The sequence below is a fragment of the Gossypium arboreum genome, chromosome 11 (genome assembly GCF_025698485.1).
Source record: "Gossypium arboreum isolate Shixiya-1 chromosome 11, ASM2569848v2, whole genome shotgun sequence".
NCBI lineage: Eukaryota > Viridiplantae > Streptophyta > Magnoliopsida > Malvales > Malvaceae > Gossypium > Gossypium arboreum.
In genome coordinates, this window is record NC_069080.1 from 116,369,884 (window position 1) to 116,441,972 (window position 72,089).

Below are 72,089 nucleotides of genomic sequence, written 5' to 3' on the forward strand. Positions count from 1 at the left end.
ATTTTATCGTAGCAGAAAAATTCAATATTAACAAATAAATTATTTAAGCCAAATATCATGCTTTATTCATTTTCAAATAATTCTATAATAACCAAATCTATATGTAAGTATGCATGCATGAAAATTCCAAAGCAGAAAGAAAAAAATCTAACCACAATTCAAACAGCTTTACAGTCCAAAAACCTAATAAATCTAATTAAAACCCAAAAATAAAAAGAATGTCCGGAGCGCGTCGTATGTCTGCATGCCATGTCTGATCCTACTCATGACATAAGATGGCTGAAACTATGGGGTGAGCTAACTAGCTTAGTTTAAGTCAAATCAATGAGATCATTCAATCATACATGCTAATATCATTCACTTCTATTACATTTGCAACACAAACATGTCATGTAACACCCTATACCCAACCTAATCATCGAGCCCAAGAAACAGGGCACTACACCAATGTTATCACACATTACGCCACGTCTCATTAGCATGCAAACATTGTAACACTCATAACCTGTTTCTGTCGTTGGAATAAGGTTACAGAGTGTTACCGTACAAAATAGAACATTCTATAGCATATAGCATTCAATTATCAAATTGATTTAAATAAATACATATGTAATTCAAAGGGTATCAGTTATACATTTGCGGGCCTTAATTCAAGCCTACGAGGCCTTAAAATAGTTTAGGAGCAATTAGGGACCATTTTGAAACAAATCAGAAAGTTCAGGGAAAAACTAAAAATTTTCAAAACAGGGGTCATACGACCTTGTGTTTAGGCCGTGTGACAGAGCCCAGACCGTGTGGCTCCAGACATGGCCATGTGGCTATCCTACATGCTTTTGTGGCTACTCCACATGTCCGTGTGCTTTTCTGTGTAACTCATTGACTTGGGTCACATGGCCATGTCACAGGCCGTGTACCAGCCTGTGTGAACCCTGCACCTAAAATGTTCAGGGAACACACCTATCTGGGTTTCCCGTGTGTGACACATGGCTGTGTGACAGCCCGTGTCCCAAGCCATATGTCCCAAAAAAATGACTAAAATCATGCTTATTCTTCATTCAATATCATAGAAACCTAAACCAAATTATACCACCTCATTTCATCACCTTAAAACATATCAAGGGCAACCAAAACATGCTAAATATAATCATCTAAACTTACCCAAATTGTCTTTCTAATTCACATCACATGGTACCTATAATCTTTCTTTCTTAAAAACAAACATATAAACCATCATACACACATATTGACTTTGCTTACCTTGACCTCAAACACCATGGCTAATTTCATCCAAATACTTCCATTGTAACACCCCAATTTTCAGGAATTCTGTGTATGTTGGCAAATTTAAAATTTCTGTGTTCTGTCTGCATGGGTGTAGGTTTAATTATGTTAGTGGGCCTCTAGAAGGCCCAAGCGTAAGTTAAAACTCGGTAATTTTAGTTAATTCTAGTTCCATAAGAAAAAGGGGTTCTGGTTAACTGGGCTTTTAAGTATTAACTGGGTAAAATAAAGCTCAAGGAAGCCTGTGGTAAGTTGGCATGTGACGCCACTTGGGGGGCTTTAAAGGTGGCGTGTGGATGACCAAGGAGAGTTAAGGCTCGAGTCGTAAGGTAAGCAAATTAGTGATATTAATTTTTATGTACAGAAAAGGTAAGCAGTGGAACTGAAGTGAAAGTCTATCAGGAGAGGATTTAGGAGCTGATAAGGGAGAGGATTTAGGAGCTGATTAGGGAGAACAGTGTTGGTCGAATGGTGGACTTTTAAGGAGCAAGAGTTGGCCGGCCAAGGGGTGCTTTAGGCGGGCAATTTCGGCTAAGTTAAGTGCCAGTATAAGTTCGGCAGTAGGGGTAAGTTGTGCCATTTTTCTGACCATCCTTCCTCCTCTTCTTTTCTTTTCTTTTCTTTTTCTCTCCATCTACTTTCTCTTCTTCTTTTCTCCATAGCCGAATCCTTCTACCACTCTACCCTACACTACTTTCTTACCATTGTTTTAAGCCTATAGTCGATTGCCTCAAAAAGTCGAAATCCCGAAAGCCTGATTTCTTTTGTGTCGTTTTCTTCTAGGAAAAACCCTCTTATTTTTCCCTCATTTTCTTGACCGATTCTCTTGTCCTTTGAACCCCAAGTTTCTGTTGACAAAGCCACTACAAAACCTCAACTTTTCTTCACTGTTACAAAAAGCCGAAAACGCATAGCCATAGGGTCATAGCCAAATTTTAAGATCACTAAAGGCTCGACTTTTGTTATCATTTGAGGGGTAGATCTGCATCAGAATCGAGTAGGAGTCAATTGGAAGCATTGACTGGGGGAACCAGTGGTAAGTTTTTTTTAACTTAATCTTTATTTCGGGTTTAAGAAAAGTCGAAACCCCTAAAGGTTAGGGGGTTGTCGATTTGGGCATGCAGCTCTAAGGGATGTTATAACTATTTTATTTTGATAATAGTGGGATCTAAAGGCTGCTGATCGAAGGCTTGGACAAGCGGAACAGCTGGATCTAGACATAATCGCTAACTTCAGCAAAGGTAGGATCGCTAGTGGCTAAGGTGCTTTTGGCCGAATGTGGTAAGGGGTTATTACGTAGTTCGTTTTCGATTAAGTTAGATTAACGTGTTAGTAATCCAATTGTAGGCAGTACGTGCATGGATCTCGTCAGCATATCGTTGCAAACAGGTGTGTAACTGACACCCTTTTATAGACTAGATCGGCAAAAGCCGAAATGCCGAAAAGCCGGTATTTTGAGAACATGCGAGTGTGCGAATGCTCGTGAGATTAATAGTTGATATATATGGTAGATTAACGTGATAAGACTGTAGAGTGCATGATTCTGTGCATTTCGATGTTTTTGGGCTTAATGGGCCAAAGTCGGGATAGTGGGCCAACGGGCCCAATTCCGTAAGAAAACGCGATAAGTGTTTCTGGTCGTACGTAAATGGCTATGGTATGCATGAAAACCCTAAGAATAGTTGAATTACTTAAATACCCCTATGTATGGAAATTACTAATATACCCTTAGGTGCAAAATTACCATTATACCCCTAGGGTTACTTTTGACTAAAAAGCATGATGATTTAATTATGTATGATGTATGCCATGACTGTATATCTGTTGCATGGGGACATGGGTTATATTATGGAGGAAGCATCCTGGTGGCTATGCCACAATTATCTGATCTGGTGGCTCGCCACATATATCTGCTTCGGTGGCTCGCCACGATTATTCTGCTCGGTGGCTCGCCACGATTATCTGCTGCTCGTGACTCATCACATTATCTGCTCGGCGACCATGCTGCACATTTCTGTGGCATGTAGCGGTTGGGTGGGTCGAGTAGTCTCCCCACATGGTGAAAGGTTGGTATGGGGGTGCATGTGGTTGGATATAGGTTGGGTACTGCATAAACTTGTGATATCTGTTCTGTTCTGTTATGGGCCTATGGGCTTTATTCTGAATTCTGTTCTAGGCTAAGACCAACTTATTATGTTTTTGTGGTTGAGCCGATATAGGCTATGGTTGGGTTAATTTACACACTGAGTTTCCCCAAACTCACCCCTTTATTTTTCCATCCACGCAGGTAATCCCCAACCATAGTGGGCTTGGAGCTGTGAGGGATTCGGAGTGGCCACACGTTCTGCAAGTTTGCCTTTCTTCCGGTGAACTGGACATTTATTTTACGTTTAAGGTTTCGGTTTTTTTTTAAATTGTAATAAGGCCGCTTAATTATTTTTGATAGTTTTAATATGTTTTATTAAGGTAGGTAATACTTATATTTAACTGTTGGAATTGGATAGCTTTAGGGCGTGTTTTCAAAAACAGTAATTGATTTCAAATAACACAACATCAAGCAAAGCTTCCGCAATAAAAATATTTTTCCAAAATTAATCACTTTTCCTAAAAAGAACTTAATCAAGTTGGTTTCCTGGAAATATACGTGATGTTAAGGTGTGGTAATGGCGGTGTGCATGTCTAGGATTGGATCCGAAGGGAGCTTGGTACTTAAGCAGTCCGATGGACTCACCTCCTCTTTTCCGGTTTCCTACCTGGTGCACAACTTCCATTCACTTTAACCTGCATTGAAATTATCTTTTAAAACACCAAGTAAGTTTTTATAGAACAACAACCTAAAATGTTTTGAACACTTCGGTGTGGCATGTCGAATCTGGCCATAACGTCTAGGCCGGGTTTAGGGTGTTACATCCATTCATGATCAAACATTTAGCACAACTTAGAATTTAACATTGCATACCATAAGAGGTTCTAAAATTTATCATATAAAGAGCATACCAACTAATACATAACTTTAACATTACAACAAATTAATTAGCCCTACTACATGCCATATAAGCTAGGATGTTTACAAAAACTACTAAAAGAGTCCTCGAGATAGTGTGATTCTTCAAGTTTGATCCGATCTCCCTATCACAATATGTAATCTACAAAACAAAAGACAAGGCACGACTAAGCTTACTTGAAGCTTAGTAAGTTCGTTAAGCCAAACAATAAACTTACTGAATTAAACACATAACAGAACAAATTATACGATTAAAATAACCAAGATCGTGTTTGTTACAGTTCATATCAAGTAAGAATTGAATAGTATATTAGTCTCATTTCTTATTCCAAAACATAGCTTGATATGTTCCCAAGTCACTAGTATCTAGTACAAATCATTACACTAGCCCGAAGCCTACTAGGCAATAAGCCCGACAGATACACCGGCACAAAGTCTGCTAAGCATTAAGCCCAATAGATACACAGACACAAAGCCTGCTAGGCACAAGGCCTATTATAGTACAGTACATCAGCATCTCACCTGCTAGGCTCAAGGCTCGGTTCTATATGCTTAAACAAATTTCAATTTCACAATTGACCACCGTTAGATCAAACATTCAAAGATTATGAAACACTTCATTTACTAAAACAGTAACAAGTATTAAAGAAGATACCTATGTCTTATTTACATGAACGAACTTACCGGGCTAGTTTGCAATAACGACTTGAATACAGGGACTAATCCTCAACCTTTTCCTTCCCATGATCGTCAACACGTTCTCGATCTAAAATGATAATATCATTAAATTAACCAAATCAACAGAAAAATTCAATTTTTTTATGCAATTTAGTCTTTTATCACATTTTATAAAATTTCCCTTAACTTTACCTTTTTATTCAATTTAGTCCCAAAGCCCTCAAACATGCAAATTAACCTTTTTCTTCTAAAACCAAACTCGGCCGAATGATCTATGGATTTACAAAAATCCCTATTTGCAATTATTTCACATTGAGTGCAATCAATTTTATTGTTTTAACAATTTAGTCCTTAAATGATAAAATCACTAAAAATCACTTTACAAATTAGTCTACCCAAGCAACAAAGTTTCATATTTCAACATTAACTTCAAGAGTAACTTAAATCTTCAATGGCAACATTTATTACATTTAACAGTTTCACAAACTAGTCAACGAGTTAGCTAAATCAAGCTAATACGAGCTTAAAAACATAAAAGTTACTAAAAACGGGTAAGAAAATTAGCTAAAAACTTCAATCTTTGCTTAGCCAAACCCTAAGGTCCTTCAATGGTGTTTTCCTATTCTAATTTCAGTGGAAGATGAAATTAGGGAAGATGTTTTCATCTTTTTATTTTAATTTTTCTTACATTTCCATTTATTTATAATTTTGCCATTAAAACCCTTTTAATTTAATAAAAATCTTTATAATTCACTAGGATAATCGTCTACCATTATTCAAATGGTATAATTACCATTTGAATCCCTCCTTTACCTTCATTTTCCATTTTAATGCATTCCTCTAATAGAATCAAACTTTTGTAACCTTTACAATTTAACCCTTTTACTTAATTAACCACCTAAACGTTAAAATTTCCTAATAAAAATTTAATACGACTTAAATGACCTTGTAAATATCAAATTATTAATATTTACGGACTGATACATTGGAATTGTGGTCTTGAAACCACTGTTTTCGACACTACTGAAAAACGGGTTGTTACAAACATCATCATATTTAATCATATATAATGGTTTAAAGTCTAAAATACCCTAGGCAATGTTAAAGTTTACTAAACATACATTAAACGACCTTATAAAGAGTTAAAGCATGCTTAAAGACCACTTAACGAAAATTTCCAAAAAGTAACATAGGTCTCAATACTCTCTCATTGGTATTGGTATTTCTCATAATGGGTATTGATACTGTTTAGAAAATTGGTACCTTTTTAGCATTCCATTTCTCTGCAAAATTTAAAACCCAACATTTTATAGATGCAATTTCAAAAGTATCTATATTTCCACCCCAAGTATCGATATACCAAAATGAGTTACTGATTTCCTGCACATTCATTTCAACATGGAGGTATCGATACTAATGACCTGATTATCGATACCTCTATATAAATTAGCAAAAATTACAGCAAAACAAGGCATAATGCACATTCAAAGATTTATCCCTTCAACATGCATCAACTAACAAATCATCTAGCATCAAAATGATCATAATTATAGTTTCAATCAACATCTCAATCACAATTATTCTAACCGAAGCAAAACCAACAAACATCAAAGACATAATATGTATATACAGTCAATGTTCTAGCCACGCTGCCTTTATTTCCACAATATAAAAGAATAATGAAAACACCTACTCAGTTTACTAAGCTTAACTTGGATTGCTTTTTTGGAATTTTCGCACTGCAACGCTAACTGTTTGTAATATTTAAAAAGACTAGGTGAGCTTAAACAAGCTCAGTGAATGATCGAAAAGACCATCAAATAAACATGATAACATGCGTTAAATGAAAACATCTAAAACACAATTACAAAAATGTTTGACTAATGTAACATATTAAAATATTCATACATCAACTACCAATATTTCCAACTCTGTATTTACATAATAAATAGGCATATATCACATTTCATAATATTACATTCAACGATAAATTGGAACTTAAGGATATGAAACATAAAAGTTGGCTTTATCACCACACATTGGAGTCACGGATCTCTAACAGACTATTAACTCGAAGAGTCGAACATATCCCAAAAGCGTAGCATTTCGGTAACAGTCTCCAACACACCAACATATCCCGGTGAATGGAGTTGAGTTCACATTCCCTTATCTCTCCAAAACTGTCTCAGGCCTTAATGTCCCAATAACACAACACAAGGGTGAGTGCTCAAAAATCCTATGGCATGCCAACTATATCCTACGGTCTCAAAGACACAAGCCCAAACTATCCGTAATTATTCACACATTTTTACTTATTGTTTTCTACACATTTTTACTGCATATTCACACAATAAGTACATCATCATCACTGTCATTCGATATGCATAACATACCTACAAGTAACATATTCACAATAGCCACAACAAGCATATATCACATCTTAATACTAAATCCACAACACACAATCACATACTCTGCAAATTAAATGAGACTATAAGAAAGCTTGCACTTGAAACTTAGAGTAGGGGTTAGGCTACTCCTAAGCTTCCAATTAACACTAGGAATCGTGTCTACTAGTTTTTCCTTTCTTTTTTCCTTGCTCATCGAAGGTTCCCACTGTTCCAAATCTTCATCAAAATTAACCACACAACACATACTTAATCTACAACTATAGACACACTCAAATAATAAAAAATGCAGGTCTAAGGTTCCTTTCTCTTGGAACTAAAATTTTCAACTTGCAAATTCAAAACTTAAATATCTTAATCTTTACTCAATATCTTTACCTAAAAGTGATTCCAATCATCTAATTATTAACCTAAGAACAATTCCCAACCTTCAAACTACACAAAACTACATAGATTCATGGTTTTGAAATTTCGACGTATAATGGTCATTTTCACAAAAACTCAATAAAAACTTAGAATCTTTCAAAGAAACTTTAAAGAAATTTTAGAAACCTTCTGATCACATCAAAACTAATTAAAAAACACTTTGAAACATCGTTTTCATTCAAAATCCAGAATTTCACCATTAACGACTCAAATTTCGGCATTTATTCAAAAATTTTGATTCAATGGATAAAAACTCAATTTGAAAGGCTAGGTATCATCTAAAACTAATAGAAAAACTAAAATTATCTTTGTTGGGAGAAAAAAATGAATGTTTAATAGAAAATCTAAAAAACCCAAAAGTTTGAACAATAGTAAAATTAATGGTGTTTTTGGTGTTTCTCTTTGACTTTGGAAGGGTTTTGGTGTTTGAAATTTGAAGGAAATCAAAGGATTAGAGATGGGGTTTGGGATTTGAAGGGACGACAACCTAATAGATGAGAGAAGTAGAATCGTGTAACTAGTGTAGGTGAAGGGGGAAATAGGGTGTTTTTAAAGTTTTGGTATATTTACCTTTTTGTACTCTAAATGTTAACTTGATTTTCAAAATTAAATGTCTTTTCTACAATATTTTCAAAAATTAGTTTAATTCTCTAAAAGCTATAGACGAAGAGATTTCCACTATGGTTCTAATTCTTGAACACATTTTTTAGCACCTAATTTGACCACTTTTAAAAAAACATTTACATAGAAATTTAACTAAGCTCGACCCACAAGCTTAATCAACATTTGTAACATTCAAAATATTATTAAAAGACTCAAATTATCAAGTTACGACCCACACCTTATTTTCGCACTACCACAACACTACTTGTGAAGCATACGATTTATCCTTAAAACCTTAAATCAAACCTAAATTAAAATAAATAGGAATTTATTGAGTTAGGCTGTTGTCAAAACCAACCTTAAAACATACCCATAAGAATTTAATCAAATCAACGTTTCCATAAAAATTCCCAATCCAAAGCGACTAAGTTGCTTACACTGTTTTAACGTGAAACATATGCGTGAACATCTAAAGGCTTCATTTGTTATTTGGAGCATTTAAGTCGGCACCTAACACAATTAAATGCTGAAAAAATTATGGTTATTCAATCATTAAAAACCTTAATCCAATCAATTAACAATCTCCCCAACAATTAAGTCGAAACTACGTATTAACCTTCAACCAATTGCACTTACACTTCTTGAATTGTCAATTCCAAGTTGTCAAACGATCAATATTGAATTTTTCTAAGTCACACATGATTAGAGTTTGATTAGGAAGGGTTTACAAGACCAAGATTTTGTTGGAAATAGATGGTAAAAATTAAAGAAAATAGCAACCACTTTTTGTGCCTCTAGGTGCAACGCACTACCACTAATAGTGGCAAATAGAGGCTGATTTGAAAGCCAATTAAATCAATTTTGAAGGCTATAAAATAAAATCATTAAAAATCACTCCAATTCCAAATCTAGAAAATTGGGTATTTTCTTGAAAGATTCGTCAAGAAAACAAAAGAAAAATGACACTTACACTTACTAGAAGGAATGGACAGCAATGAAGTTTCTTAGGCAACAATGGAGATTGTTCTTGGGTGTTAAGATTTTAGGTTTAAGGCTGGAAAAATGGTAGCAAGAAAGAGATGAGAATGGTGCAAGAACTCATCGCAAAAGAAAGAAAAAAGGAATGGTGGCTCTTGGTGGTTTGGACGGCGGCACACAAGGGAAAATAAAAGAAAAATTGAAGAGAAAAGAGGAGAGGAAGAGGGAGGGTGGCTAGGGTGAAAAGGAAATGGCTAAAGGCTAAAAAAATAAATAAAATTGATATTTATACCTAGGTTTACTAGCTAGGGGTGGTTCAAAAATAAGGAGAAGGAAAAATTCTAGCAAAATTTTAACTAGGGAAGGGATTCAAACTTCAAACCTTAACTAATTTTCATGCTTACTTATTTCCTTTTAACCACTAGGCTATTTGCTCATCTTTAAAATAATTTCACAAAACTTTTAAGCTAAATTTTGAGATGTTACAGACTTTTCAATGCTTGTTAAGGTTTTGCTATCGATTGTGATGTGAAGAAGCTGCTTCTTTTTGTATTGGTTATTGATTTTGGGGGGTTGATTTACTCCAAGTTCTTGAATAATCTGAGCATTTTGTTAAAGGAACTTTTGTTTTTGTTGTTGAAAGAGCTATAATTGTAGCCATTAAAATTGGTATTACAAAGCCTTCATATGTTCTTGCAACTCAATATTGTTGAGAATTTGAGTTGGAATTTTTGTAGCTTGACCTTCTAGGGTGACCTAAGGATGAATTCCTAGTAGTGGTGATGGTGTGAATGGCCAGTGGTTTGGATAAGAATTTTGATATCTAAGTGGTGGATAGTTCTTTTTTAACAAGATACCATTGATGATAAAATTCTCAAGGATCATAAGCTTGCCTATTTTGATTCCCTTGTTGGTATTGACTATTTTGACAAACTTTATATACCTATTAGCAAGTAACCTTGTTGATCCTAAGCTACTTGATGTTGGAAATTTCGATTATATTGGTTTTTTTTCTTAATATTGATTTTCGAGGAAATTCTACTAAGATGAGCCATGTTTGGTCCACGTTCATCACACCAATTATTGATACAAAAATGTAGATTGATGGTTGGAGATGATTCACACAGTTTTGTCGAGAACCATGGAATATAATTCTTGGTGGATTAGAGAAGAAGGGAGAGTGTGGAGGTAATTTCGCATAGTAAGAATATGGAAACTGCCTCAAAGTTCCTTTGTTGATGAGAGCTACTTATAAATTCTTCATATGGCTCCTAAGGATTTAGGTGTTCTTAAGAAAATAAATTATTGAGTTGTGGTTTACTTGGAGGCTACAAATAGTCTTGTCTTCACATATTATCTTTTAGGTTTTTAATGTATCATAACGAGATGCATGTGTAAATTATATGTTTACAACCATGCAAAACTATATTTTTCTTTAGGATGAAGTGTTTTTAACGAGTTATCTCTACGTTTCTTTTGACATGTTGAGAGAGTTCAAATCCGGTAAAAGATTCATAACAAATATCTATAAATATTCACAATTAATCTCCATAAATTATGTTACACATGAGCTGTAATTTACGTTACATTACTTTAGAAAAATCTAAATCTATATCCGTAAAATTTAAATTCTGAAACATAACCTTAGATTGTATTAGGGCCAGTTCTTCATTGCTTTTCAAAAGCACTTCTGGCTTCAAAAGCACTTCCTAAGAAAAGTTGCGAAAACAATTCGCTTTTATTTGAAATTTTAGCTTTTCGAAGTGCTTTTCAAAAGACTTCTAAAAGGAGAAGCTAAAATTTTTAGCTTTTCCTCTCCCAAAAGACTTTTAGTGATTAATTACTTTTCACCCTCCAATAATATAGTACTTTCCGCTTTTTTTCTTGATACTTAATTACAAATATGTTAAAATCATTAATTAAAATAAAAAATATTTTTAAAATACTAATTACAAATATTTAATAGTTATATTTAAATATTTAAAATATAGTTTATATATTCTAATTAAATTTTATAAATAATTAATATTTATTGCTTAAAATATTTAAAATTTATATTTTATATATTAAAATATTAACAAAAAGTTATAATAAATTTTTATATTCTTACTAAAATATAATAATATTAATTAATTTAAATATTATTTAAATACATATTTGTTACTTGATAATAACATGTTTAAAATAGACATTTTATTTTTAAAAGTATTTTTAACAGCAATACTAAACACTCATATTTTAAACTAAACTTTTCTCAAAAGTACTTTTTCACAGCACTTCTCAAAATTACTTTTCAAAAGCAATAAAAAACTTGTCCTTAAAATCCTTAGAACTAAAATAAGCTAAGTTTGAGTACGGAGATGGGACCAAAGTGTGTGCTAACACCAACAGACAAAGTCATGTCGAAATGAAATGGTAATAATGTAATAAAAAACCATTTTCGTTTTTTGGTTTAATGCATTGCATTGCAAGGGGACCTTTCTCTTTCCTACGGTAGAATTTTCCAGCTCTGCTCTGTCTCTCTCAATTCTCTGTATCAGCCATCACGTGGCCCTCTCTCTCTCTCTGTCACTGTCTCAATTCTCTCTTACAGACAGACAAGGAAAGGTAGCAAGCAACAACCCAAAAAGGCAAACCCTTTTTTTATGAATAATTTTTTTCCCTACTGAAAACAGAGAGAAAATAGCTTTCAAAGTGCTGAGAACCTCACACACCCTGCACTGTCTTCTCTTTCTGCCTTTGTTTTTCTCTCCTCGTGTTATTTGTAACTAAGGGAAAAACAAAACAACAATAACAATAATAATAGCAATAATATTAATAGTGAGAGGCGAGAAAGAAAGTTAAGAAACATAGAAAATAGCAAAAGGGTATCTCTCTATTTGTCTCTCTTTCTCTCTCTCTATCTCTTTCTTTACAATTTTTTTTTTTTTGCAGTGATTCTCCTCTTTCAGCTCAGCGTGTTTTGCATACAAAAAGAGAAAAAGAGTGAGACAAATATATATATTAAAACTTTTATATATTTTTTAAAATATTTGGAGAGTCTGTGTGTGGATATAAAGAAAGAAAATGCAGCAGCACCTGATGCAGATGCAGCCCATGATGGCAGCTTATTATCCCAACAACGTCACTACTGATCATATTCAACAGGTCCTCCCTTCCCTTTCCTTCCCTTCTTTCTTTCTTCCTTTTTCTTTTATTTGTTTCTTGATCACTATGTATGTGATACAGTATTTTTATTTTCTTAATAATCATTCATTCCTTTGATTAGTCTAAGGTGTTATTGGAAGCTGTATTCTTCATTTTATTGCTTGTAAAAGCTATTAGCTTTTCTCCTTTAGCTTTAATAACTGTTGGTAAGTGGTTTTAACTTTTAATCGTTTATATATTTGGCTTTCATGCTGCCAATGAGAAAATTTTTAATGGCAATTAGTAGGTTATCATGTATAGTTTTTAATGTTTTTCCTTTCTGAAATTTGTGTATGGGTTTGGGTATTTTTCATTTTTGAGATTTATTAGTTAACGGGTTTGGTTTTGGGGACATATTTTCCTGTTAATAGCTAGGTTTCATCCTATATTATGCTGTTTCTGGTTGTGGATGTTCTTATTCCAGTTTCTAATGTATTGGTATGTTATCAATTAACCCTAGAATAAACTTTGCTTATTGGATGCATATTTATCAACAATGTATAGCACAATATGAAAGTTTCATTTGTTGTAATTTCCTTTTATCTTTGCTATCATTAGTCAAGTGTAAGATGCTAAGTTACAATCCTAGACCATCAGGTATAAGTTACTCATAAAACAAGTTTAAATGATTAGCTAGTCTCTAGTAACCAGAGACACTACTAAAGAAGTGAGGAGATTATTGTCCTCGAGGCTGCCAGGCTGGTGGCTTACGGAACTGCAATGGTAAATCGGAGAAGTCCGGCGGACAAAACCATCTGTGTGTGCCTAACCAAGCAATATAGTGAGGATTTCTTCTATAATGAATCTCTAAGCACAGAGTAATTGGAGTTTCTTAGGAGAATATAGGTGTTGGTAATTGCAAATGGGAACTGTTGTTTGATATTAACAAACTTGTTCGGATTCAGAGTGTTATGCATGGAAGAACTATGCATTCTTTTTGTTACCTCACTTTTCTTGGGCCCATGACTTTAGTTCTTAATGCTTTTCTGGTAGTGGTCCTCCATTAGTTCAATTTGACACATGACCTTTTGATATGTCTTTTGCTTGTTTATGTGGTCCTGTCTTGATAATCGTTTACTGGTGGTCCTTTCGATATGTTTTCATGTCATCTTAATGTGTTTCCTTGATACGGGACACCATTTATAACCTATATCTGTCTTTCTGAAACTAGCACTGCATCCTACTAGTTGTTTCGGTGAAGCTGTCAGAAGGAATCTTGTTAATATACAAAAATATATGTTCTTAATTTCTTGTATGTATGGTCATTTGGAATCAGGCTTTCGGATTAAGGTAAATCGTATGATACTTAGATTTGGTTACCTTTTCGGGATAAGCCTTGGGTCGTTTTACTTAATTTTTATTGGATTGGCAGTAACCATTATTGAAGATCTTAGTACTCTCTCACTCCTCTTCCCTCCCCCTAATTATTATGCTGGTGATGCTTTGAGTTACTTAGAGTGGTTATGAATCAAAATGGTTTTCGGGTTCCTTTTGGTCCCAAAGAAACTTCCACTAAGATTCTAAAGCTGTATTTACTGCATGTTCTTTCCTAGTTATTGTTAAATCTTTCTTAATTTGTTCAATGGCTTCATTTTGATGCATGCAGTATCTCGATGAGAACAAGTCATTGATCTTAAAGATTGTTGAGAGCCAGAATTCTGGGAAATTGAGTGAATGTGCCGAGTAAGTCCTAATTTTGAGTCTCTAATATCAAACAAATTTGGCTTTTCGGTTCGTTTTTGTTTCCTTGGCTTGCAATATCTGATACTCAATGTGGTGTTATAGCTTATACTGCTAAGTTCCTGAATTTCTTCTCTTCTTGCAAGAGGTTCCCCAAATAAGTGTTATTCGATAATTATGAAGGCCAGCTAAAGTATCTATTAATATCAAAACATGGTATATAAGTCGAAGTGTCATTTACTACGAAAATGATCATAGATCTTAATCTTTGGCTCATGCTTACTGCTAGATCACTATTCTGCACGCGTTTACTAGTTTACAAATTAGGTGTTCTTTCTATATCTCTCCGTATGGTTATTAAGTTAATTGTTACTCCATTTGAGGGTTTGCCAAAACTTAACATCCATTTATTTTCCGATGAGGTTTTCATATTTGGCTGATTAAAAACATTTGTTGACATCTGGGAACCTACAGTCTGACTCTGGTGGATCATGGATATGGCTTTGGACAATGAAATATATTGAAAATTCTCTTCGTAAAACTAACAGTGCCAAGTAAATCTCAGATCACGAAATTCCCATGGCGTCAGATACCATTCATTTAAATGGATTAGGATGTTGATAATGGAAATATCAACTGTCTAGGGAAACGACTTTGTTTATGCTAATTTCTTTCCATTTGTTTATGCTAATTTCTTTCCATTCTTACATCTTTGCATTGGACTGAAACTACTTATGAAGTAACTGGGGCTGCGTATTCACTGGGAAAGTTAAGTAAGTATGGTGTTGAATCTACCTGAATTTGCTAAGATACCGGCAGAAGTCCAAAAATATGGTTATTGTAATAAAAACGAGTGATTATAAATCAGTGTATATTAAGGTTCTGCATGATCCTAAGAATCAGTGCATATCTTTAAGCCAACCATAAATTATAAAGATATTTGAGATTGAGGTCTTAGAAGGATCATTGACTAGCTTCAACTGTTGCAGGAACCAAGCAAGGCTGCAGCGAAACCTCATGTACCTGGCTGCCATTGCGGATTCTCAACCCCAACCACCCACCGTGCATGCACAGGTACCTATCTCATTTCTAGATTCATCAGTCGCTTTCTCTCTTTTTTTCCCTTTTTATTGGATTTAGGAGACTGTTACATTTTAAGTTTAGAATCTCTATCATAAGCTCCCTTTGGGTCAATCAGTACTGGAACACTAAGCTCAGGCAGCCGGAAACCGTGAATTAAATTATACTATGGCCATTCAGGCTTGAATTGTCAAAGATATTTTCAATCAGATTGAGAAAACCAATACTTTTAAACACCTTTTGCATTAAAATTTCACTGGAACTCTCCTTCAAGCTGTAGATTTTCCTACTTATCTTTGTGAATTGTTTGTAGTTTCCATCTGGTGGTATCATGCAGCAAGGAGCTGGGCACTACATGCAGCACCAACAAGCTCAACAAATGACACAACAGTCGCTTATGGCTGCTCGGTCCTCAATGTTGTATTCTCAGCAACCATTTTCTGCACTGCAACAACAACAGCAGCAAGCTTTGCACAGTCAGCTTGGCATGAGCTCTGGCGGAAGCACAGGCCTTCATATGCTGCAAACTGAATCTAGTACTGCAGGTGGCAGTGGAGCACTTGGGGCCGGAGGGTTTCCTGATTTTGGACGTGGTTCTTCTGGAGAAGGCATCCATGGTGGCAGGCCAATGGCAGGTGGAAGCAAGCAAGATATCGGGAGTGCCGGCTCAGCTGAAGGTCGTGGAGGAAGCTCTGGTGGTCAGGGTGGTGGTGATGGGGGTGAAACCCTTTACTTAAAAGCAGCCGATGATGGGAACTGAAAGGTAACACCAGTTGGTCCTACGGATCTGTTTTATCATTGAAAAACGGATGGAATGGGAGGAAATTTTCTTGCTCAAGGAACTTGTTCCTTATGCCAAAAAAAGAAGCTAGGAAATAGGCTTTAGACCTTAAACCATTTGGTTTTATGGTTTTCAAGTGTGAGACACTGCATCTTATGGTAATCGAACATGTAAATTTGTGGGGTCTCATGTTTCAGCATTCCTTAATTTTGTGTTTTAGTTAATGTGGTTATGGTTCACTTTTATTATGACTCTGTTTCGACCATGTTTCAGTGGATGAATTTTGTATGGTCATTTACAGAGGTTGCATATGAAAAATTGAGTATCTTTGCTTTCCCTTTACACCCATCTCTTTGATTTTAATTATTATTTGCGCTTGCATTTATGTAAGCAGATTGAGGTATCTTTCACTAACATCACTAACAAATTTATTGGTAAAAAGCTTAAATAAAATTACTTTTTTATCAAAATATTGTTAATTGGTTTTGTTAAATTTAACTCTGTTTTATCAATAAGATTTTAATTTTAAATTAAACTGAAATTCGTTGAATTTTAACTAAAGTTTAAATATCGAAAATGAGTATAGGGATTGGAACATAATTAAACCATTTAAAAGATACAGCTTTTTAATTTTTAGAAAATTTATTGCATGCATAAACTCAAAACGAATACACGAGAAAATTTGAGGAATACAAAGACCAATAGTTATCGAAATTATATCCTTCCATATTCCTGGTACCACTCTCTGTAAATCACCATAAATTCAGATGAGATTTAGAAAACAATCAAAAGACTTGGTTTAGTAACCACGAATTTGGGGCGAAAACAAGGGGTTAAAAGAAAAAAACCGAACTTAACGGTATTGTTGAACAATGTCAGAGACTGAATAACCCATCATTCACTTCCATACAAAACCAATAACTCACCGCTCTTTTCTCTGTCTCTCTAATTTCCCCAGAAGTTAATTACATTTGCATTCCATTGCATTGCACTTTCTTTTTCAACAAACTGAGGCTCTTTAATCTTTCTTATTTCTTGCTTTTAATTATTATACATGTTTTGGAGCTTCATTTCTTGCAATCAATTAAGTTCTTTGGCAACTTGGGTTGTTACCCTTTTCTTATTTTAACTTTGATTGATATCAGATTAAGAGGCAAAAAGTTTTGTTACAAGTGGTTTAAGCATGATTCGATTTTTTGAGTTCGATCGATGGTCTGCTTTAAGGAAGAAAGTAACTACAGGTCGCCAGGCTTCGGATTGAGAACTTAACGATGGTAATCTGAAGTTTAGACACTACTCGATTTTATTTATTTAATTCTTTGTGCGAACAAATGCTGAGTTTCGAACTTTAGACTCACTGAATGTTACTATTAAAGGTGATTGCATGGCTGGTTCATGTGTTATTAGGCGCTGTCTGTTGTAAAAGCTAATGTTTTGTGTGTGTGTGTGAGAGAGAGAAAGATTATGAAATAAAGCATTGAAAGTGGTAATTCATTAGGCTTTGTTGCTTTGCAAAATGTTAATAATGGTTTTGATACTGTGATTGCAGGCAACGGTAAATATTACTGTAGGGTCTCACGTGTGGGTTGAAGACCCAGATGAATCTTGGATTGATGGGGTGGTTTCGAAAATTACTGGAAAAGATGTTGCGATTAACACCACTAATGGAAAAACGGTATGCTTTATTACCTGTAATAACAGAAATTGATTGTGAAGGACTAGTGAAATTTTAGTACCTTCGGAATCTATCAAAATGATACAAACTTATCCTACCTAGATTCAGGACGAGCGTCATGTATATGATATATGTCTGACATGAATGCTTTTATTATTTTCTAAGTTTTTGATTTATTTGGAACATCAATCATATTCGAATATGTGTTTGTAGAAAAATGAAGTCACAGGTTCTTAATTTTAGTATTATGTAAAATGTATTCACGTAAGGTTTTCCTGGGATTTGAGATTGACGTTTGTCATGTTGATTAACTTGAAGGTCACTGAAAAATTATCAAAAATATATCCAAAAGACTTGGAAGCTCCACCTGGTGGAGTTGATGACATGACCAAGCTATCTTATCTACATGAGCCTGGAGTTTTGCAGAATTTGAAAGCTAGATATGAACTCAATGAAATTTATGTAATCTTTCTCTTCCCTTCATGTAATCACAAATGATAGTTTCATGCATTTTTGTGCTTCTTTTGGCTACACATACACACACACACACACACGTATATATATCTATTATTGTTTGACATACTGGTGATGGCAGACTTATACAGGAAATATATTAATTGCTATTAATCCATTCCAAAAACTGCCTCACATCTATGATTCTCATATGATGCAACAATACAAGGGAGCCCCATTTGGGGAACTAAGTCCTCATGTTTTTGCAGTTGCTGATGTTGCATACAGGTTATTGTTTTTCTTCTTTACTTTTTCCATTTAGTTCTTTGGGTTAATATGTAGTTTGCCCCCTGGATTTATACAAAAGTACCTAGTTGGTACCCGAACTATTTTTTTTTTTTTACCTAGTTGTTACCTGACCTTTATCCTTTTGGACAAATTTAGGGGCAAACTAAATATTAACCCTAGTTCTTTTTATTTTGTTTTTATAATTGGTGAACAAATTTTAAATTATATCAACTTCAATCAGGGCCATGATTAATGAAAGGAAAAGCAATTCAATTCTGGTTAGTGGTGAAAGTGGAGCAGGTAAAACTGAGACCACAAAGATGCTTATGCGATACCTTGCCTTTCTTGGTGGTCGAGTTGCCACCGAAGGACGGACAGTAGAACAACAAGTTCTTGAAGTATGATCCATAACTCGTATTATCTTCCATAAAGCATGTTTTTAATTCTTGCATGATTACTGAGAAGAGCATTATACCATCCGAATGCAGTCTAATCCAGTTCTTGAAGCATTTGGCAATGCTAAAACTGTTCGAAATAACAACTCCAGGTACGACACTCCATTAAAGGAAATAACTCCAACTGATAATTAATCACTGAGAAAATATACATCAGGCAATTTATTTGATCAAATTTTTCTTGCTGCAGAAGAAACTACTCTGCTCATCACATTAATAGCATTTGATGTTCGTTATATACAAGAATCTGTAGTTTGACACTGATCTTTCCTAAAACTTTTGCTGGTGCAGTCGTTTCGGTAAATTTGTTGAGATCCAGTTTGATAAGCATGGAAGAATATCAGGAGCTGCTATCAGAACTTACCTTCTAGAGAGATCTCGTGTTTGCCAAGTTTCTGACCCTGAGCGCAACTACCACTGTTTTTATCTTCTTTGTGCGGCACCACAGGAGGTATTTTTGGCTTATTATGAGATTATCTATATATTAATGAATATTATCCATTTTCTTTTCTTGGGGGCTTAATTTATATCATTGGCAGGAAGTTGATAAGTATAAGTTGGGAAACCCCAAAAGCTTTCACTATCTTAACCAGTCACGCTGCTATGAACTGGTTGGTGTAAGTGATGCCCAAGATTATCTTGCGACACGGAGAGCTATGGATATTGTCGGAATTAGTGACAAGGAGCAGGTATAACTCTTCAAGCTGCAGTATTCAGCTGCATTGTGATACAAAAACGAGGAATGACCGACCTTTTTGTTTCCCAGGAAGCCATTTTCAGAGTTGTTGCTGCAATTCTCCATCTTGGAAACATTTGTTTCACTAAAGGAAAGGAAGTTGATTCATCAGTTCCGAAAGATGACCAGGCTAAGTTCCATCTGAAGACAACAGCAGAGCTTCTCATGTATATGCTTTTTCTTCATGTCACAAGGTCATTTTTTCTGGTATCTTCCCTTTCATATTCGTTTATTCGTCCTGTTTCACTTCATTATAGGTGTGATGTTAATGCCTTAGAAGATGCATTGTGTAAGCGTGTTATGGTCACACCTGAGGAAGTTATAAAGAGAAGTCTCGATCCTCAAAGCGCTACAATTAGCAGGGATGGCTTGGCTAAAACACTTTATTCACGATTGTTCGACTGGTGAGAAGCTTATACATGAGATAATCTCTTATGATAAGGCAAAGCAGATTTGAATTTTCTGATGCTTAGGTAATGGTAAGTTGCATCTCCTTGTATGCAGGCTGGTAGATAAAATTAATAAGTCAATTGGACAAGATCCAAACTCGAAATTTTTAATAGGAGTCCTCGACATCTACGGCTTCGAAAGCTTTAAGACTAATAGGTATGCTCCATGCTTGTAATCTTTACAAATAGATGGACTATTGTCTTCGAGATATTGCAGAAAATTACCTTTAATTGGTTAAGCAGTCTTGTGACTTCATTTCACCTTATCTCACCCTGCAGCTTTGAGCAGTTTTGTATTAACTTCACCAATGAGAAGTTGCAACAGCATTTCAATCAGGTAAGGTCTTAAATTATGTTGACCACCAGATCTATTTTTTCAATCAGAAACTATTAACTTAATTGTTTCTGGTATATATTCTTCAGCATGTATTTAAGATGGAGCAAGAAGAGTACACAAAAGAGAAGATCAATTGGAGCTACATTGAATTTGTTGATAACCAGGATGTCCTCGACCTTATTGAAAAGGTTATATTCCCCTACACGTTATGCATATTGGCCATCACCTTTTTCATTTCTATTATTTTTCATTATTTTACTTGATGTACTTTTTCCTTCTTATATTGGCAGAAACCTGGAGGAATTGTTGCTCTTCTAGATGAAGCTTGGTATAATATTGTTCTTCCATTTATTTGCTTCAAAATTTTGCTACTTCTTCTCAAAGAAATTTATCTGTAATTCATTACATAACTTCAGTTTATGCTGCTAGTCGATGAACAACATAATTACTGTCTTATTAACTATATTTTTCAGCATGTTCCCGAAATCAACTCATGAAACTTTTGCAAACAAGCTTTATCAGACGTTTAAGAACCACAAGAGATTCATTAAGCCGAAATTGTCTCGCACTGATTTCACCATTGCTCATTATGCTGGAGATGTATGTTCCCATTAGCAAAGTGCTTATGAGTAAATAGTTGGAGGTGATATGTCAATTAAGATTCCTAACAACATTCCTTTTCAGGTTCTATACCAATCTGATCAATTTTTGGACAAAAACAAGGATTATGTGGTTCCCGAACATCAAGACTTGTTGAGTGCTTCCAAATGTTCGTTTGTATCAGGCCTTTTCCCTCCACTTCCAGAAGAAACATCTAAATCATCCAAGTTTTCTTCAATTGGTTCTCGTTTTAAGGTAGTTTTGCTTTATGTTTGTCTTCATGATTTTGGTTGAGTCCCTTGTATCAATTGACTTCATTACACTGCCGCATATAACATGTTATATGCTGGTTATATGCTGCAAGAGCTAGAGGATTAACACTGTCTTGATAAATGGTGCTGCAGCTCCAACTACAGTCTCTAATGGACACATTAAATTCTACGGAACCTCACTACATCCGATGTGTAAAGCCGAACAACCAACTTAAGCCTGCTATATTTGAGAATGTTAATATCATGCAACAACTCCGTTGTGGTGTGAGTACATATTTCTTCTTTTATGATCCGAATTTTTCCATTTTGAACTGGTTTTTATCATATCTTCTCTCTTAGATGTTTTATTTTAACTAGAAGTTGGTCTTGTAGGGTGTTCTAGAGGCAATCAGAATCAGTATGGCCGGATATCCAACTCGCAAACCTTTCTTTGAATTCATTAACCGATTCGGGCTGCTTCATCCTGAGGCTTTGGAAGGAAAGTAAGTTGAGCACTTTTAGTTTAAATTCATGATTAACTTCCATGAAAATGGTAAAATTCCGTTTGACAAAAGAGATTGGAGCTATGAATTTATTGCTGCACTGTACTGGTTACAGCTGAAAACTAATGTCAATGCTCTTCTCCTTGATTTCATCTGTAATCAGCTATGATGAAAAGGTTGCATGCCAGAAGATTCTGGAAAAGGCCGGACTTCAAGGGTATCAAGTAATACAACAATTTTAATGCAACTGTTGGAACTGTTATATTGTTTGACCTATGTCCTTTTTCTTCTTCTGTATACATGCTTTAGGACTACAAAGTTGCATACATTAGTACTTTATAATTGTAATATTGTACTGAGGAAGCATAGTTAAGTGATCTCAAAATGGTTTTTGCAGATAGGCCTAACAAAGATCTTTCTGAGAGCTGGTCAGATGGCAGAATTAGATGCAAGGAGAGCAGAAGTACTCAATACTGCTGCCAAAACTATACAGCGGCGGATTCGTACCCATATATCTCGTAAAAGATTCCTTGCAATACAAAAGGCATCTATTAATCTTCAGGCCATATGTAGAGGTGAGTGTTAAAAAAGAAATATACTGTAACGACCTCTGGTCTTAGTGTATGTTCTGGTGGGTTTCGATAGTATCTTGCCGTTTATTTTGTGTTAACTCTTCTATGGGGAATGGGAAACAAGATATAGGGAGACTGAGACGTCTAACATGCTAATTAACTACCTTATGTCTAATATGTAGGAAGATTGGCTTGCAAAGTTTATAGTAACAAGAGAGAGCAGGCAGCAGTTTTGAAAATTCAGAAGAACGTAAGGAGGCACCAATCTAGACAAGCCTATAAGAAGCTTCATGTATCAGCCCTTGTCTTACAGACAGGCATGAGGGCAATGGCTGCTCATAATGAATTGAGATTCAGGAAGTTAAATAAAGCGGCTACATTGGTTCAGGTTATATTCTAAATCATATTAGGTTGCTTGAAAAATTTGCTCCTTGTCTATCCATTTCAGAATTGTCCTTGTTTAAAATGGAAAAACAAAACATTGCAGGCTCGATGGCGTTGTCGCAGAGCTGCTACATATTATAAGAAGCTCAAAAGAGGATGTATAGTGACACAAACCAGGTGGAGGGGAAGAGTTGCAAGAAGAGAGCTTAGAAAGCTCAAAATGGTCTGTGTTGGATTATCTTCTTCTACAGTCTTTATAAAATTTATTTCTTTCTAATAGTCCTTCTTATCTGGCAGGTTTTGAATCTTTTTGTGTACTGCACTATGTCCATCAACTGATGTTTCATATTGCTGTCTTGACATGATGTTGTTATAGAATTTAACATCATTAATCAACTGATCTGTGTTTTTCTCAATAAGCTTATAGCAGTTTTCTTGGTGCAAAACATACATCAAGCACGGTGCTTCTTCCAAGGACAAACGTTTGATTTTCTTTCTATTAATGCTTTCCATTTTTCCTTGATTTTATATGTAGGCTGCAAGGGAAACAGGTGCACTAAAAGAAGCGAAGGATAAACTTGAAAAGAATGTGGAGGAACTTACTTGGCGTTTACAGCTTGAGAAACGTTTAAGGGTAACTATTTAATCATGCAGAACGATAATGTTTGGTAGAAAAGTGCTAAACCATGAAACATGACAGTTCTAATGGAAGTTGCCTGGTTGTATCCTGTGTAATAACAAGCAATAATGCCAACATTCTAGAATTTCATCAGTTTTTAAGTGTTTCGAAATCTGCAGATATTATACTGTATCCTATGCTGCTTTCTTTTAGATATATATATATGTTCATTGAAAGCCTTGAAACCATGTATGCAGACTGATCTAGAAGAAGCAAAAGCTCAGGAGGTAGCAAAACTGCAAAACACGTTGCAAGAAATGCAGAAAACAATTGATGAAACCAATGAATTGCTTGAAAAAGAACGAGAGTCCGCAAAGAAAGCCATCGAAGAAGCGCCTCCTGTTGTACAAGAGAAAGAAGTTTTAGTTGAAGATACAAAGCAAATTGAATCTCTAACAGAAGAATTGGAAACCCTAAAGGTATAAAGGTTTACTTTACAATTAGTATGTGGTACTTATTTTTCATTTAATGGATCAAGCAAGTAATAGAACATAAACAATTTGCTCTAGAACAAAATTATATACTCGAAAATACTGCATTTGATTATAAATAGCTTATGATCTTGACATTGCTGTTATGTCCAAACAGACCTCATTAGACTCGGAAAAACAAAGAGCAGACAGTGCTGAAGAAAAATACAATGAACTCAAAGAGTCAAGTGAAGAAACTGGAAAAAAACTGGACGAAACAGAAAAAAAACTTAAACAACTCCAGGACACATTGAGAGGGTAGTGTATGAACAATAATTTTTCGTACTAGTTTACTATAAATGCTCATGTTTTTTTTTTTTTTCTCAAGAACATATAATGCATGAGTTTTATACTGTTGAAATTCTTGCTCACTTCCATATATCACCACATTAAACTCATCCTGACATGGTTACTTGAAATCAGGTTAGAGGAGAAGCTCACTAATCTAGAATCGGAGAATAAAGTACTACGGCAACAGGCTGTATCCATGACTCCAAATAAGTTCCTTTCTGGACGCTCGAGATCGATTTTGCAGGTATTTAGAATAATAACGAGCTTCTAAATATTTCCAATTTAAATTTTATTGTCTCAAAGGACTAAGGAGATTTACCTGCTGTCTAATGATTGGCAGAGAGGTTCTGAAAGTGGGCATCTAGAACCAAGGGTACCCATTGTGAGTAAATTTCTTATAACTCTATGCTATAAAAGGAGTCAAGAAAACGAAATAAAAATCCAATACGTGGTGTTCTTTATTGTCTAAAATTTCTTGTTCTGAACGAAGTATTTTAACAGGATCTTCACAGCAGCTCAATAAACCATAGAGAGCCACACGAAGTGGAGGAGAAACCGCAAAAATCACTAAATGAGAAACAACAGGAAAACCAGGATTTGCTCATTCGATGTATTGCGCAACATTTAGGCTTTGCAGGGAACAGGCCTATTGCAGCTTGTATCATTTACAAATGTCTTCTGCAATGGAGATCGTTCGAAGTTGAGCGAACTAGTGTCTTTGATCGGATCATTCAGACTATAGGCAATGCTATTGAGGTGGAAATGTCAAACTTTTGCACCAACTTTTCTAAAAGATATGGTTAGAAACCTCAGATTCTTAAGGCTGATTGTTGGCATTTTAATTTCAGACCCAGGATAACAATGATGTCTTGGCCTATTGGTTATCCAATGCCTCCACACTTCTCTTGCTACTCCAGCGCACATTAAAAGCTAGTGGTGCTGCTGGAATGACTCCACAACGCCGTCGATCATCATCAGCTACTTTGTTTGGGAGAATGACTCAAGTAAAAAGCTTTCTCCTTAATGCCAAATCATGACGTTCAGGAAATAACATTTCTGTAACTAATCCATGTGTTGCTATTATTTTCTTAAAGAGTTTCCGTGGAGCTCCACAAGGTGTCAGTCTTGCCTTAATTAATGGAGGTGTCACCGCTGGGGTGGACACTTTACGGCAAGTTGAAGCCAAGTACCCAGCCTTGCTTTTTAAGCAACAGCTTACAGCATATGTGGAGAAGATATATGGAATGATCAGAGATAATCTGAAGAAAGAAATTTCACCATTGCTTGGATTGTGCATACAGGTAACATATATATCAGAATCAGATTATGTGAAGGCAGTAATCAGAAGAAATAAATCACAACTACTTCTATGACTCATATATGGATACAATGATATAGGCACCAAGAACATCCAGAGCAAGCTTGGTTAAAGGAGCATCGCGATCCGTTGCAAATACTGCAGGCCAACAGGCTTTGATTGCTCACTGGCAAGGGATTGTGAAGAGCCTTGGAAATTTCTTGAACACGTTGAAACTAAATTTTGTTAGTTTTCACATCCATTCCCCCCCCCCCTTCTCGTTCATATCTCTAGCTTGTCTTCTGCACAGAGCTTCAAACTAAAGTTTCAAACTGAACTTAGTTCCGCTGAGTCGTTGAGTTTAATTATTCATATCTTTACTATTTGCAATGTATGTTTAAGCAAGATTTCCCTAAGGATTAATGTTGTTTGATTCCCTTTACAGGTACCTCCATTCTTAGTCCGTAAGGTGTTTACACAGATATTCTCATTCATCAATGTTCAGCTATTCAACAGGTTACTGTTCATGCTGTTACTTTAATGCTTTACGCTTGGTTTTTTCTGCTGTATGCAGAAACTTTTTTATATGGCATACCAATACACTATTCTATTGCAGTCTTTTGTTGAGGAGAGAGTGTTGTTCATTCAGTAATGGTGAATATGTTAAAGCTGGGCTAGCTGAACTTGAACACTGGTGTTATGAGGCAACCGATGAGGTACCTTTAACTGCCTCCCTGTTTGCTTTCTGGTTCAAGGAGAATACTTGCAAAACTTGATAGATCTGTAAATGCAGTATGCAGGTTTAGCTTGGGATGAGCTCAAGCATATACGGCAGGCCATCGGTTTTCTAGTATGTTCCCATTCTTACAACACTTTAGATCTGTTCTTCCATTTTCTTGTTATGACATTCAAGAATAAAAGAAGTGGTGCACGATATCAATGTTATTCTATTTTTGATTTAGGTAATACATCAAAAATCTAAGAAAACACTGGATGAAATAAGCCACGATCTTTGTCCGGTAAGCCACTGGCATCACTACTGTCCAAATCTTCCCTGGATCTGAAGCCTTAAGCGATTTTCATTCTTCACCTACAGGTCCTCAGTATACAGCAGCTGTATCGTATTAGTACGATGTATTGGGACGACAAGTATGGCACGCATAGTGTGTCCCCCGATGTAAGTTTCAAGAGATGCAGTTTGTCAAACTAGATTAAAAGATATCCACTGGTTTAATAATATGACTTGGCTCGATTATCGACTTCTAGGTAATAGCCAATATGAGAGTGTTGATGACAGAAGATTCCAACAATGCTGTTAGTAATTCCTTCCTGCTGGATGATGATTCAAGGTTAGCATTTACATTCCACTATGTGATGATGATCTATTTGGCCCTCAACCTTTGTTTTTCACCATCTAGGATGCATTGCTCTTAAAGCTAATTGAAAACATTACCTGGAAACCAGCTGAGCTCGTTTTTTAACTGACTTCGCACAACTTTTATCGTTTTGCAGCATTCCATTTTCAGTTGACGACCTATCAAAGTCGATGGAACAAATAGACATTGCGGACATTGAACCACCGCCACTTATTCGCGAGAACATAGGCTTTAGTTTCTTGTTGCCACGTTCAGATTAATCAAATCTGATTCCAGCAATGGATTGCTTCTTCCAAGGTGTAGATTCACCTTCCAACCTCATCAACGGTGAATGTCCTTAAGGTGTTCATTCATCTTGCTTTAAGACTAGAAATATTTGTCCAAAATTTTGTTTTCACATTATAGGTCATTGATTCAAGGAGGAATATGTCTTTCTTCCCTACTTAGCACAGTTGTCTAAATTTTCACTTATGTTGTACAATTAGTTCATCCTTTTTATCTATGGGAAAAATAATTAAAGCAGAGAACTATTTTCACATTTTGCAGTATTTCTAGTCCAATCTTCTAGGCCAATTATTTCACTATGTAACATTTCCTCAGTTTACTCTTTTCCATGAACACACTATTACTACCAATAAATGCAGGACTTTGAATAATTAGTACCATATACTATGACAGTCCAAGAACTCATGACATGAGGTGTAGTCATCAAATGAAAGGAAAAAGGCACCAATCTAAGAACTAATCACCAAGAAATAATAATTTTTTTTGACATATCAAGAAAATTGAAGTTTTCCTCCCATACTTGTACACTTGGAAAGATACTTAAAAAGAACAATTCCCTCAAAACTTGCTTTTTCCTTCATTGTTCACCAAGAAAACAATAATTTTGGCCATCCATGACCCAAATACTAACATTCAATCACATAGTCATGATGTACATATATATATATATCAATGCCACTAAAACAACAAAATGAAGATAGTTTCCTGATTCGCAAGTAGAATATGAATGGGGTTGTCTTAAAAACACTAGACAGAACATCCAATGCTTAAACTGACACAAACCCAGATGTCAAAATGAGATGATCGACCCAAAAAATGCAAGTTTAACAAGACGAAATGCCCTTCAAAGAAAAAATGAAAATCTTGTGTTGCTTATCTTGTTTGGCCATAGAGAAAGAGAGTATCCTTAAAAGGCTTGATAAAAGGAGGAACCAACTGGGAGAGCTTCCTCAAAATAATCGGAAAAGTAAATGAGGAAGAATTTTTTAAGTCAAAAGTCAAAACTATACTAGTAAAAGTGTTAATGTGAAGTCGGATTCGGGTTGGACCCGGAAATAAGATAAACGGGTTCTGAGTTAACCAAAAAAAGGTTCATGGGAATGGGATATTGGGCTGTCTAAATTTCAAAAAAGAAATTAATAATAATAATAATTAAAACTTAACTCAACCTGGTAACGGCGTCGTTCGGCTTTTCTTCTCTAGTGCCGCTAGTTCAAGCTTTGCTGCAGATTTCTAAAATTAGATTTATCATTCGTTTTCTTTGATCTGTTATTGCATTGGAAACGATATCGGCTGGAATTCAAGATGGAAACTTTCATAAATCCCAAATCACTTTTTCATTTACTTTTATTACCATGTTTGCTTCTCTACAGTTCGATTGCATACAATTCTTCTCCTGTCGAAGCCGCCATGCATACTAACAATTGGGCTGTCTTAGTTTGCACCTCTCGTTTCTGGTAATAAAAACAACCTGAATTTGTGCACTTTTTCTATATTTCCCCCTTTTTTTTTCTTTTCATTGAGTTTTAGGATCAAATGAATCATACTCGTGTAATATTGGGGATAATTAAGATAACCCATCTTTTTCTCCCTTAATTTTTTGTTTGATTTGATTTCTAGCTACATTTGTTTGGCACCAATCTGAAGTTGAGAGGATATAGGAGAGACTTTTAGATGCTATTTTGATGTGTAATTCATTTGATTGTTTGAACTCTGTGGCTTTGTTTGATTATGTCATTGTAAGTTTGATATAATGAAACTCTGCCTCTTTGTACTCTGAGAAACTTTTTTGTGTTTTGATATTTGCTTATTTTCTTTGTGCAAGTCCTTTTGACCCCTCAAACTAGTGGTAATTACTAATGATGAATAAACTATCAGCTTTCCGTTTTTCTTTATTAGAAGCTATTCTTTTTGTTAGTGCTGGTGAGGTGTTCCTCAGTCGATGATTTCAAAGCAAATGCTTTTTTTTACTTCTGGTTTATCAATGCAAAAGCAAATTCAAATGTGGTAATGGCTGTGGTCAAGGTTCTGCTCCTCAATAAAATTCTCTTTTCTCACCTTTCTATCTTCTGGAGCAATGAAATATTTAGATGTTTGTATGGGACAGCTATCTCGTTAGTTTCTGTCACTTAACAAGGAAGACAAATTCGAACAAGGTTGCACTACACTATTTTTAACTTCCTTCCCCTTACTGTTTTTGATCAGCTAAAACAGAGCACAATGTAGAGTCCTGAAATTGTTAATTGAAATAATTGTGAATTTTCCCTTTCAGGTTTAACTATCGTCATATGGCGAACACTTTATCCTTGTATAGGTAACCAGGCACCAACCTAGTCTTTTCTTTTCTTTTTTTTTTTCTGTTATAATTTGTTTATTTTGGTTAATTTTTTTTCCTTTGTTTGGATTTCCAGGACAGTTAAGCGACTAGGAATACCTGATGAGAGGATAATACTCATGCTTGCAGATGACATGGCCTGCAACACTAGAAACAAGTACCCTGCTCAAGTTTTCAACAATGAGAACCATAGACTCAACCTTTATGGAGATAATGTTGAGGTTAGTTCTTAGTGATCAATTACTTAATTGGCTTGATTGTGTGGGTCGGCACAGGCAAGAGGGGGGCAGGGAGTGTAGGCCACGTGGTGGGCATAGTAAGATGGTCTAGCCTAATGTAATGTGCATGGTACCAAACATTGATTATCTTAGGTGTTTCACTGGGTGCATATTGTTGCATGTTGTGCTTGAAGGGTTGTCCTTTTTCCCCCTTTTATTACTCTGTTCATTTGACCAACCCTAATTTATCCAAGTTGTAATCACTCAGGTAGATTATCGAGGTTATGAAGTAACAGTGGAAAATTTTTTGCGTGTTTTAACTGGACGTCATGAGACTGCTGTTCCAAGATCAAAGCGGCTTTTGAGTGATGAAGGCAGTCACATTCTTCTATATATGACAGGGCATGGGGGAGATGAGTTTTTAAAGTTTCAAGACTCGGAGGAACTACAGAGTCATGATTTAGCTGATGCTGTGAAACAGATGAAAGAAAAGCACAGGTGAGAACATAGGAAAAAGCAAATGACACTATTTATCTACCCAATACTTTAAAGCAAAACATAGGTAGGAACCTTGATTCATGTTTTGCTTTATATGCACTTTGCTGATGCTCTATAGTTGTAATTGCTATGCGAAAATGGACTCGTACTGTTGCTGATGCTGCAAATTCAGATTTAAGGAATTGCTGATAATGGTGGACACTTGTCAAGCAGCCACTCTCTTTAATCAGGTTTTTATCTGCTTTAAATAGAGCTTTACTTCCTCAAATATAACATTATTCAAAATTTTCCCATAAAATTATGCATTTCTGATAGGAATATTGCTCTTTGACCATTTATTTATGTGGAAAATGTGTTTATTTGTCAAAAGATTCAATTTTGTTCGAACTTCAAATAGATCCATTGCTGTATGAAATCACATTTTAGCCCACCTCCTGATAAGTATGTTGTCATATACATTTGCAATTCAGGACTGTTTTTGATTGCTTATAGATGCGACATTCTGAAACTTCTATGTTTGTAGGCAATAAAATGCACTTTATCTGATAACTGATCTGATGCTAAATTGATGATCTTTTTTCTCTATTTTTGCAGTTTCAGTCCCCTGGCGTTTTGGCTATTGGAAGTAGCATGAAGGGAGAGAACTCGTACTCACATCACTTGGATTCTGATGTAAGTGATCAGAGGAAATTGTTTTTTCCTTTTAGCACCCTCTGAATGACATGTCCCCCCCAAACAAAAAAAAAAAAAATGCCATGCATGTATGTATTTATCACCTAAGTGGTATCTGGTTTTGGTAGGTTGGCTTCCTGGTTACACAGATACATGTTCTCATTCTTATTCATTTCTTATTTTACTGCAGGTTGGTGTATCAGTTGTGGACCGTTTCACCTATTATACCCTTGCTTTTTTTGAGAGGCTAAATATATATGACAATGCCTCATTGAGCAGGTACATCCGCTTCAGAATTTATAATAATAAGATAGCTACTTTTGTTTTCGATCTGAAGTGTCTTAAAATCCTTATTGAGCTTTTTCTTGTCAAGTATTTCAATTTTCAATTTTCAATTTTCTTGTATTCTATTTAGCATGCTTTTCTCAATTGAAGTTTTCTCTCCTCATCCATTTAAGTTGGTTTTTCTTTTTGGCATATTTGTCACTTCCTCAGCATTTTCATCTGAAAAGTAAACTCTGGTTTTGTGGTTATTTGCAGTCTTTTCAGTTCTTACAATCCAAGTTTGTTGATGTCTACCGCATATTACCGCAAAGATCTATACAAGCGACGTTTGGAGGAGGTATTGAGTTTCCAAATCTGTTTTTAATATTAATATTTTGTGCCTCTATATGTTTTTAGATGCTTGTACTTTGTACTTCTCTAATATTTTTGTGAGGAAGCTTTAGTGCCTATTGCCGGTAATAAACTTCTTACTATCAGCTATATATGCTTGTGTTGGTGAATCTAGTGTTGCACCATGAGAGCAGTGTGCGAATAACTTTCTCCTATCAAATCTGCATTATTTACTGCCTGTATTATTGTTGGTACAGTTTTCAGTGATTGAAATTTCTGAGTTCTTTTTATCGTGATGAAGTGCCATGTACAATACCTAAGATCGAGGCATCGTGTAACCAAGTTTCTTTCTCTCTAGGTACCTGTTACGAACTTCTTTGGCTCGGTCATGGAAACGATACATACTGATGCAGCCTACAAAGCCCTTTCAAGGAGAAATTCTGGCAGGTTTGAAGACGAAATGTCTTTGGATCAGTCAGTGCACCACATTGAGAGAAGAATGTTGATAAAAGTAAATGATGGGGACGAAATTCACGACATTAACCCTGAGGTGATTGTTTGTACCCTTCTGTTCTGCAGTTATCTACTTGCCTTAAGCTATATATAATCCCTAGCTTACAGTAGGGAAATGCACAAGTTATTGCAGGGTGAAGAAGGTGCTTGTAAATGTCCATGGAGTACCTTCCGTAACACGTTTCAAAAGGCTGAAAATGTTGATTCCTTAGTGAACTATGGCTTAGTAGCAATGATTCCTTTGTTGGTGATTTCGACATGGCTGGTTCAGTGATCTCTCTCATTACACTTTCTAAAAAAAGGACTGTATTTGCTATAGCTTTGGTGCAAACTTGTTTACTCTGAAGCTTGTATTCATTGATTTTGATGACAACTTTAATGTTCATCAACGCCCCTTTCTCCCGGGAAACTATTTCCTTGAATCACAATAGAAACAAAGAAGGGTAAGGCGACATATAGTCTTAAGAACTTGAATACAATGTGAATATAAACCGATAGTACAGCCTCCATCCACAAAGTAATTAATGTTCTACAGGATTTCCAGTTGATTTTGAGTGTGGCAGCCGTTAATTTCAACAATTTACGCGATTCATCATGAAAATGCAACTACCCAACCAAGAAGACATCATTAATCAGTCCACAACAGTAAGTCAACCTCAGCTTTTATAAGCAAAATTGATAGCTTTTATCAACCTTATTTTTAAATCAAAGGAAGCAACCTTCTTGGTGTTTATTAATGGCTATTTCTCCTTGCTTCTGTTTATTCCTTATTCGATCCATGGCTTAATGTTGTGAACTTATGAAGCTAGTGGACAGCTTCCCCTAATGGCTGAAGCTCTGGAAGCTGAGTCAACCCAACCCTCTGCTCAAGACTAGCTACTCATCATGAACAGAAGAAATGAGAAAACAATCCCAAAAGGGCCTCAATCTCCAAATATTAATGGCTTTAGAGGCATGTTTGCTCCTCCAGGACCACCTCCAAGACCTCACCACCACCACCTATAATTTTCATAAATTTTATGTACTTCCGTTTCGCTCCCTGATGAATAAATCTGGGTAATTTTTTAATCCTTTTCTGTTTTTAATCTTTTCCTGTTAAGATATGTCATTTGAACTGGGAAATTAATTTTTATTCCAGGCTTTATATGCTTCTTTTTAAAGAGAAAATTCAATAATAATAATAATAATAATAAACTTGGGAATTCAAATTCCCTGTGGTTCTAGTTAAAAATGGTTAGATTTTAGCGGAGAGGTTTAGAAATGCTGAGAAAAATTGAAGCTACTAGACTTTGATGTTCTAGGTTTTAACTTTCACCTAATCTCTATCTTTATATTGTCTGACTTGAAGTTCGGGGACAATTGATTTAACCCATTATAATTTATAAAAACTAACCTCACCACAAGAATCAACGTAACCAAATCCATTATAACTTACCCCCTTCCAATCTGTTAATCCTCTTTGGTTATTAGGTTGGGTTATTGTGTTTGAATAATACATCTCTATTTTTATATTATAAATTATAAATATATTTTAAACAGTCAAAAAATATTAAATCAAGATTTTTTCGGTCGGGTTGGTTCAAAATTTCAAAACTGGTAACTAATCAAAATAATAATAATAAAATCCAATTAAAGCAAAATGGACTAAATTGACTCAATCGATTTAATTAATTTTTTCGATTTTAACTGAAAATCATTTAATTTGACTCTAAATATATTTTAGATTGTACTCTTCAATACCTTTTTTTTATTAGAGTTAATTTAGATAAATATTATTGGTAATTATAATTTCAATCACAATCTAAAATACAATTGTTAGGCTTTAGCATTAAAGTTCCGTACAACTTGACTATAATTAATTAATTTCTTCAATTTGCAAGTTCAATCACTGAAAACCAATAAGCAAAGCAAGCCAGGTTCCATACAAAACTAGACATGATTAAACAAATTCTGATGCAAATATTAACGCATACGAATACCATCAATCCATAAAAGAGTGTTGGAATGCCATCTTCAACCTTAAAATGTGATTCCCCTCTATCTATTTTTCATATATTTAGAATTTAATCTATTTATATTTATTTCAAAATTTTAATTATTTTATTTCTTAGATTTAAAAATAGAGTAAACTATATCCATAGTCATTTTATTTATTTCAAATTACGTTTAGTGGCTTATATTTGAAATGTTATGTTTTAGTCATTGAGTCGTTAATTATCATTAACAGTATATAGTAAGCTGATCTAAAACGCTAAATTATCATTTAAAAAAAAGGGTTAAATTATACAATTGATCCTCATATTTTTTTCGTTTTGAGCAATTTAATTTTTTCTTTTATATTCTTCTAACTTTCTTTTTTTTTCTTCGTTATTTTTCATTCTCTTCTCCTTCTCCCTCTACTTTCCTACCTTATCCATTTCTTTTAACATATCAGAAAGTCAATTTGGCAATGAAGAAAGAAGCATGATATGGGTTTTATGAGTTTTAGTTATAGGCAATGATGACTTTCAACTTCTTACTTTTTTCTTCACTGCCAATTCAACTTATTGATATGTTAAAAGAAATGGAGAAGGTAAGAAAACAGAGAAAAAAACACAAGAGAATCTAAAATAAAGAAAAAAAAGTTTAAAGAACATAAAAGAAAAAAAATTTAAATTGCTCAAAACGAAAAAATATAGAGATCGATTGTATAATTTAACTTAAATTTTTTGTTTGAAATGATGATTTAACATGCCACTTCAGTTTACCATTACACCATTAACAACAATTAACAGTTCAGTGGCTAAAATATTACAATACGATAACGTAAGTGACTAAAACGTAACATTTCAAACATAAGTAACTAAAATATAACATAAGGTAAACAAAAGTGACCATGGATGTAGTTTACCCTTAAAAGTATAAGTGTAATTATTAACACTGTTCAAGTTTTTATGTTAGTCAAGTTTATTAAGCATCATTTTCTTATTATGTGGCTACCCAGTGGAATTTTTGTTTATTTCAAAATTTCAAACCAATGATTTTAATTGAAAAAGTTTGACGAGGTTAAATGACCATTAGACTTGAATTTTAAAATCTGAAAAATAGAGTTAGAGAAACTAAATTCTTGAAAATAAAAGTAGATAGATTAATTTCCAAATGTATGAAGAGTATAAGAACTTGCAATATATTTTAACCAATTAGTTAACCACTAAAAGTAAATGATGTAAATACCGAGAAAATTTTAATTTTATGGAAGTTATGGTACCTAAATATATGTTTTTTTATTATTTAAACTTAAATAAATTACTATTTAAAAATATTTCACATGGCAAAATTATGTAAATATGCTGAAAAAATTAATCGAGAAATTAGGTTGTTTTTTTGAGAATTTATCGGTTTACGTTGTTTTTAGATAGAGAAAAGAAAATGCATCTTGTAGGCACGCTTTCACTGATCTGGCAAAGAAAGCATGCCCTGTAGGACACGTTTTTTTCTCTTTCCTAAAAGCACATCTTACGTGGCGCGTTCTCTTTGCCAGATCAATGAAAACGTACCCTATAGGACATGTTTTCTGTCCAACGGTAACATTTCCTAACAAGTAAAAATTCCAACGACTATGGGACTCCAACAACCATAGTTTTCCCTATATAAAGCCCTCCAACTCTCATTATTTTTAACTCAGCTCTCAATTTTCACCATTTGATTCTCTATTTATTGTTTTCGATTTGTTATTCTCATTTGTCAATTCTTGATTTTTTATTTTAAATTCCTAATTCCATTTTTTTAAAATGTTTAAATCTTTTTATTTTATGTTATTTTATTTTATTCATTCTTCGATGGCAAATCAACTTATTCATTTGGATGACAAGCACATTTCTAACATTCAATTACAAATGGTAAGAAAAAATTATTAAATTATTTAATTTTAATTAGTTAATTATTATGGTGTTCAGAAAATATTATAAAATTATTTTATTTTAAATAGTTAATTATTATATTGTTTAGATTATTAATTTTTTATATTTATATTTTCAACTGGAAGAACGAATTTGGAAACGTACATAAACAATGTAAATAAAGGTGCACCACTTGTCATCTATGGTCACTTGTGAGATGTTGGATTTTTATACGTGGCTCGCAATGTTTGAGGAGACTAAATTGGACCCTCCACTTATCAATATTTTGGTTGAAAGACGGAGATCGAAGACACACACATTTGTTCCATCTTTCCTACGGTGAGTGTACAATTACACTCGAGGATATTAGTTTATAACTCGATCTATCGGTCGACAGGGAAGTTGTTACGGGGCCAGTGATTAGTGTTGATTGGAGTGTAACATGTGAGCAACTATTAGGGAATGTGACAAACAAGTTTAGGGTAGGCGGATTGAGATGAGATGGTTGGAAGACAACTTCAAACATATCGAGGCCTCTGCGAGTGATGTGGAAAAAGAACAATTCGCGCGAGCATTCATCTTGAGGTTAATCAGGAGTCTGCTAATGCCAGATAAATCTTGTAATCTGGTACATTTAAGGTGACTACTAATACTAGCCAACTTTGGCCCTAGTTGATTATGGTTATGCTGCATCATATTCATCTTGAGTTGGAAGGCTTTATATAGGGAAAAATATGGTTGGAGTCCCATAGCTGTTGGGGCTTTATAACCGTTGAAATTTTTGCCTGTTAAGAAATGTTATTGTTTGACAGAAAACACGTCTTATAGGACGCGTTTTCACTGATCTGACAAAAAAAATGCGTCATATAGGACGAATTTTTAGGATAGAGAAGAAAACACATAATAGTGGTAACGTATCTTGTAGGACAGTTTTCTTTTCTCTCCAAACATAATGTAGATCGATAAATTTTTTAAAAAAATAGACCTAATTTCTCAATTGATTTTTTTCAAACATATTGAGATAATTTTGTCATTTCACATTGAATTAATTTACTTCAAAATTAATAAAATTAAATATGTTAATAAAAATTAAATATGATATATTAATTCATTTATTTAAATTTCAAAATTAACCTATCGACCATCTCATCCACTTGATTTACAATTTCTTTTTTAAAAAAATCTATTCGGGCAATTTACTAAAAAAAGCCCTTTTTTCGTTAATTACGGAAATGGATCAAATTTTTTATTATTTAGGGAAAATGACCATTTTCCCCGAAAGTGCTTTCACGTCAACACGAATTCACTGTACATGTAAGCAAAACATGTCCCTGGGGGAGCGTTTTGCCCCCCTTTTTTAAGGTTTAGGGTTTTTTTAGGTTTAGGGTTTTTGGTGGGTTTTAGGGTTTAGGGTTATTTAGGATTTTTAGTAGTTTAGGGTTTTAGGGTTTTTAAGGGAAAAATTAATGAACACTTAAAGTTGAGGGTTTATTAATTAAATTAACTATGAGAATAAAAAAATTAATTAAATTAGGGTTTCAAGTTTTTTAGTGTTAGAGTTTTTGATTATTTTAGGGTTAGGGTTTTAATGGTTTAGGGTTTTTAGTGGTTTTTAAGGGAGAAATTAATGAACACTTAGAGTTGAGAGTTAATTAATTAAATTAACTATGAGAATAAAAAAAATCAATTAAATTAGGGTTTTGAATTTTTTAGGGTTAGGGGTTTTGATTGTTCTAGGGTTAGGGTTTTAGTGGTTTAGGGTTTTTAGTGGTTTTTAAGGGAGAAATTAATGAATGCTTAGAAATTAATGAACACATTCAAGAATGATGCACTTTCAGCAAAATTTCGGAAAAAAGCTTCCATATGGACGCTCTTTTGCTACAGTGGTATCTGATAAAATAATTTTGAGAAGATGTTTATGAACAAATAGTGTCAAAAACGCTTCAAGAATGATGTACTTTCAGCAAAATTTCGAAAAAAAGATTCCACGTGAACGCTCTTTTGCTACAGTGGTATCTGATAAAATAATTTTGAGAAGATGTTTCTGAACAAATAGTGTCAAAAACGCTTCAAGAAGGATGCACTTTCATTAAAATTTCAGAAAAAAACTCCTACATGGACGCTCTTTTGCTACAGTGGTCTGTGATAAAATAATTTTGAGAAGATGTTTCTGAACAAATAGTGTCAAAAACGCTTCAAAAAGGATGCACTTTCAGCAAAATTTTGAAAAAAAGCTCCCACGTGGACACTCTTTTGCTACAGTGGTATCTGAAAAAGCCTTAAACTATAATTGAGCAAAACTTCATTCTCAGGTTGCATAAGTTACAGCAAGAGAAACTGAGGATGAGTAAATGTGTTAGTGTTGTTATTTACTATGATGGCAAGGTCTGTGACAACGAGAACGGTGTTGTTTTTTTATTGGAGAGTACAGCACGACTAGTTTTTAACCAGAACATAGATTTCACAGAATTTCATAAAAGAATTAGGCGTAAAATCTTCGGAACAACGCCAATAAAATTTTTGTCTATTAAGTATTGATTTTGTACTTCAGTTGATCCCGTGAGATATGACTCATTCGACATCAAAGGTTCTCGTAGCTTGAAGGCAATAGTGCAGACTCATATTGCTAGTGGATCACCCTATCTTAAGTTATATGTACAATTTTCATCACCAATTGATGCATTTGCGACCTCGACATCTAATGTTGTTTGAGAGGAATACACGACCCCTGCCCGACACACCGTTAGTGGGTGGCAAAACACGAAAGTGCCCGTGTTTGGTAGTAGTATGGAATACACAACCCCTGTACGACACTCTATTGGTGGATGGGACATGCACCTCGGTGGGTCGATGTTTGATACTGAAAATATGTACTAGGGAATGACATCAACTTCTAGTGGTTGGCAATCCACATCGGATTGGGGACATTATGAAACATCTAGAAGAATAGATGATGTACTTCCTACGACATCCACCGGTGAGGAGACCTCGTTCGTTGCAGATGATGGTGGATCAGATGATGAGTCCGATGTGGATCCACCTCGAGAGCCCGGCCCCGATGGTGCAGAAGTTGGATTATTTTCTAAACCGGAGCCTGTTTCAACCATACTTGAAGATGTTGAAGGGGGTTCAGATAAAGAAGAAGAAGATCCGCGATTCAGGGTGTATTCGCCTTCAGCCCACATGCATAATGTCGATCTATCTCAAGATGATGCATTGGAGTTTCCAGATCTACCACACAGAAGGCATAACCGTACAAGTTCATCATTGGATTCGGGTGAAATTGAAGTTGGTAGGGAGTTTTCCAATAAGGATAGTTTTATTGCTGCATTAAAACAATATAGTATCATGAACGGGGTTAATTACAATGTGGTTAAATCCAAATTCGATTAATTTGAGGCCAAGTGTGCAGTGCAAGACGGTACGTATTTATGGAATATCATGGCCTCATTGAGGAAAAGGACATGCTTCTGGGCGATAAAAAAGTACAAAGGTCTACATACATGTGTTGGCGGTAAAGTATCACTAGGTGTTTACGGTTTTTGAATAAAACTGTTATTACGTAATGTTGCATTATTTAACATACTTCATTGGCAAGTGTTTCACAAGATCATCCCAAGATGGATTTAGATATGATTGCTAGCTTAATACTACCGACGCTAAACGCAGATCCGAAGACTTCAGTACCTGTCTTAATTGCCAATATTTGTAGCCAATTGAAGTACACGCCCTCTTACCGCAAGGTTTGGATAGCTAAGCAGAAGGCGTTGGAAAAGATGCATGGTCGGTGGGACGCTTCATATAATGAAGTGTGGCAGTGGTGTCAGGTGCTGGAGAGATATGTTCCAAGTTGCATAACAGACCTTGAAATGACACTGCATATTACAACGACCGATTGCTTCGTGGATGCCAAGTGTTCAAGCGTCTGTTCTGGAGCTTTAAGCAATGTCGGGACACATTTATATACTGCAAGCCATTGGTACAAATTAACGGTACCTTTATGTATGGTAGATATACCCATCGGCTATTGCTAGCCGTGGCACAGGATGGACGTTTGCAATAACACCGGGGGAGTCAGCTGATGACTGGAATTTCTTTCTTTCTAGGTTAAGGAGGCATGTCTGCCCTCAACTTGATATATGCATTATATCAGATCAGGGCACTGGAATAGTAGCCGCAATTATGCGATAAGGAAGCCACCATCGGTATTGCCTAAGGCACGTTGCGTCCAACTACTACGTGTAATATCGATCAACAACTAAACGACGACAAGTGACCAATACGGGTATTTAATCTCTAGTAATATAATTTTGTTTGTAATATTCAATTTATTCTGAATGGAAGAGTGGTATGTAATTTTCGTTATCAACTTATATTGGCAGGGTATGAGATAAGTAAGGACCGTTTTCATGAGATGTTAGCGATTTTGCATTCAGTTAACAAAGAAGGCGCAGACTACCTTTGTAACATACCTTTCGAACAATGGACACAAGCATACAACGGCGGCCTACGATATGGTCATATGACCTCAAACCTGGCTGAATACATAAATTCTGTTCTAAAAGGAATGCGTCATTTGCTGATAACAGCTGTTGTGCGAGAGACATATTTTCGTTTAGCGGCACTATTTCCAAAGCGAGCAACGAGTTATAAAGGTCAAATGCAAGGAGGCTATGTATGGTGCGCAAAGGTATTGCGAGAGATTAACAATGAGAAGGCAGGAGCCAACACCATGCACACAGTCTGTCACGATCACGACAACCTATGGTTTCGTGTGACGGAGTTTGACAGACCGAACCAAGGTATTATTGGAGGGCAATATCGTGTACACTTGAGAAATAGGACATGCGACTGTGGGGTGTTTGACGCACTACGTTATCCATGGGCTCATGTAATTGCAGCTTGTCAGAATCTCCATCTGGATCCCATGATGTATGTCGACCAAGTGTACAAAATAGAATACATGTACAACGTGTGGAGACACGTATTCCCAGAGATCCCAGATGAATGTAAGTGGCCGTCTGTATCGCTTGCTCCATTTAGCTGTTACCGGATAAAGAATTGCGTCGCAAACCAAAGAGTCGACCTTGCTCGACTAGAATACGTAACAATATGGATATCTGAGAAAGAACGAACCAACAGAGGTTGTGAGGATGGTGTAGGAACTCAGGCCATATAACTCGATCATGTCCAAATCGGAATAGCTGATAGATATTGTAATAAAATTATGTTGCATTTGTAATGGCCTAAATTCAAGGTTATCGGAATAGTGGTTTCATAACCACAAATCTGATTTAAAGAGAAATTTATTTCAATATTTTTGCATGAAAATTGATATGATAGGAAAATCGTATGAAAATATTGATGGAAAAATTTTACCGATTTAGTGGTTAGTTAGAAAAAGAAATTATTGAAGAAATTGGGTAAAATAAGGTATCGAGACCTCTATCTCGTAAAACCGAGTCAAAAATAATTTTATAAATATTTATGAAATGTTAGTAATGTGGTATTAAAATTTCGTTAGGAAATTTTAATGTTTGGATAGTTAATTAAATAAAAAGGACTAAATTGTAAAAGGTGTAAAAGTGGATGGGATGATTAAATAGCTTAAGTGTCTAATGAGAGAGGATTTAAAAGGAAATTAGACCCAAAATTTATTTGGGCTGGACGGCAAGGGCATGAAATCAGCAGGAAAATTGATAAATTAAGGGCAAAATTGGAATATTGTAAAATTAACTAAATAAAACTAGGACTAAATAGGAAATATCTAGATTTCTCTTCATTTCTCTTCAATTCCAGCAGCTAAAAATGCCATAGGAGGGTTATCTAAGCTGGTATTCCATAATTTTTGCACCAAGTGAGTTAATCCTTTCCTTTTCCTTGTAATTTTTGTGTTTCTAAGACTTTTACAGCTAGGTCCTACTATTAAATTCATTAGTTTTTGATTTCATGGATGAAATTGAAAGTCACTATGGTTGAGTGCTGTAAGTTTATGATGAAATAGAATGAAATTAAATTTTTAATTTGTTTATGAGATGATTTTATTAGGTAATTTCAATAGAAATTGATTTTTAGGACCTAATTGTGAAAATGTTTGGAATTAAAGTCTATTGCTGAAATTTTGATTCCTAAAGGTTGTAAACTAGTTTAAGGTGATAGAATAAAGTGTTAATTGAGAAAAATCAGCTCAATTTAGAGGCTAATTGAGTAGGGACGACATTGCTATTTATTAAAAGCTTAGGGGAAAAATGGTAATAAACAGCTTGCACTAAAACAATATTGGACAGCAGCAGTAGACTAACTTTGAAAAATCACCATAAATTTTTGGAATCGAAATAGAAGATGAAAAAAAAATAAAATTAAAACTTATTGAGTCTAGTTTCTCATAGAAGAAACGGTGTAAGCAATGGATCTTTAAATAATGAGATATAATGAATTATGTGAGACAAGGTCAGAATGAATTCGAGTTCCCCTGTTCTGACTTTGAAAAATCATAAAAAATTGAATACAAATAATTAGGGGCTTAAATTTATATGCCTAGAATCATTAATGAGTCTATTTCAAGAGAAACAAACAGGAACATCATCCGAGTTCTGTATGAAGAGATAATTAATTTTTAGTGAAGAAGGGTCAGAACTATCAGATAGCAGAACAGGGGTGACTTTAAAGAATAAAATGTACTTATTGGCTAAACCAAAAATTCTGAAAATTTTATGGTAAGAATATATATGAGTCTAGTTTCAGGGAAAATTAAAGGATATTAATTTGGAGTTCTGTAGCTTGAGTTATAAATAATTAAGTGACTATGACTCAAATAGACAGCTTTGAATAAACTATAAATAATAATAATGAAATTATAGAAATTGTTGCATATGAACATGAAATGTATTAAATTGATAATTAAATTTATTTATTTAGATCCAGAAGATTCAAATACGAAGCTAGATCGAGGAAAGGAAAAAGTTCAGGATTAGTAGATTTTTGTACACGAACAAGTATCAAGGTAAGTTCGTGTAACTTAAATTATATTCTTAAATGCTTGAAATGTATGTTATTGATGTGAATATGATTTGAATGTTCATTGTATGAAAATTGATGAAACATTGATATATTTGATAAAAAGCGGAAGAAATCCCTATTCGATAGAAGGAAAATTCGATGGATCTCTGAAAAGGAATTAACGGTAAAAAGGATCTAGCCCGAACGGGTGATCCTATCCTGATATAGCCCTCTCGAAGAATATGTGGAAAATGGATTTAGCCGGACGGGTAATCCGAATTAGGGTCTGAATCTAGCCTGGACTGGTAATTCAGATCCAAGCTCATTAGAGTAATTGTCGTTGCAGGGGATTTAGCCTGGACTGGTATTCCCAACAATACTCTATGAGTTTATATTAAAGGAAATTTAGCCTGGACTGGTAATCCCGCTGTAAGGATGAGGTTCGCGGGAGTGTGCTCTCTGAAATGGAAATGTGCGCACATGAATATGAATTGACGGACCCGGAAATGTACACTAAAAGTGTACCTCTGAAAATCCATATAAAATTCCAAGAAATTCAACGGGATAAATATGAAAAAAAATATAAGGAAATGGAAATCATGTATTGATGAGCTCATCAATCATAGTATATATTATTGGTACATGGAAATTATTGTACTAACTTGAATATTGAGTTTGTGCATGTTAGGGTAATAATGCATTGAATGGATATAGGAATGTTTATTGTATTGTATTGAAAATATTAGGTAAGTATAATTCTTGTTACATGAGCTTACTAAGCACAAAGTGCTTACCCTATTTCATTTTCCCATGTTTTGTAGTGTTAAGAGCTCGGAGGTCGGATTTGGTCGGAGACACATCACACTATCAACCTCAGGATTTCAGTATATAACGAAACTTTATTTTGGAAATCAATGGCAAGTATAAGCTAATAAAGTAAATGTTAACGTGAAATGAATATAAAGTTAGCCATTAGTATGGTTAACAAACTTGGTTTTGGGTATGTGATGACGTTATCTTATAAATATGCATGAATTTATCTTGAAAATATGTTGAATTGGTTTGGTTAAAGTGGACTGGTTTCGATTTAATATTGCAGGGAAGGTTAGAAATTTATAAATGGGCTATATTGAATATAAAAAAAAATCATAAACTCCGGTAATACCTCATACCCTATTCCCGCAATGAATACGGGTAGGGGGTATTACAACATTAATTATATTTTATTAAAAATATTAAAAATATTATCGTAGTCAAAATAACATTTATTTTAATAAAAATTATTGGCTAATTTAAAAGAACATTTATTCTATTAAAATTTAAAAAGTAAACTACAATTATAATATTAAAAACAATTTTAAAAAAAGTAAAAACTATATAAAAAAAGTTTCTACAAATATACTAAAAAAATTAATGTTGGTATCGGTCGAAATCAGTGCCACATAGGGGTCGTCGATGGTTACGCGCTGGATTCCTTCTTGGTTCAACTTCCGGCGAGGGTTATGGTTGCTCCGGTGGGGATTGTAGTTCCTTCGGCAGGGGATCTGGTTGTGAGATGACCCACCTTGATAAAATAATGAGTGCGGAGGTGTTTGCATCACCCATGGTAGAGGTGTTTGAATCCCATAAGACGATAGGGAATGGTAAAAAGAAGAGCTCCTCGACGAAGCCTAGTGTGATCCCTCATGCGACGGTGGCCTATTGATCGGCGGTTGACTCGGAGTAATTGGGAACGGAGATGAACTGGGTCATGCATTCCAACCTGCTATAGGACTGGGAAAAGGAAACATAAAAAGGTTAGGATACATATAAGGGCTAGGATACGCACCTGGCATAGTCTGAAAAGGCTGTGATATGGGTGTCGTCAGTTGAAGTGTTGGCCCAGGTGGCTGTGTGGGTGCTGTTGATGGGCCCGCGTCATCATCCCTTCTTCTTGGATTTAAAGGGCCCCGTCGTTCCCTTTGCACACGAATTTGTCGTCGCCTCTCCTCTTCCGATAGTAAATATAGCTTGCCATGGATCCTAAACCATAGCATGTATTCCGGCACGCATGCTAACTCAGGAACGATGATCGGTTCCCGAGTAGGTATATAGTCATACCGATTTTCCCACATTTTGATATATTCTGACCAGTGTCTCGGCCAATTCGTATTCAATAGCCGTAAGTCGACTTTGTGCTCATCATCGAGCACTTCAGGTTCTACGAAAATCGATTGTCGGAATCTAAATTGCCGCAATACCCTATCTAACTGATGCATCTTCACGATAGCATAGTTTACCAATTGGACCTTCACATGCCAAATGTTCGAATTTTGAAAAAATTCATCCGAAATTTCTGCTCGAATTGCCGGATCCTCGTATGGTGTCCATTGAAACTATATGAACATGATAATAATATTAGTTATATAGGTAATACTAAATACTAAATACTAAATACGAACGACTATTTTATTATGTATATATATTTTATTTAATACTTACTTGTGCTTCTGACCATTGGTCTAATAGAAGCCGTATATTTTCAAGAGATGTGAGTATTCCAACATAACTCGCCGAATGGTTCCACCTAATTAAATAATTTTTTAGCATACAATTATATTTTAAATCTACGTAATAAATGTAAAATCTAATATAAAATTTACCTCGTTATTAGTAGGAATGTATATGGGTGGTTCACTCGAGGACGTAAAAATAGAAAGCGAAACTGTGCCCATGATTGCAGTAGTGATAGGCAGCCTCTGATTTTGGCTTTATTCGGTTGCGTCGCCCCGCACATCTCCCGGAACAATGTTGTTAACACGGCAGACCCCCAACATAATTCACCTGCCGCTCTAAAATCAACGAGCTTCAACAGCCATCTCAGATGTACGCGGTTTCGTGACAAGTCCGACATCAAATAACTTCCAATCATATCAAGAATGTATGCTCGAGCATATCGTATTCTTTCGAGTTCAGTCGAATCATTATCGGGCTTCGGGAATGTGTCTCGTAACCAACCCATCTCGATCCGACCTCCGTTAATATTATCCGGTATAGCACCCAAAAGCTCGTAGCATACGGCTCCCTAATCAGTAGATGATGCGGACCTGGTGACTGCGTACCCATCCACCGACAATCCCAATTGCAATTGCACGTCTTCTAGAGTGATAGTACACTCTTCGCATGGAAGATGGAAAGTGTGCGTCTCGGGTCTCCACCTCTCTATCAATGCACTGATTAATTTCGGGTCTAACTTGCACCCCCGGCCTATTGTGGCCACGTGCCAAAAACCCGCTTCTCGCAGGTAATTCTCTATCAACAGCGATGGAGGACCAGACATATTACGGATATAGCATTGCAACACCCGATCTACAGACTGTTATAAAAAAATTATAAAATAAATATGAATTAAAATTGCATAAATGAAAAAAATATTAAATACTATATTCAAAAATTAATTAAGTTGATTACTTACCATTGTCATTTGCTCGACGGAGATGTGTTTCTTATTGAGACGAATTAATGAACCGGTCATTGCTAACACGATCAAATATTTTTGTCATTTAAAAAATAAAACTAATTCAAAAAAAAATAAAACACAGCTTTTTTGCAAAAATAAGAGACAACTTTGACAAAAATTGAGAGAAATTTTGAGAGAATTTAGAAAGATTTGAGAGAGAATTGTTGTGAGAGGACTATTGTGTGAAAAAATGAAAGGGAGGCCTTTTATAGGTTTTTTTTTTTTTTTTACCGTTGGGATTACCGTTGGAGCGGGGCAAAACACTCCCCCAGGGACGCGTTTTGCTGACGTGTACAGTGAATTCGCGCTGACGTGGAAGATTTTTCGAGAAAAATGATCTTTTTCCGTAAATAATAAAAAAGTCAGTCCATTTCCATAATTAACGGAAAAAAAAGACTTTTTTTAATAAATTGTCCAATCTATTCTATTCACTTTTAAACTCATCCATTAAAACCCATTATTTATTCCCTTTTTTAAAACCCAATTGCCAGTTGGTTCCCAATTCCCCTTGCCATAAACTTTTATGTTTCACTTTCTTCTCATACTTCTCAACTATGCGAAGTTTAAACTTCAGAATTGAGAATCACTAGAGGAAGCGAACAGCATATAGATCAATCTATGGAAGAAGTAAATAAGAGTCCCAACAATCAAATTCTGGAGCCTGATGAAGCAAACAGCGACAGCAGCAACCAAGGAAGATGAAGCATGATGAGCCCAGTTTAGTCGGTTTTCATCGGTTTTTAACTGTTCGGATAATTTTCAATTTGATGGAGGTAGTTGAACTAACGTAACTATCGATTCTTTGAACTAACCAATTCAATCCATCGATGTAGTTGATTTCACAGTAACTATATAAATTAATTATATTAAAATATAAAATGTAATAATTTCATATTGGAATATAATTCATTAAATTTTAAAATTTTAAATTGATTTTTAATAATTTCTTATAAAAGGTTTCCAACGTTTAATAATTTATGGATAAAATTATAGTAAATATGAAAAAGTAGTTATGCACTAAATGGTTCTTCTTTAATATGTTGCTAAAAGTTCTCAAACATCTTCAACTAAATATCTAAACAATTTTATTAAAACATTTCAATCAAGTTGTTTTTTAAATTGACGAATCTCTAAAATGAAAATTTTTATCTTTTAACCTTTTATAATATTAAAATTTTAAATTAATATGTGATAAAATTATAATTTAATCAAAAATTAATTTAATCATTTAAAATTTATAAAAATATAAATTATTAAAACAATAAATTTTTATTTTTTCTATCACGAAAATATACAATTTTAGTCTGATACTATTCTTCTGAAGGGGTGCTTTGTTCCTTTCACTTCCCCCGTGCTTCGAAGCATGAATACTAGCTTTTAGGTTGATTTTTCTGAGAGGAAGCCGATTATATAAGTTGTTAAAAATAGTTTTCAATTTCTCTCTCAATTTCTCATTATATTAGGAAGCTTAAGAGATCTCTATGTAGCTTAGAATCCGAGATTCGCTAAAATGTAAATTCAATAATAAAGTATAATAACTTAGCCAATTATAAATTGAACTTGAGTCGATAGTTAATTAATATTTAGTTTTTAAATAAAAATAATTTTAAAAAAATTATGTAAACAATTAGTAGTGGATGTATCAGTTAAGGTTAAAATTTCTCTTAAAATTACTAAAAAAAAAAAAAATCTCTTAAAACGATTTTGTCGTTCATTGGCAGTATTTCAAACTGAAGACATTGATTTTAGTAGTTGAGGAGTGGGAAATAAATATAGATTCCCTTAATTTCGGCAGCAACACTCATAGGCGGCTCAATTAGACTAAACAAATTGAATTAGATAAGTTGGAATGCATGAATGGCTATTCAAGTTGTAGAATCTACGTACACCTTACCATTCATTTTCTCGAATAGAAAAATAAATATAGGAATAAAACTTGTTTGATTCTAAACTGGAAAAAAACATAACGAACATGAATTATTACAAGCAAAACCCCAAACATTAATAACCAAAACCAAACATAAAAAGCATGAGTGCATGAAAAACAATCATCTTGCACTTTGATTGAAATAAGAAAGAGCCGAGAATATAGTTTGCAGAAAGGAAAGTATGAGCAAGAGAGTGGCAGCAGAAATGGAAGCGAGAACCCAATCCCAAGGGGTACCGAAATATTTCTGCCTCAGTTTCACCTTCCATAAGGTTACTGGTCGACGGTAGTGCTTGTTCACCTTATTAAATATATGGGAATAATAGAAGTTTTCGGTGCATAGATAAACGTACTCGTTAAGCTTGTTAATCATTTTGGCCACATCGTCGTTGCTACCCAGCCGATTCTCGATTACCCCACAGTCGCATAGCAAAGCCACATTGTCGGCATAGTTGATGAGGCAGTCCAGGAATTTAGCATAATCCATTACGATGCTAATATCATGTTTGAATTGTTCGTAAGCAATGAGGTTCCGAAACATTCGCTCGGTATCGTGGTCGACTATCAAGGTCGGAATAAAAAGTATTCCACGTTCAAATTGGATGTTAAACAAGCAACTTCCGAAGCTTTTGCGGAACCTGATTCCTCGCTCTGACAGTTCCGTTGCAGATCTTATGACTAACCGTGGCACGCGTCTCTTTACTTTACGGACTGGAGACTTCTTCCGACTTCCTTCGGTCTACCGCCTTTTTTTAGAAAAACTTCTTTGCGAATTGGTTTCCTCCAAGCCCGAAGTCTCTATTACATGGGAGGGATCTGGTTCTGATTTTGGTTGTGGTTGTGGTTGTTGTGGAATCCAATTATCGTGCACCAAGCCTAGTAGATGCTCGTCATTTCGGATAATATTTTTTTCTTTATTAAACATTGGGATATGTGAAAAAAATAGAATAAAATAAATAAAATAAAGAACACATAAATTTTACGTGAAACCCTTTCGGAAAAAAACCACGAGGAGGAGAGAAGAAAATTCACTATGTCGAAAAATTTTTACTCAAAAACAAGAGGAATAGACTATGTCTATTTATAGGCTTGCAAAGCCATATTCTAGTAGGATTGAAACACCTTATCCTAATCAATATAAAATAGATGGAGTTTAATAAGGTTTAAAAACCTTATTCTAAAATAAAATAAAAGAAGTCTAGTTCTATATGGATTTTACTTTTATTTTATTTTCCATCGTATTTTATTTAAATAAGAATTTGGGTCACTTAATTCTAACAATCTCCACCTTGACACAAATTCTCAATGAACAAGTTCTTCATCGCGAACTTTCAATAAACAAGTTCTTCACCTCTTCCAAAAACCCCTTAAGGGTTTAACTTCAACAATGAACACCAACCAAGTCTAAGCAATGCTCAAACTTGGTTATAGGAAGTGACTTAGTCATCATATCTGCAGGATTTTCATGAGTGCTAATTTTGCTCACAACAATATCACCACGAGCAATAATATCACGAACAAAATGATACCGAATATCAATGTGTTTTGTTCTCTCATGAAACATTTGATCTTTTGTAAGAAAGATGGCACTCATTTGTCACAAAATCTTGTCTTGATTTGAAGGTCTTCATTGAGTTCACTAAATAGTCCCTTCAACCAAATAGCTTCTTTACAAGCCTCGATAATCGCCATGTACTCAGCTTGGTGGTAGACAAAGCGATTGTAGTTTGCAAAGTGGCTTTCCAACTAATTGCACAACCTCCGATTGTAAAGACGTAACTTTGTGAGAGATCTTCTTCTATCAAGGTCTCCAAAAAATCAGCATCAACATACCCTATAACTCCATCTTTAGTTCTTCCAAACTGTAAGCAAACATTAGTAGTGCCTCGTAAGTATCTTAAAATCCACTGAATCGCTTTCCGGTGTTCTTTACCGAGATTCGCCATGTATCGCTAAGCTGCGACCGATCGCATATGATAAATCGGGCGTGAACAAACCATAGCATACATGAGAGATCCTCTGCACTAGAGTATGGAACATGTGACATGTACTCAATCTCATTATCGATTGAGGAGATAAGGCCGATGAAAGTCTGAAATGGGTGCTAAAGGAGTACTAACGAGCTTAGCACTCTGCATATTGAACTGCAAAGAACTTTCTCAATGTACCCTTCCGACTTAGGTACAATTTACTTGCTTTTCTATCTCGAGAATCTCCATACCAAGTATCTTCTTTGCTGGTCCTAAATCTTTCATCTCAAATTCTTCACTTAGTTGGGCTTTAACCTTTCTTATCTCTCTTTATCTTTTCTTGCTATCAACATGTCATCAACATAAAGAAGTAGATACACAAAAGAACCATCAACATTTTTCTTAAAGTAGACACAACTGTCAAAACTACTTCTTTTGAAATCATGAGAAGTCATAAAGGAATCAAACCTCTTGTACCCTTGTCTTGGTGATGTTTCAAACCGTAAAGGGACTTTTTCACAAGCAAACATAGTCCTCTTTTTCGAGACTATAAAACCCTCTGGTTGTTGCATGTAAATATCTTCCTCAAGTTCTCCATGCAAAAATGCGTTTTACATCTAACCGCTCAAGCTCCAAATCATGCATGGCCACAATACCAAGCAAAGCTCGAATCGAACTATGCTTAACAACCGGAGAGAACACATCTGTGAAGTCCACTCCTGGAATTTGATCAGTAACCCTTTGCAACAAGCCTTGCTTTATATCCGGGTTCTTCAACTCCCGAGTCCTTCTTTCTTTTAAACACCCATTTACAACGAATGACCTTTTTACCTTTAGGAAGTTTTACAAGATCCCATGTTACATTTTTGTGGAGTGATTCCATCTCCTCTTGCATAGCAAACATCCACTTTTACGAGTCTTCACACTAATCGCCTCGAAATAATTAAATGGCTCTTGATTAGCATCTATATCTTCACCACATTTAAAGCATAAGCAACTAGATCAACCTCGGCATACTTCTTTGGAGGTTTAATTTCTCTTCTTGTCCTGTTTTTGGCGATAGAGTATTGCGGTGAAGAAGCAACTCTATTCTCAATTTTTGTCTTGGCTTGAGGAGTTGATTACAGTATTAATCGATGCTCCACCGCTTTTGGTTTTCTTTATTGGAAGAGTCTTTAAGAGATAAGTTAGGTAGCTTAGCGGTTTCATCAAAACAACATCTCTGCTAATCACAACTTTTCTATTTTCAGACACCATAACTTATAGCCTTTTACACCACTTTATAACCAAGAAAAACGCATTTAATGGATCTCGGTTCCAATTTTCCATTATCAACATGAGCATCGCAGGCGCCCAAAAATCTTTAAATCGAATAATTAGCGGGATTACGGACCATACCTCTTGTGGAGTCTTTTTTCAATGGCAACGGATGGAGATCGGTTGATCAAAAACATGCGATGAAACATACGCTTCAAAATGACTTGTAAGTTGGCATTTGACAACATACATCGAACCTTCTCCATGATCGTTCTGTTCATTCGCTCGCAACGCCGCTTTCTTTGTGGAGTATGACGAATCGTCAAGTGTCTCATGATCCTTTTGACTTGCACAATTTAAACTCATCGAGCAGAACTCTAAGCCATTATGCATGCGGAGGTATTTTATCTGCTTTTCCGTCTGTTTTTCAATCATAATTTTCCAAGACTTAAATGTGGAAAACACATCGCTTTTCTACTTGGGAAGAACGCCCAAACTTTTCGGAAAATCATCAATAAAGGTTAGCATATAATTAGCTCCACCTCTCGAAGGCACTCTGGGCGGCCCCACAGATCGAATGGATATACTCCAACGTTTCCTTCGTGTTATGGATTCCTCTAGTGAATCGAACTCTCTTTGCTTCCCAAAACACAGTGCTCACGAAATTCGGTTTGCAAATTCCTTGCCCATTAAGAAGTCCTCTTTTGCTTAATTACGCCATGCCATTCTCACTCATATGCCCTAGGCGCATATGCCAAAGTTTAGTAATATCATCATCGACAAGGAAGAGAAGCGGCAATTTGCATCACCGATATGATGAGAACCTCAGAAAACATATAACTTGGCAATCTTTCTTTGCCCTTTCATCACAACAAGGGACCCTTTGAAATCTTTAAAACCCCACTTTCATTTGTGTATCATGCCCTTTTGAATCAAGAGTACTCAACGAAATTAAATTTCTTTTCAATTCGGAACATGCCGCACGTCACTAAGTGTTCGACAACTCCATCAAACATCTTAACTTTAATTGTTCCAACACTGCGATTTTACATGAAGCATTATTTCCCATCAAAACAACACCTTGAGATCTTTGTTTCATAAGTTGTAAACCAATCCCGATTGGGACTCATGTGGAAGGTGCAGCTGAATCAAGTATCCACTCTCGCTTACTTTAGAATCATTGATGAAGCAACTAGAAGTTCACCATCGTTGTAGTCTTCTACAACATCGACTTCACCGGAATTTTACGGCTGTTTTCCTTTTGATTCGCAGACCTCCCTTTTAATCTTATTTTGTAGCTTATAGCACTTTCAGTTTAATGTGCCCTTTCTTCTTGCGAAGTTGCAAGTTTTACCTCTGTTTGAAGATTTCGATCTACCCTTAGATTTACCACGAGGATTCCGTTCTGTGTTCTACCACGATCATCATCAACATTCGGTCTTGTCTCCCACGAACAATGAGACCCTCTCCACGAGAGTTGGGTTTAACCACAAGATGCTTCATCTTATCATACGAGGTTAAAGAATCATAAACCTCATCAACTGTGAGAGACTCATGGCTATATAAAATCGTGTCTCTAAAGGTTGAATAAGGCGAACAACGAACAAAGTAGAATCAACCCTAGATCTTCCTTATCATCTTGAACCTCCATGGCCTCCAAGTTTGAGAGAATTTCTTTAAACAACATTAAGTGTTCGTGTACGACGCACCTTCCTCCAAACGATGAGCATAAAGACGCTGCTTCATATGCAACTTGCTTGTTAGAGTTTTCGACATACATATTTGTTCTAGCCTCTTCCATAATGCAAATGGCGGTTTTCTCTTTCATCACATCCTGCAAAATTTCGTTGGACAAATGCGAGATGTAATTGTGTTAATGCCTTTCGATCCTTACGCTTCTTCTCTTCATCATTAATGTCGAAGGCATCTTATCTATCCTAGCAGGGCATCCTCTAGATCCATCGTGCAAGAAGCGCTTGCATCTTAATTTGCCACAACGCAAATCGGTGTTGCGATCCAACAATGAATTTCATACTTCAAAGACGCCATTACCGTGATCGAGATGAATAACCGGAAGCTCGATACCAATTTGTGAAAAAAAATAGAATAAAATAAATAAAATAAAGAACACATAAATTTTACGTGGAAACCCTTTCGGAAAAAAACCACGGGCGGAGGAGAAGAAAATTCACTATGTCGAAAAATTTTTACTCAAATACAAGAGGAATAGACTATGTCTATTTATAGGCTTGCAAAGCCATATTCTAGTAGGATTGAAACACCTTATCCTAATCAATATAAAATAGATGGAGTTTAATAAGGTTTAAAAACCTTATTCTAAAATAAAATAAAAGAAGTCTAGTTCTATATGGATTTTACTTTTATTTTATTTTCCATCGTATTTTATTTAAATAAGAATTTGGGTCACTTAATTCTAACAGGATAAGATCATCTTCATATAACATTCTCTGCCGTGGTTCTGTTTCTGAGAAGAAATTAATGTGCTTCCTTTCTTAAAGCTGCTCCATCAATCCCAAACTTACTACCGAACATTTCTAATACACGAAAAGGAAGTTGATTTTCGAGCAGCAACAAATCTTGTGCCACAATAGATAGATTCAAATTCTGCTTGAAGAGGGCATCGTTTTCTTCTCTCAATTTTGGATCCATGACTTTGAGAAAGAGTTGAACAACAAACAACCCATCGAGGACTATAATCGCCCCAAATTTGTCACGTTCCTTATGATCATGTTCCGCGTAGGAATCCCAAACAAACTGTTCTATGGACATATAGGCGGCGATGTAGTGTTCCAAACCTTCGGTCTGTTGGCGAATGCTATCTAAATAATGGAGTTTCTCTCTTTCCATTGCCTCGAAATGAGGTTTACCGTGGTGGTATGCGCCTATGGAGATGATTTGCGGCTCAAAGGCACTTTCATTTACCCAACGCAGCTCACGAGGCGCCTTGAAAATGAAAGAGGGGGAAGATGCCTTCTTTGAAAGTTCACCCAACTTTGACTCCAAAATCTTCCCAACTTTTTCAGTTGAAACTTCACACTCCGCCATTACTAGAAATATGAGATCAAAGAAGAAATTGTTGAAGTCGAAGTTGGATGAGAAAGATTGGGTTATTTATAACTACAAAAAACAAAAGAATTATAACATTGCTCAAACAATGAGATGAATCATTTGTCTGATGTGTTGTATCATGTAACTTTAGCATCATCTATAGACGTCACTTCAAAACATATGTATTTATGGCACCTTTGAATCCACTACATTGACATATTTAGACCTATATCGAGTGGACCACCATCTGTATTTTCGGGCATATGATACTACATGATAACGTAATCTTCTTTTATATATATCCCATCACACAAAGAGAAAGATTTTCTTCCCCCTTAAGCACTTTTCTTGATAGCCCAGACAACCCCCTTAAGTCTTCCTACCTTCACTTCTCCATCCCTAATTCATTCCTCCAACTCTTCACTTGTTACAAGTGAACCAACCTCTAAACAACCACCAACTTCTCCTCTTTGTTGAATACAAATATTAACAATTGGTGGGGTGAGCGTGGATCGCACCATGACTCATTCTTCAATTGATATTCATGCTCACCCAACAAACCCTAACCTAGAGCTTCCTTCAACCAAAACACAAAATTAACCACCTGTGCAACTCACATCGCAGCCACATCTCAATCTTGGTTAGACCATTCAACACTAATCTCAACATTTACTAGACACTTCTTCCGCTCTCTGTAACACCTTATACCTGACCTGATCCACCAATCTGAGTACTTAATGTCACAACCCACATGTAACTTAACAGATCTCCTTGACTATTCTATTTAAATGTTTTAATTTCCACATTTTACAAAATTTAACTTCAACCATAACCCACTTCAAACAAACTTTAGAATTCTTACAATTTCACTATATTGGTACTCTTCTGACATTATTCGCCATTCTAATTTAAGTCTATAACACTAATACATCCAATTTAATTCTCGAGGTGTAGCCTCTAAGGAGTGCCCTTCCATACATATGAACGACAATCATACCCCTTCCGCAAATTGATGATGTCTGGCTTGGTTCCTCTACTTGATTCTCGATTTAAAACTTTATCCTGCGAGTAAATAGTAAATTTGCATGTCCAAATGAGCTTAGTAAGAATATGCAAGACGGCACTATAGCAATAATTCAGAAAGTTTAAAGAACAAAGTTTTAAGTAGAGATTTCAACTCCTTGATCATCTTTAGCCTTTCAAAGATTTCTCCAACGAGGTTGATGCCTCCTCCTTTTTCCCGTGGCTTACTTTTGGCAGATTTATTCTCCATCTGAAACATAAGCATGTTCTTTTACAGTAACAGTCCTTTATGGTACAGATTTGATTCTGCCTCATCCCAACTTTCCTTACTACCTAACAAACTTAACTTCCACTTTTACTCACAACCTTGGATGTAAATTCTATTGTCTACCACTAGTTGTCTTCGATTTACTTCATCAGATTTCATATCCTTACCCTCCGCAATTCTTGATGTTAGGATTTCGACCCGATTAAGCAACTAACAAGAAAATAGCGGAATAAATTGATAAATTGAACACACAAATTTAACGTGGAAAAACCCCTCCAAAGAGGATAAAAAACCACGGGCAAAGATAATTTTACTATAATGGCAAAAGAACGAAGAGTACAAAAGATAGAGATAAAACTAAACCCCGAAAACCCGAAAACAAAGAACCCACAAAATGTAAACACAAAATTCTCTAAATGTGTTATGAGTTCTAATCTCTAATGGGTATATTTTCTAAGGTTGTAAAAGAGCCTATTTATAGGCTAAATTCATAGATCAAATAATAATAAAATAATCTAAACTAATCAGTGTTTGATTGAAACAAGTAAACGGAGTTTAACTGAAAGATTATTTTTCAAATTTGACTGAAAATAGGAGTCATATTTAACACTTGACGAACTGTCTATCCCAAGGTAGTCCCCGGCGAACGCTTCTCCTATTAGCCTCACGCAGTTTATCCAACATTATTTAGTCCTGGTCAAACATCCTTCCTTTCTATAGGTTTTTGATAAACTCTACCAATCATACCATTATGCTATCATTGTTCCCAAGTGAACCCCGATGGACTTACTTGCCTAGGTTGTCTTTTACCTGCGGACCCCTTAGACTTAGGTTTTGCTTAATCCTCCTATTTTTACCTTTGAATCGGGTTTACACACCAAAATTTACAGACACATATGTTCTTACTCATCTTTCTTATCTTCTTAAGTTGGCTGATCCTTGGACTATCCCATTTACCTGCGTTCTCGGACAAGCCGTACTTGTTCTTTCGTGTTACTCTCCAAGTAGATCATACTTCGATCTCTCTCTTACCTTGCGCTGTCATCTTCCTAACCCAACAGTTGAATACATCATGATAAAAGGAAAGACGAGTTTAATTCATTGTTTAGTATTGAAGATCTAAACGATCAGTTGAAAAGTGTTATAGTGTTCTTGAAAATAAATTTCTGATATGGTTACTATCAATTATCAGTTAAAGATGCAGATAAGCTGTAGGTAGCATTCAGAATCTGTTAGGGACACTACGAGTGTAGATTATGCTTTTCAGATTATCTATTATTGTCATAGCATTAATGGATCTAGCAAATCAAGTCTTTTAACCACATTTCGACAGATGATTCGTTAAGAATCTTTTTCAATAATTTAAGAATCTTTTAGCCACTATTTAATGGGGAGGATTTTGACCTTCTCTTAATTTTCTCATGTTGTGTGAATAGGGTGAAAAAGAGTAAATTATTGTACTAGAAAATAACAATAGGTTGAATTACCAAGAAAGATTGGAAGAATTACAGACGATACCACTTAAAACCCAACCTTGTAGACAGAATATCCCACTAATGTAATTTAATAACACAATATATTATAGAAATGTACCCTGCAAAATATTGAAAGAAAAAACAATAAAGAACACCAAAATTTTAATGAGGTTTGCCAAATTGCGCTTATGTCCACAAACACTACCAAATATATTTCATTGCAAAAATACAAGAAAGAAAATTACCTTATGAAGGAATTAAATTTTTGGGATGAGTTCGAGGTGGAGAGACCACATCTATTTATAGTAATACAAAATAACTTGATTAAAACACAAATATCTACTAAATAACTTGATTTAACTATTAAATGAAAAAATACGTGAAAAGGGTATGCAAATAAATATTTTATAAATTTTTTATCTTCAACTTTATTAAGAAAATTTTATATATTTTATTTTAATTGTATACATGTTTATCTTTTAGTGTTATAACTAAATTTAAAGTATCATATTTATTAAAATTTAACAAGTTTATAACTTATTTTATGTAACATTTGAAACATTTGTACATTCATGTCACATTTATATGAGTAATATAATTTATTTTTGTAACTTTCCACACATTTATATATACATATTTATTTTATTTTATATAATTTACCACAATTATTTAATTTTAACTTAAAATTAAAATTAAATATTATATTTTAAATTTTAATAAAAGAATTTGTGAGGTACTCAATTTGACGTGGATTAGAATCATGTTATCTCATCTCACCTTTAATATTGTATTAAAAGAAATACTTTTTGTTCAAAATTATTTAAAATTCGATTCTCACATTATGTATATAGTATCTTTAAAACTAGTAATTAGTATCTAACCCTTAATGAACTTATAAAACAAAAAAAAAAAAAAAATTAACCACTAAACACGCTCCCATCCGAGTTTTCAAAGTATAACAGCGGAATACAAAATATCATATGTAATAATGAGCGAAATGGCATGAGAAGAGAGGATGGCTCGTGTACCAAAATTAACATTAAAACATAAATTCTTGACAGGCTCCATTATTGTACGATTCCGTGTTGCTTCTCTTTCTTTTTAATTTTGTAGAAATTTCAACTCAGTACATTTGCATTGCACCAACCAACTCATAACGGAGTAAAAGCATTAAACATCTTAATTCCTCACACCAATTTTTTTTGTAAATTTATATAACTTATTTCACCTTTTTTATTACCTTTAGTTGTGCCTGTTTATTTTATTGTTTAATATAATTCACGTACGAAAGGAACTTTGTAAATTCCGATCAATATAAAATAAATCTCCAAATATATATATAATAATGATATACATAGAATTTTTATTTCACTTAATTTTCACGTACCACTAACATAATTATTAATATTACATCTTTTCATCTACTCATTGCATACAAAAATAATTATATTTATCTGAAACAAATATAAATTAATTTATTTATTTCTTTAAATGTGTACATTGATTCAAAATTAAAATTTCATTTGTAAATTTGAACAACAATCAAAGTTTCATGTTACAATTACAACAAATCAAAATTCCCTTATCAAAGTTCATTTATAATTTTATAATTTCTGCGCATTTATTAAAAGAGACAAAAGTCACCGGATGTTTGAGCGACTCTAAATTCCTTTTCTTTTTTTTTTTTGCGATTTTCTCTCTTCACTTATTATTTTCTCTCATTAGTTAGATCTTTTAAATAATTGAATAAATTTTTTTTGGTAGAATTAAGGTTTTTTCCTTGTATGTTTTAGGGTTCATAGGGCCTATGTTTTTCAAGGTTCGTAATTGTCCATCCCAACAATATCATCTTATAATTTATAGATACTAATTCATTTGAGGTTTATAGTTGACCCTCCAAGAATGGTGTCCCAAAATCTTGCCTTCTTCCCTCCATCTCTTCATGCCAAGGTTGAGGTTGTTGCTTTTGGAAGACTGGACATGACTGGTATTCTAGGTTTCTATTATGGTTTTGGTCTTGTATGTCGAGTGGAAAGATAGTCTTATCATGTTGTTGCTCTGAAACTGAGGGGAGGGTTTTGACCTTCTCTTAATTATCTCATTGTTTTAGTGAACTGAGGGGAGGGTTTTGACCTTCATATTACTAACACTAATTATTCATATCTAAAATCTTATATAAATTTAAAATACTTTTAAAAAATAAACACAAATAATTTCTCTATAAATTGAACTATTATGGTAAATTATGCAAAACATGTAATAAGTTTAAGTTAAAATGAAAACTATTTTTTTCTAAATTAAATTGTAATAGTAAACTATATAAAATATAATATGAATTAATACATAACACAAAATAAAATTAAAGTAATTATTATATATTACAAAAAAAAACCGTTTCAGGATGCTTTCAAATTAATAAAATAATCCAAAAACAAAACATGACTAGATTTTATATGATTTTCTATTTTTATAATTTTCTATTTTCTATTTTATAATTTTATATAGGTAAATTTATTTTATATTTTATATTTTATAATTTATTTTTATCTTAAATTGTATTCATGTCATCTTTTGGTGTTATAACTAGATTTAAAGTATTATATTTATTTAAATTTTTACAAGCTTATAATTTATTTTATTTGAGACATTTCTATATTCATGTCATATTTATATGAATTATATAATTTATTTTGTAACTTTTGACACATTCATGTATACATGTTATGTTTTTTATTTTATATAATTTACCAATATTATTTAATTTTAACTTAAAAATTAAATTTTTACATCTATCTTTAATAATTAAATATTATATTTTAAACTTTAATAAAAAATTTGTGAGACATTCATTTGGCGTGGGTTGGAATCATGTTATCTCATCCCACCCTTAATATTGTATTAATTTTTTTATTTAAAATTGGTCTAGGGTTCGACCCTCACCCTGGATATGGAGCAATTTTAAAATTTGTAGCCAACGATTACCCCTTTTATGTTTTGTAATTTATTTGACATTTTTAATAGTTGTAGTTGTGCTTATTTATTTTGTTGTTTAATATAATTTACTTAACAAAACCAACTTTATATGTTAATGTAAATTCCAATCAATATGACATTTATTAAGAAATATGTAAAGCCCAAATTTTGCCTGGCCCGTTATACACCAAAATTTAAAAATAATAAAACCAAATAAAGTCCAAGTTTTAAACAGTTCATACAAGCCCTAAATTTTACAATTTGACCCAAAACTAGAACAAGCCCAAAATGGCCCAAAGCTGAACATTTTCAGCAAAAGAAAAAGGGTTAGAAACCCTTGCTACCTTTCAGCGCTGCGCCTCCCTACTGTCACCCACGTGCCTCGTCAGCATGTCCTTCGCTCAAGGGTCGGCTCCCCTAGCACACTTGCACCAAAATGGCAAGCACCTCGCTTGTTGACTCCGTAAGCCTGCAAAAAGAGAACAAAAGAGCAGAACAAAAATAGTAGCAAAACAGTAGTAAAACAGTGAATAGAGCAGTACAAAAGAAATAAATATATATTGTATTTTCAGCTATAAAAGCCTAGACTAAACCAATGTAATCAAACAGGGAGAATCGAATAAAAAGGAGAAAAATATAAAAACATTTCAAGTTGGAAAGGTAGAAATTTTGTTCTATCTGATTTTATTTTTTTAAAATAAGTAACAAAATAAAGAAAAAATAAAAGGGAACGAGGCCGGTTACCTTAAACAACACAGTCGAAGCTTCTCCGGTTTGGAAAGAGGCCGAATCTGTTGGTTCAACTAAGAACTCATCGGCGGTGATAAGGAACCAAAAGGTCCCTTCATTTCTTTCCTTTTTCTTTCATTTTTCGAAACTTCGGAGGGTTTTTGGGGTATTTTGGTCTTAAATAGGAATCGAGGGCAAAAAAAAGAGAAAAAAAGGCTCTTTTGACGCTCTCCGACCATCGTGGACAGAGGCAAAGTCGCCGGCGACCGTCGGCCGCCACGGTGGTCCGGTGACCGGACCTTGGCCAGATGTTTGGATGTGAGAGAGAAGAGGTGAGAGCAAAATTTCTTTTTTTTTTTGGAAGAGGGTTAAAATGAAGGATTTATAAAAATTTGGGGCTTAAATAGGGGTCACTAAATGACGCCGTTTAATTAGGCCCCCCAGACGCCCAAAACGGCGTCGTTTTGGGGGGCGACCCTTGACCCGACCCGTCTGCCCGAAGGTCCTCGTGTTTTTAAGCGGAAGGTTTATTTGCGCTTTTGGCCCTTCCGCTTTTTTTATAATTTTGCGATTAGGTTTTTTTTATTTTTAATTTTCGCCCCTTAATTTATTTCGTTTTCAATCAGGTCCATATCGAAGCTGCGCGTTTTGGAGGGGGATTATTTCCCATTTTGGTCCCTCATTATTCGCGTGTTCGATTCGGTCTTTTTCTTTTTATCTTTATTTCAAATTTGCCCCGAATTTTTGTTTTAAATCCAATTTAGTCCTTTTTAGTTATTTTGCTATTTTATTATTAAAATTGATTAATTTTATTTTATTTTTAATTTTATTATTATTTCTATTATTATTATTATTACTTTTATTCTTTTATTACTATTATTGTTACGATTTCTCTTGTTGTTTTTATTATTATTTATATTATTGTTAGTATTATTATTATTCCTTATTTTATTATTATTATTATTTTATTATTATTTTCTATTATTGTTATTATTAATATACTATTATTATTCTTATTAATGTATTATTATTATTATTTTCTACTTCATTATTATTATATTATTACTATTGTTATCATCATATTATTAAACTAATTAATTTTATATTGATATTGTTACGTTATATATTTTCTTTTTGTATTTATTTACATTATTATTATTATTATTATTATTATTATTATTAACCATTTTATTTAAAAATTCTTTATTTCTTCGTTTATCAGCTTATTTGCAATTTTAATTAAACTATTACTATTATTATTTTGTTATTTCATTATACATTTGTTTATTTATCCATTTATGTCTTTTTATACACTTTCGAAGATTTAGGATGTTCGTTATTATTACTATTATAGTTATTATAATATTCTTGTTAGTATTTATTTACTTATTATCATTATTATTAATATTAAATTGTTTTATACAACATTTATTTATTTATTTGTTTAATATTTTTAGTTTCAAATTTTTAGTTTTCACTCGTTATTTTTTCTTCTTTTATTTCTAACTTGTTTATTTTCGTGTTATATATTGTAATTCTTATTAACACATTTATTATTTTGTTATGCATATTAACAACATGATTTATTTTTTACTACAAATTCATGTCGCATTAATTTTTATCCGAATTCGTAAAAAAGGGAAAATTTTCAATAATAAGAAATATTTCGGATTTAGTAAACTCGAGAAAATCATACCCTAACTTACGGAGTTTCGATTTTTCTCGTTGAACCTAAATAACCAAATATCCTTTCAAATTTAAAAATATATGAATTTTCAAATAAAAAAAAAGGCAATATTCTGCGTTTAGGAATTCGAGAGATCGTGCCCTAATGTACTGGGTTTCGATTTTTCTCGTTTGACCCAAATGACCAAATATCCTTTTAAAATTAAAAATGCATGAGTTTGAAAGTCAAAAGACAAGCTTATTCTCGAGGGTTTTAAACGTCGTGTCCTAACGTACTTGATGTGACATTTTATTGCTTCGGGACAATAAGGTCTTTAGCATCTGCTCCAATTTATCCAAACATTTTTGTAAAGTCAACATTGAATAAAAGGGACCGTATTTTGAATTCTTCTCGAGTTTTTAATTTTCGACATTAAGGCATTAATTAATCAATGAGGTACCAATTTTGGGCGTTACGAGGGTGCTAATCCTTCCTCGTACGTAACCGACTCCCGAACCCATTTTTTTAAATTTAGTAGACCAAAATCGTTGTCTTGATAAATCAGTCTGTTTATTAAACAATTGCTCTTCCAGGTGACCCGATCACACTTCAGCAAAAAGGATTGGTGGCGACTCCCGTTTTCGTTTTCATTTTCAAAATCAAAGTCGACCCCCATTTAAGAAAAATGGTTTCGACAGCTTGGCGACTCCACTAGGGACCTAAGAGTGTCAAGCCGCAAATTGATTAATTTATGTCTTTTCATCGAAAATTGAAAATCCAATTTAAAATATGATCCTTTCATTGCTTTTCATCTGTTATCTTTGTGGTTTATGTCATAATACCTGTTTCGTTGGTTCGAGTCTTTAAATAGTTTTGTATATCACATTGCATGACCGCTCGGTCTTACCCTCTAAGTGGGAGTAAGAAACTTGTCCTTCGTGAGGTTTTCACTTCCGTATGGGATAGTGGTTCGCCTTCGGGATACATCCGTACCTATGTCTTCGTGAGATTTTCATCTCCACATGGCCATAGGGAAATGTATTCCCCTAAACTGAACTCGATCCATATGAGCCTATAATGAGTGAGGATCGAGGAATCTGCTGGTTCAGGTACCCTTACTCTAGAACCAAGCCACATATAATGAGCCCTAAGAGCCAACCCTAGGTAGAACCACACCAAACCCTAGAGGTCACCCGAATAGGTGCTCTGTTTGTCATTTATGTTTTTGTATTGATGTGTTTCTTTTAGGATTGCATTGTATTTTCCTCTTAGAGATCTTTTCTTTGTATTTCACCCGTCTTTGTTACGATCCTCATCATTATGGTTTATAATTGTTCTATTGGTTTGAGTTTTGGTATCCTTCTATACATTACATCGCATGATCGGTCGATTTTACCCTTTTAGGTGAGAGTGAGAAGCTATGCATTCGTGAGGTTTTCACCTCCGCATGGGCTAGTAGACTGCTTCTAGGATACATTCGTACCTATGTGTTCGTGAGATTTTCATCTCCGCATAGCCATAGGAGAATGTATTCCCCTGAACTGAATTCAATCCATATAAGCCTCTAATGGGTGAAGATTGAGGAATCTACTGGTTCAGGTACCCTTTTTTTAGAACCAAACCCCATACAGCAAACCTTAAGAGCCCACCCTAGGTAGAGCCACTCCAAACCCCTAGTGGTCACCCAGATAGGTACTTTATTTTGTTTATTTCTCATGTGCTAACATGTTTTCTTTTGTTTTGATTGCATTGCATTTTCATCATAGAAAAGAGGTGTTGAGTCACATTCGATTGCTAAATGGAAAAGCTTGTCATGGAGAATGAATTTCTTGATAAAGTGGAATATAATACGGCCGTCCGAATATGGTCCGAGTAAACAACAAGAGAAGGCTAATAGTCCATGGAGGAATATATGACTATGCTTCGAGGATTCAAGCCAACAATGATTATTTGGGAGTTGTCAACTTTCTTAAAGAAGCTAACAAGCCTCACGGGGATGAATGAGCAATGGGCTGCAGCCCGAATCAAGCAAAAATGAGCTAGTAGAAGCATCCATTAGGAAGTTTGCAAGATTTGATCTTAACATCCGGATATGAAGAAAGGGATCGATATCTACGCCTGAAATATGAGGGCAAGGCCGTATATGTTTCCACTTTATGTAAAGAGAATTGTTATCTAGAAAAGTTGTTCTAGCAGAATTGAATCAGAATCAACGTCTCTTTTTGCATTTATTGCACTGCATTACATTGCATCACACGCATTACATTAATCAAAAGAGTTGGAATTCTTTGAAGAGGTCAAAGGCTCGGAAGGAATGTTTGGAAATTGGAGCATCAATGCCATATCCAAAGAAGGAATTGGAAAATAGAATTGATCAGGCATTCACCCTTATGAGTCGGGAAATGTTTTGAACAATGGGACTATGGAAGAGATCCCTGTATTTCTTAGAGCCAATTTAAAGTAATATTCAAAACACACTTGTTCCTTTAAGCCTAGAAGCAATAAGAATCCTTTTGTGAAATAAGCTTATGTCCAAAATCTTTATTTCAATAAAATGCATCTTTGTTATCATTTCTAGCAAATACTCTTTTATCCTATACAGATAATTATTCTTAGATTCTTTTTTTCAAGTATTCTTTTATTCATGATCATACCATACAAATAATTATTTTTAGATTCATTTATTCTTCGAAATATTCCTTCGTACCTACAACAGGTCTCCAGATATCAACGACATGAGCGACATTGCTACTGGCCCAGAGTTTCCTTTTGAGCAGGATATGTGTCTAGAGGGATCTCAAGACTTTGAAGACGATAGAGATTGTAGCCTATCTCCTGATTTGTTAAGGATGGTAGAGTAAGATAAAAAAATGGATCCTACATTACAAATAGTCCGTGGACATTGTGAGCCTAGGAGAAGAGAAAAGGGTGAAGATTGGAGCCTGTATCACCATAGGGACAAAAGCTAGACGTCATTGAGTTGTTCAAAGATGTTTTCATATGATTGCATTGTAGCAAACCAAACCCGGCCCAGACGTTAAGGCCGAATCTGACGTGCCACTTTGAAGTCAAAAACCCGTGTTCCCTTTTTAGTGTTTTAAAAAGCCGACTTTTGTCAAACTAACTAAGTGAATGGAAGCTAGGCACCAGGTAGGTATCCATAATAGAGGAGGTGAGCCATGAAAGCTGCTTAAGTACCATGCTCTCCGATTGGATCCAATCCTAGACATGCCCACATCCATTGCCACACTTGGTTATAACAAGTTGAAATTTCTTTGAGTGATTATCTTTGGTAAATCGAATATTCGTGACGTCGTGTTATTTTAAAAAAACAAGTATCATTTTGAAATCACGCCCTAAGTCTAGCCCATTTGAATTAGTATCCATCAATTTAAAGTTGTTTTTAATAATATAATCCCAGAAAAATCAAAGAAGAAAATAAAGTTAAAATGGCCTTATTACAACCCAAAATTAAATAGTAATTAAAATAACTTAAGAAAACCAGTCTCTTTTTCAAACCCAAAAGTATTCACCATGGCCACTCTGAATCCCTCTGGCTCTAAGTCACCCACATCAAGGCTCACCTGCAAGGTTAAAGAAGGGGTGAGTTTGGGGAAACTCAGTGTGTAAGAAAAACCCATTCAAAGCCCAAGTCACTCAAGCCTATTGGGCCTAAACCCATTCAGTAATGAGTCTTGGACGAGCCCTTTTGATTACAATAAACGGGCCTTAGCCCTTATTCAGATAATAAGATGGCCCATAGGCCCATTTCAAAATACATGCAACATCAATAACATATGCAAGCCCATTTGGGAAGACTAATCAACCCACCAACCACTACACTCCATCCGTACCAGCCGTACACTCCATGTGGGGAATAGCTCAACCCACCTAGCCCAACACTCCACGATTGCTTGCCTTGTCGCTCGCTTAACAATAAATTAAGGCAAAGCCTCCATGACGTGGACAAGCCACTTTCAGACTTCCTCCGTCAATATCCCAATCTCATGCATCGATAATAACAACATGGCATGCGATAAATAACAACAGTCAAACATGCATTTAGGTTAATTTAACCCTAGGGATATTTCGGTAATTTATCTACTAGGGGTAAAACTGTAAATTTTCCATTTTTAAAGATATTTCAGTAATTTATCTATTTTAGGGTTTTTCATGCATATTCCTACTTTTCACGTACTAACGAATCACGTCGAGGGTTCTTACGAATTGGGCCGTTGGCCCATCATTCCAATTTTGGCCCATTAAACCCAAAAATATCGAGGCACGAAATCATGCACTTTGCGGTCCAAACATTGCAGCTTACCAAAACATTAATCGATTTACCTCACGAGCATTCGCACACTCAAAATCTACAAAATACCGGTTTTCGGCATTTCGCTTTTCGACTTTTACCGATCTAGACTAAGAAAGAGGGTGTTAGTTACACACCTGTTTGCGACGATATGCTGACAAGATCCAAACACGAACCGCCTACAATTGGATTACTAACACGTTAATCTAACTATTCAAATACAAACTACGTATTAACCCCTTACAATATTCGGCCAACCACACCTACAGATCATAGTAAGCTTATAAGAAATCAATAAGCAACTCATTAACAAATTTTTGTCAATGTTTACCACATAATCATAATTTCACTACAAGCTGTCTTTCTGAGCAACAGTCACTAAATCATTTATAACTGGAGCTACGAAACTCCAAATCAAGTGCCGTTAATTTTCCCTGAAAATAGACTCATATATCTTCTATCCATAAAATTTTCAGAATTTTTGGTATGGCCAATCAATACCAGATTTTTCTTAAAGTTTCCCATGTTTCACTGTTTGACTAATCTGACCACTCTTCATTACAAATCAAATTTATCATTGTACAGAATTCAAAATATGTTCTCGTTTATTTCATTTGAAACTAGACTAATTAAGCTTTAATTACATAATTTATTCAGCTTCTAATTCATCTCCCACAATTTATGGTGATTTTCCAAAGTCACGTTACTGCTGCTGTCCCAAGCAGATTTATTACAAAATCACTCTTTCACACCTAACTTGCATGCTTGTTATTTAAACATGTATATCACCAATCAATCATCACATATCTATGATTTTACTTAAGTATAATCTCCATGTCATCATTTTAAAGCACAACATGTTAGCCGATTTTTCCCCTTAGCATCTAAGGCACATGCATGCTCATTTGTTTGGCTCAACTTCACCTATCTTCCATTTTTCATCAAAAGAACATGAAACAACAACCAAAAGCCAAAATATGCTTCATGAGTTAGGATAGAATCAAGAAGAACTCATGAACATCAAGATAGAAGCAAAGTACCAAGAACTTACCTTCAATTTTTCCCCCTCCTAGTGACCGAATATTCAAGGGTTTCCTCCCCTATTTGCTCTCTCTCAAATTTGGCTATGAAGAACAAAGAATGAACAAAAACCTTCCTTTACTTCCTTTTGTTATTCTTATCACTCAACATTTTATGACACATAAATGATATACTAATATTTGTGCCATACTCATGCCATAATTCCAATAAAAATATGCCCATAATACTTACCATGCCCATCATCCATTAACTATTAAAATGCTAATGTCCATCATCCATTAACTATTAAAATGCTAAAATGCATACATTATCAACTATCCATCACCTTGGCCGGCCACTACATTAAAAGTGGGGAATTTGACATGCAAATCCTCCTATTTTGCACTACTATTTATTTGGCCACTACAAATTAGCCTATAGCCACTACAGGAAAACAGACTTTTAGCGGCATTTTTTTTTGTCTTTAGCGGCGTTTATAAGCGCCACTAATACTTTTAGCGGCGCTTTCCCAAGCGCCGCAAAAAACGTCGCTATATACACCGCCGCAAAAATTAGTGGCGTTTTTTAGAATAAAATGCCGCTATAGATCAGGACCTTTAGCGGCGCTTTTCTTACAAACGCCGCTAAAGGTCATGACTTTTAGCGGCGCTTTTCCTAAAAAACCGCTAAAAATATGACCTTTTAAAAATTATTTTATTTTAATTAAATAATATTTATTTCTATGTTAAAATATTATATTATGTTTAATTTTTGAAATTTGAAATCTAAACTATATACTTTAAGGATAAATAAAAATATTAATTAAATGAAATTTTCCATTAAAATTTAAATTTCAAAACTAAATATAAAAATTAATGAATTTAAATTTAATACATAAACATTGATTTAATATGTAATTTAATACATAAAAATAACACACACAAACACACAAAGTATTACAATTTCTAAAACAAAATTCATCCTCATGAGAAAAGAATGCCAATTCATCATCACCTCTCATTAATCAAAGGAAAAGATAAAAAAAAGAAGAAACAATATACAACGTAAGGTTGGTTCAAGCTTATATGAAGCCAAAGTATTGCAATGCCTGCATATAACTTAGAGAAGTCCTTTGATGCTTTCAATTCAACGACGGAGAGAATCCAAAACACCGAACAGAAAGCCAAAGTATGCACTGTAAGCGAGTCGGGCCAATAAGGAAATCACTTATACGACCCTCAAAGCCACATATGTCAAAGCACATTATCTGATCTCTTTGAATTATGATATGGAAAATAAATTTTAATAATGCCACCATAATGCAAGAATTAGAATTTGTTTCGACAAAAGTCATTGTTCATGTTATTAATCATGTGCCTTTGCATGTACATGCGTTGCATCTAAAACCTACATAGTTTAAATAATAAATATCACCAAATCCATGGCCTATCCTCAAACAATCTATTATTTAGATATGTAAACAAGTCAAGCAGAAAGCACTCATGTCAAAGCATTTTCTGATCCACTATGTTAGTTGTTTTATATTTATTTCTTCCACGAGTTCAATTTTAAACCTCAAAATATCTAAATATATTGATGCTCGAATGCTTAATATTGCGCACAACCAATACAATAGTCTAATTACGGTTTATCTACTATGAAAAAATACTAAATTGTAAGTTACATAGAGAACAATTTCAATTATTTTCACTTTAGAAAGCACCAAAAGAGTTGAACAACTTTGCCTAAATTTCATCTCATTAAGGTGGAAAACCTCGATTACACAAAAGCCTCTCTCGGCCTTTTTGAAATAAATAACCAGCAACTACTATGAATCTTATAGCAAAAATATATATAAGAACAAGTATCTTACCTCTGCAACAAAAGGCCATAATTTGCTCAATTGCTTGTTCAACCATTTTGCCTAAAGGACAACATAGTGTAAGACAAGAAGCAACTACACGCATAAAATCTTAACACCAAAATGGAAACACCTTTTTCTATACCTAACACATGCAAATGTATCTAGTCTTTGAGATGCATATTTTATGCCTTGTCGCATAATGCTCTGACCTAAACAAGATAACACGAAAACAGAGTTACAACCAATTATAACCCAGATGAAACAGGGAAGAAAAACGAGGACAACTTTTGATTGAGTAGGGCAACTATATTTACTTTCTAACCTTGGCCTCTTGTCCTATTTACTACATCAGAAAGGTGCACTGAAAAAGAACCATGTGGAACTACAATGAAAATGCAATGCCTCTAAAACTTGAGCCTCATTTGTTCCCTCAAAATAAATCAGTTTACCATAAGCTAAGCATTGTTTAAGAAGCAAAACATGAAGGATCTGAGAGCTCATAAGAAGCAAAAATCACTGCAAAAAAAAATAAATAAATAAACATCTTTAGGGCCTAAAAACTACATTCTTTAGGTATCCACGACTCATGGACTACATAAGAAAAATACTTTCTATTTGTCAGAGGCTTAAATCATACAGAAAGAACATTATGAGATTGGGAGAAGAAACAAGGCCAAGCTTGAAACAGCTATTTCACTACCGCAACTAGGGCAGATCTAGCTTTTGTGAAAATAGCAATGAAAGATCCCAGTTGCAACTTATCATTGCACCCAAAACTCAATCGATACCTACAAATGGTAAGACATATCGATTGAAGCCATTAGCTACTACTATCTGATATACTTTTCACAATCAACACCTATTATACAATATCAGGAACAGAATGAAATATGATTATCAAATTAACATCTCTTTGAACATATGAAAACAAAGAGATATTTAATCGTCACTTCTTTCATGATTCTAAAACAATGCCAATAGCATTTTTAAATACCATCTACTAGTCAATTGTTCTTCAATCTCCTATCTAAGCGTATTTATGTTGATGAAGCAAAGTTCCACATTCAGGCCCCAATTAGAACATTCAACAACTTGGCCAAAAAGTTTATCAAAAAAAAAAACCTTGGCCAAAAAGGAAAAAGGAAAACTTCCAATAGCTAACAAAAAGCCTTAGTAAAGGAAATACTAGATCTCAAATGTGGCGGCTAGCAATAATAAATAAAATCAACTAATGGAGCTAAAACATCATTTGGCTAAGAATGCTCTAAATGAAACTCCAAATCAGGCACTTACATAATACTTGCAATAAAAGTCTTAAGATTTACATTAAATAAATTATGCTTATTTACCAAATTGTCTTGGGCGTATTTCTCTTTCTTTTTGGTTCTTTTATAATTATAACCAGTTTTATGATACATTCATTGTTCAGAGCATCAAATATTTATCAATTATTTATGTGTTAGCTGAGAGAGAGAGAGAGAGAAAGAGAGCAGTAGCAGCAGAAATAAGTACTTACTCTATGTCTGCCAAGTTATTGATTAATTGAACTCGAACATCTGAGGGCATTTTAATCTTAAAAACAAACCTATTAAAAAGTGTAATGCATGAATAATTACCCAAAAAAAATTAAAGAGTAGCCATTTATAAGTCAAAACAGACATGGCACTTACATTGTCACTTCCCTTACAATATCGATCAGGGCTAATCCTTTCCTGGTCTTTGTTTCATATACTCCTACAAAGAGTTAACTAAAGAATAAAGAAACAGTTTTAAAGAGAATAAAAAGTAGATCTACAGACAAGAATTTTACTAATTGCACAATAGAGAGATTGAGAGAAATACATTTGAAACTCTCTGCAAATGACTCATTCGAAGCCGAAGATATTTGCTCGATGTCTTTAGGCAATGGATTTCAAGATCTGAGATACACGGCTTCTTACGTAATCTTCGAGAAGCCATGTGTGTTGATTGCATGCGATAAAAAGTCATTAACAATGCCACTCTTGCACATTCATGAATAACACTGACCACTTCATAAAAATAGGCATCTTACTCGCCTAAATCCCACCGTCAATAAGGAAAATAATGTCTATTCATGCACTT

The 72,089-nt window shown here is 34.5% G+C and overlaps 4 protein-coding genes and 2 long non-coding RNA genes across 9 annotated transcripts; 3 read left to right on the top strand and 3 right to left on the bottom strand.

Moving 5' to 3' along the window:
* Positions 1–4,208: 4,208 nt before the first annotated feature.
* On the bottom strand, positions 4,209–9,635 carry LOC128283622 (uncharacterized). The gene is made up of 3 exons (XR_008274015.1): positions 9,371–9,635; positions 4,970–5,051; positions 4,209–4,427 (listed from the first exon to the last, which is right to left on the bottom strand). It is a non-coding gene; the product is annotated as an uncharacterized LOC128283622 (long non-coding RNA).
* A 2,207-nt stretch (positions 9,636–11,842) lies between these two features.
* LOC108473868 (GRF1-interacting factor 1) lies at positions 11,843–16,423 on the top strand. 3 transcript variants are annotated; one of them, XM_053022169.1, is made up of 5 exons: positions 11,843–11,985; positions 12,313–12,525; positions 14,171–14,247; positions 15,234–15,318; positions 15,638–16,423. In XM_053022169.1, the coding sequence occupies exons 2-5, from the start codon at positions 12,445–12,447 to the stop codon at positions 16,082–16,084; spliced, it is 690 nt and encodes a 229-aa protein (XP_052878129.1). In that variant the 5' UTR covers positions 11,843–11,985; positions 12,313–12,444; the 3' UTR covers positions 16,085–16,423. The 3 variants fall into 3 exon arrangements, with proteins under 3 accessions (XP_052878129.1, XP_017631156.1, XP_052878130.1); XM_017775667.2 differs by lacking the exon at positions 11,843–11,985 and adding an exon at positions 12,012–12,245; XM_053022170.1 differs by lacking the exons at positions 11,843–11,985; positions 12,313–12,525 and adding an exon at positions 12,576–12,731.
* A 630-nt stretch (positions 16,424–17,053) lies between these two features.
* On the top strand, positions 17,054–27,448 carry LOC108473691 (myosin-9). Its single transcript, XM_017775398.2, has 38 exons — positions 17,054–17,379; positions 17,655–17,780; positions 18,099–18,242; positions 18,376–18,521; positions 18,763–18,919; positions 19,010–19,068; positions 19,268–19,427; positions 19,516–19,665; positions 19,743–19,879; positions 19,970–20,116; positions 20,217–20,318; positions 20,441–20,498; positions 20,585–20,686; positions 20,789–20,826; positions 20,972–21,098; positions 21,183–21,353; positions 21,503–21,634; positions 21,743–21,852; positions 22,016–22,076; positions 22,250–22,427; positions 22,607–22,812; positions 22,912–23,031; positions 23,344–23,442; positions 23,685–23,906; positions 24,076–24,215; positions 24,381–24,492; positions 24,589–24,630; positions 24,750–25,004; positions 25,097–25,252; positions 25,343–25,549; positions 25,647–25,790; positions 25,991–26,061; positions 26,162–26,261; positions 26,339–26,395; positions 26,508–26,564; positions 26,642–26,722; positions 26,812–26,894; positions 27,058–27,448. Exons 1-38 carry the CDS (start codon positions 17,377–17,379, stop codon positions 27,179–27,181), a joined length of 4,584 nt encoding a protein of 1,527 aa, XP_017630887.2. The 5' UTR covers positions 17,054–17,376; the 3' UTR covers positions 27,182–27,448.
* On the bottom strand, positions 26,407–27,160 carry LOC128283753 (uncharacterized). Its single transcript, XR_008274163.1, has 2 exons — positions 26,999–27,160; positions 26,407–26,874 (listed from the first exon to the last, which is right to left on the bottom strand). It is a non-coding gene; the product is annotated as an uncharacterized LOC128283753 (long non-coding RNA).
* An 842-nt stretch (positions 27,449–28,290) lies between the features above and the next one.
* Positions 28,291–32,466, top strand: LOC108473692 (uncharacterized). Of its 2 annotated transcripts, none has more exons than XM_053021147.1 (10): positions 28,291–28,663; positions 29,479–29,520; positions 29,618–29,762; positions 30,028–30,257; positions 30,430–30,487; positions 30,852–30,929; positions 31,120–31,208; positions 31,470–31,551; positions 31,903–32,094; positions 32,182–32,466. In XM_053021147.1, the coding sequence occupies exons 1-10, from the start codon at positions 28,512–28,514 to the stop codon at positions 32,329–32,331; spliced, it is 1,218 nt and encodes a 405-aa protein (XP_052877107.1). In that variant the 5' UTR covers positions 28,291–28,511; the 3' UTR covers positions 32,332–32,466. The 2 variants fall into 2 exon arrangements, with proteins under 2 accessions (XP_052877107.1, XP_052877108.1); XM_053021148.1 differs by having other exon boundaries at positions 28,294–28,663; positions 32,191–32,466.
* A 15,891-nt stretch (positions 32,467–48,357) lies between these two features.
* LOC108472014 (uncharacterized) lies at positions 48,358–54,653 on the bottom strand. The gene is made up of 2 exons (XM_053021358.1): positions 54,150–54,653; positions 48,358–49,099 (listed from the first exon to the last, which is right to left on the bottom strand). The coding sequence occupies exons 1-2, from the start codon at positions 54,651–54,653 to the stop codon at positions 48,482–48,484; spliced, it is 1,122 nt and encodes a 373-aa protein (XP_052877318.1). The 3' UTR covers positions 48,358–48,481.
* Positions 54,654–72,089: the final 17,436 nt, after the last annotated feature.

What these genes read in the sequence shown, in the direction of transcription:
- LOC108473868 (XM_053022169.1), top strand. Translation starts at nt 12,445, where the DNA reads ATGCAGCAGCACCTGATGCAGATGCAGCCCATGATGGCAGCTTATTAT. An exon ending in CTACTGATCATATTCAACAG is followed by an intron (nt 12,526 to 14,170) that starts GTCCTCCCTTCC and finishes TGATGCATGCAG; the next exon opens with TATCTCGATGAGAACAAGTC. An exon ending in AAATTGAGTGAATGTGCCGA is followed by an intron (nt 14,248 to 15,233) that starts GTAAGTCCTAAT and finishes CAACTGTTGCAG; the next exon opens with GAACCAAGCAAGGCTGCAGC.
- LOC108473691 (XM_017775398.2), top strand. An exon ending in AAGAATTGGAAACCCTAAAG is followed by an intron (nt 23,907 to 24,075) that starts GTATAAAGGTTT and finishes ATGTCCAAACAG; the next exon opens with ACCTCATTAGACTCGGAAAA. An exon ending in CTGCTGGATGATGATTCAAG is followed by an intron (nt 26,895 to 27,057) that starts GTTAGCATTTAC and finishes ATCGTTTTGCAG; the next exon opens with CATTCCATTTTCAGTTGACG.
- LOC108473692 (XM_053021147.1), top strand. Translation starts at nt 28,512, where the DNA reads ATGGAAACTTTCATAAATCCCAAATCACTTTTTCATTTACTTTTATTA. An exon ending in TTTATGGAGATAATGTTGAG is followed by an intron (nt 29,763 to 30,027) that starts GTTAGTTCTTAG and finishes GTAATCACTCAG; the next exon opens with GTAGATTATCGAGGTTATGA. An exon ending in CAGCCACTCTCTTTAATCAG is followed by an intron (nt 30,488 to 30,851) that starts GTTTTTATCTGC and finishes CTATTTTTGCAG; the next exon opens with TTTCAGTCCCCTGGCGTTTT.
- LOC108472014 (XM_053021358.1), bottom strand. Translation starts at nt 54,653, where the DNA reads ATGGCGGAGTGTGAAGTTTCAACTGAAAAAGTTGGGAAGATTTTGGAG. An exon ending in AAAATCAACTTCCTTTTCGT is followed by an intron (nt 49,100 to 54,149) that starts GTATTAGAAATG and finishes AAAAGGCGGTAG; the next exon opens with ACCGAAGGAAGTCGGAAGAA.